The 57,393-nt window shown below is 42.4% G+C and overlaps 2 protein-coding genes across 8 annotated transcripts; both read right to left on the bottom strand.

The window, feature by feature from the left end:
• Window positions 1-2,453: 2,453 nt before the first annotated feature.
• rad54l (RAD54 like) lies at window positions 2,454-23,867 on the bottom strand. 7 transcript variants are annotated; one of them, XM_068320101.1, is made up of 20 exons: window positions 23,726-23,856; window positions 23,582-23,652; window positions 22,804-22,969; window positions 22,655-22,735; window positions 22,361-22,459; window positions 21,984-22,044; window positions 21,623-21,758; window positions 21,112-21,181; window positions 20,532-20,820; window positions 20,072-20,196; window positions 19,838-19,988; window positions 19,535-19,661; window positions 9,504-9,578; window positions 9,251-9,381; window positions 8,934-9,044; window positions 5,745-5,868; window positions 5,568-5,646; window positions 5,317-5,496; window positions 4,976-5,139; window positions 2,454-2,759 (listed from the first exon to the last, which is right to left on the bottom strand). In XM_068320101.1, exons 3-20 carry the CDS (start codon window positions 22,804-22,806, stop codon window positions 2,558-2,560), a joined length of 2,208 nt encoding a protein of 735 aa, XP_068176202.1. In that variant the 5' UTR covers window positions 22,807-22,969; window positions 23,582-23,652; window positions 23,726-23,856; the 3' UTR covers window positions 2,454-2,557. The 7 variants fall into 7 exon arrangements, with proteins under 7 accessions (XP_068176202.1, XP_068176201.1, XP_068176203.1 ...); XM_068320100.1 differs by lacking the exon at window positions 23,582-23,652 and having other exon boundaries at window positions 23,726-23,867; XM_068320102.1 differs by lacking the exon at window positions 23,726-23,856 and having other exon boundaries at window positions 23,582-23,710.
• Window positions 23,868-29,124: 5,257 nt separating this feature from the next.
• ndufa11 (NADH:ubiquinone oxidoreductase subunit A11) lies at window positions 29,125-36,223 on the bottom strand. The gene is made up of 4 exons (XM_068319483.1): window positions 36,113-36,223; window positions 34,450-34,542; window positions 33,941-34,063; window positions 29,125-29,338 (listed from the first exon to the last, which is right to left on the bottom strand). The coding sequence occupies exons 1-4, from the start codon at window positions 36,189-36,191 to the stop codon at window positions 29,226-29,228; spliced, it is 408 nt and encodes a 135-aa protein (XP_068175584.1). The 5' UTR covers window positions 36,192-36,223; the 3' UTR covers window positions 29,125-29,225.
• Window positions 36,224-57,393: the final 21,170 nt, after the last annotated feature.

The raw sequence follows: 57,393 nt of genomic DNA, 5'->3' as shown, positions 1-57,393 counted from the left end.
TTCTGATCAATCGTCTGCTTTTATGGGCATGTACAGTTATGTGTCGTCAGCATTCTTCTTCTTTTCCTTTGGACTATTCCCTTCAGGGGTCGCCACAGCGAATCAATTGCCTCCATCTAACCCTGTCTTCTGCAGCCTCTTCTCTCACACCAACTACCTTCATGTCCTCCTTCACTACATCCATAAACCTCATTCTGTCACACCTACGGCACACCTCACCACTGTCTTACAGTCCTCATACATGTCCTGCACCGCTCTAACATACTTCTCTGACACTCAAGACTTCCTCATACAATACCTCTCTAAGCACCCTATCATAAGCTTTCTCCAGATCTACAAAAACACAATGTAGCTCCCTCTGGCCTTCTCTGCACTTCTCTATCAACATCCTCGAAGCAAATACTGCATCTGTCGTACTCTTTTTTTTAGCAAGAAACCATACTGCTGCTCACAAATATTCCCTTCTGCCCTCATGAATACAAACACTACTCTTTCCCATAACTTCAGTGTATGGCTCATTAGCTTTATTCCTCTTCAGTTGCCGCAACTCATCACATCTCCCTTGTTCTTAAAAATGGGCATCAGTACACTTCTACTCCATTCCTCAGGCATTTTCTCACTATCTAAGATCCTGTTGAACGACCCAGTCAGAAACTCTTCTGTTACCTCTCTTAGACACTTCCATACCTCCACAGGTATATCATCAGAACCCCGACTGCCTTTCCACTCTTCATCCTCTTCAATGCCCTCCTCACTTCATCCTGACTAATCTTTGCTACATCCTGGTCCACAACAGTCAGCTCTTCTAGCCTTTGTTATCTCTCATTTTCCACGTTCATCAACTCTTCAAAGTACTCTAAACATCTTCCCATCACACTACTGGCACCTGTCAATACACTTCCATCCCGATCCTTAATCACCCTCACCTGCTGCAAGTCCTTCCCAACTCTGTCTCTCTGTCTTGCCGCCCTATATAGATCAGTCTCTCCCTCCTCAGCGTCTAACCTAGCATACAAGTCATCATAAGCCCCTTGTTTGGCCTTTGCTACCTCTACTTTCACCTTACACTGCATCTCCCTGTACTCCTGTCTACTCTCCTCAGTCCTCTAAGTGTCCCACTTCCTCTTAGCTAACCTCTTTCTCTGTACATACCCCTTTACCTCTTCATTCCACCACCAAGTCTCCTTATCTACTTTCCTTCCAGAGGACACACCAAGTACAGTACTCTCCTGTCTCCCTGATCACATTAGCTGTAGTTGTCCAGTCATCTGGAAGCACCTCCTGACCACCCAGAGCCTGTCTTAACTCCTTCATGAAAGTCATGAAACACTTCTTTTCAGCTTCCACCATTTCAACCTCTGCTCTGCCTTTGTCCTCTTCATCTTCCTCACCACCAAAGTCATTCCACATACCACCATCCTATGCTGTTTGGCTACACTCTCGCCTACCACTACTTTGCAGTCACTGATCTCATTCAGATTACACCATCTACACAAGATGTAGTCTACCTGTGTGCTCCTACCTCCACTCTTATAGGTCACCCTATGTTCGTGCCTTTTCTGGAAGAAAGTATTCACTATAGCTGTTTCCATTCTTTCCATTCCATTCGGCCCGGTACCAAGTGACTCACGGACCAGTCCGCAGTTCGGGGACCACTGCCCTATGCAACATTGGGGGTTTTTGCCTCGATCAGCAGTGAAGAATAATGAAACGGTAGCCATAGATCAGCGCCACCTTTGTTAAAAGATGCATTGCTATATCTTATTAAAATTCCCAGTTTGGTCTATGGTGTAATAACTATGGAGGGGAGGGGGGTGGTAGAATGTTTGAATAATATTGTTTAAATAATATGTAATGTCATGGAATAGGATCTGTCTTGCATAATGCATTGTGCAACATGCCTTTTTAGTCGATGACCACTGTGAAGTTGTGAATTTTCCAATAGCCTACAGCCAGAATAACAGGAAATACCTACACACACGAGATGTGGCCCTCCCACCCTCCTTATAAAAGTGAGACTTCAGTTTGAGGTAAAAGGAAAGAATGTTTGTACATTTCATCGTTTCTGATATATTTTTGTTAAATTGTCATCCATGACACCGCTGGACTTCTCAACCAGGTTTACACTCCTTATCAGTCATGCCCTGAAGACGACGTGTTGAAGTTCTCTGAGACAATGATATTTTTAATTTGAAATGCTCTTATCAATAAAGGCCTTTATCTGAAGCCATGACTCTGTGTTAAAGTTCCTGAAGTTGACAAACTGCATGTTGCACTGGGTCAAGTCAGACCAGGAAGAGGCTTACCTGACTGAAATGCCAGCCCCCTTCGGTCTCCACACAACAGAGAGCAATGGACACTTTGATAGATCCAGAGACCCAGGTGAACACTAAGAGGACTCTAGCTGGTACAGCATCGCTGTCGCAGTGTCACTGCATCCAGGACAACCAAAGAAGCATTCTTTTTATTTTTATTTTTTCATCAAAAAATGGAAAAGTCATTAAATAAATAACAGTATAGGTGGTGGTGTGACATGAAGGTTGTCGTGCCAGTCCTTCTATACTGCCCCCCTCTGGTCTATGTGAGAGCGCTGGTGAAAGACAAAGGAGACAGCAGCATCCCAGGAGGCTTTCAGCACTTGGTCCCTCAGTCCCTTTTTTTCAAAGCAATGGTGCCACTGTGAAAGGTCACTTGTACAGTCAGATTCCTCTGCAGGAGGCCACACCATCCTGCCATTCACACAGCGACGACAGCGAAACCTACCAACACCACAACACGGATGAAGAGAGATAGATTCAGTGCATACACTGGACAGTTGGTGCAATACTATATTGAGAAACAGTAGCAATGACAATATCCATGGAGAAATTTAAAAAATCGGCATGTATGAAATATTAACTCCTGCTACATCCAATAAAACATGTAAGTATGGATCAAAGCAGTTTTATCTCTGCATTTTATCTTTTCACTTTCACTTTATATTCTATTTTATACTGTTTATATTTTAGTTTAGTATATGTCCTGTTAGTGCTGTATGTGTCTGTTAGTGTAGTGTATGTCTTGTGGTTTGTCCTGTGGTTGTCAGTGTTCCTTGTTTCTCCTGGTGTTTATCCAGTATTTACTCAATATGTATGCCTGAGCAGTGGATCGAACGACCTCTGTCTCTCTCTCTCTCTCTCTCCTTCTCCTCTCCTCTCTCTCTCTCTCTCCTCTCTCTCTCTGTCTCTCTCCTCTCTCCTCTCTCCCCTCTCTCTCTCTCTCTCTTCTCTCTCTCTCTCTCTCTCTCTCTCTCTCTCTCTCTCTCTCTCTCTCTCTCTCTCTCTCTCTCTCTCTCTCTCTCTCTCTCTCTCTCTCTCTCTCTCTCTCTCTCTCTCTCTCTCTCTCTCTCTCTCTCTCTCTCTCTCTCTCTCTCTCTCTCTCTCTCTCTCTTCTCTCTCTCTCTCTCTCTCTCTCTCTCTCTCTCTCTCATCTCTCTCTCTCTCTCACTCTCTCTCTCCATCTTTTATTGTGGCCAGTCTAAGGCACACCTGTGCAATAATCATGCTGTCTAATCAGCATCTTGATATGCCAAACCTCTGAGCTGGGATGGATTATCTCAGCGAAAGAGAAGTGCTCACTATCACAGAGTGGAAAAATTTGTGAACAATATTTGAGAGACATGATTATTTTGTAGAAGTAGAAAATGCTTCAGATATTTGAGTTCATCTCATAAAAAATGTAAGCAAAAACAAAAATGTTGCATTTATATTTTGGTTCACTATGTGAACCATACTAGTCATAACATTCATCATTTGCTAAACATTCAAAATATACGACTCCACAGAGATAGTTTTTACTTGAACCACCATCTACGTCTATGCAAATGGTTCATTCGTTAATCGTCAACTGCTTTATCAGCTGCGGTGGGTCACAGGGAGCTGGAAGCCTATCCCAGCTGACTGAGTGCGTGAGGTGGGGGAAACTCCAGGCGCAATGCCAGTGCACCGCGGAGCCACACAGCAAGATAGACAAGCATGCAAGCACGCACGCACTCACTCCTACCATCAATTTGGGACCGGCTAATTACCCTGAAGCGCATTTTTTTGGAGGTAGGAGGAAGCCAGAGAACCCGGAGAGAACCCACGCAGACACGTGGAGAACATGCAAACTCGCAGACCGGGATGCAAACCCAAAACCACCTTGCTACGTGGCGACAGCGCTTCCCACTGCGCCACCATGCTACCAATGGTGTTACATAACACCAAGCTCTCTGTTCTTTGTGAAAAATATCCTTTTAAATGAGGAGATAACTTTTTCCTGTTTTAATGGGTTAAATTAGTCATTTAAAGTTACCTAGAATATTACCTCATTGCAGACACACAGAATAATCTGGTTTAAGGAAACCAGATTTTTCCAATCAAGGGGTGTTTTATGATCTGACCCTTTATCTCAGGGATCTTTCTTGCCATCGCTCTACACAAAATTTGGGTAAACGCACGCCACACATCTAGTGGGGAGGAATTGGAAATTAAATGTTACAGAGCATGGGGACTTAAGGAGGCATTTTTATTTCGAGAATTTATTTTCATCTGTATTATTTACCATATTAAATCAATTCATTCATAATTTTAAGTTCATTCATTCATGATTATGTACAGAGCAGAGAAAAATAATAATAATCACAAAATTATGGAAAAAGTCTCCCTCTGGAAAATAGACCAAATACCTGCTTGAAAAGAAACTAGGAGAAAACTTGTCACTGCTACAACCATTACTGCATGCATGTCTGTAATGAATTCAACAGCAATGAGCAAACATTCATGGTATGGAATTTTATTGTGGTTAACCGTGAAACCTCTGCAACATGTCTAACAGGCGAGTTTTATCAAACTGTCTGTCCCTGATTGACAGGTATTGAAAAGTTTTATGATTTTTTTTTCTCAACAAAAAGGTGTTGACTAATAAACCGTGATTTGCCTTTGGAGACTTTTTTTACCTGTCATGTGTGTCACTGGTCGTCTCCTCGTTCAGACTGAAAAGCTCTCGGAGTTCTCCCAGAGAGAAGTGGCGCTCCACATCCTGCTCCTCATCCACCACACAGCTGCTCAGGGCTTTCTTATGGGCCTGCCTTTGCAGAATCTTCTCTTCTATTGTCCCAGTCTGTCAGCCCAAGTGAAACATGGAAACTAAAGTTGTACATTTTAATCAATTGCATCAGCAGCTGAAAAAGTTTTTATCGGTGCATGTGAAAATATTACTGTGGATGACTTGAGAAGTGTGAATGATCTGTTTTGTGTTATTGTGCGTATGTGCATGTAGGAGCAGTGTTGAACTGACAGACAGCAGCCTGTAGATGTAGCAGGTCTTCTTCTGGCCATCCCTCCAAACTCGTGCCATTGCCTGTTCATCATTGGCTGGGTTCCAGTCAGGATCAAACATAACCAAGCGATTTGCACCAATTAGATTGAGCCCACATCCACCAGCCTTGCTGCTGAGCATGAAAATGAACTCTGAGCTCTGAAACAGAAATAGATTTATATGCTGTAAAGGAGAATTTCTTACATCTTTTAAAGTAGTTTCAAACTCACAGATGGACTGTTGAATCTTTCCACAATCTTGGCCCTTTTCTTTATGGACATTGTGCCATCTAGTCGAATATAGGGGTATCTGTAACAGACCAACAGGACTGTTGTTAATGACATTTACTGACCAACTGTACAATACAGACACAACTGAAGAGGTTATACACAGTTCCCAAAATGCACCTTCTGGATCTGCACAGTTTTTCAAATAGGTCCAGTGTCTGAGTGTAGTTGGAGACAAGAACCACCTTATCACTGGTTGTAGTCTTTGTAATGGCCAGGATGCAGTCAAGAACCAACATTTTACCTTGAATAAATACAACAGAATGAATGAATAAACATTAAGACCTGTATCCAAATTATTTAACTTGCAACACCTTCTTGTTCACTTAGACTGAGCATAAACATGCAGTTTTTTTAAAACTTCGACACAGAGCGACATGAGCATTCAAGAGGACTTGTTTGAGTCTACTTGATTATTTTAATAGTTAACCTCCTTAACACCCTGGTTTCTTTAGTTAATGTTCATTTCTAACAGCTGGCTGACTGTTGGGCAGTCACTACCTGAAAATTTTAAAAAATCGCTGGCAATGATGACAGCATTTTAAAAAAAGTTGATATTTTCAGTGCATGATGGATTAAAAATAATCAAATGTAACTCCAAATAACTCTCATGAGTGTATCCATCCATCCATCTTCATCCGGGGTTCGGTCGCGGGGGCAGCAGCTTTAACGGGGAACCCAAAACTTCCCTTTCCCCAGCCACATCCACTAGCTCTGACTGGGGGATCCCAAGGTGTTCCCAGGCCAGTGTTGAGATATAATCCCTCAACCTAGTCCTGGGTCTGCCTGGAGGTCTCCTCCCAGCTGGACGTGCCAGGAACACCTCCTTAGGGAGGTGCCCTGGAGGCGTCCGTAACAGATGCCCAAACCACCTCAGCTGACTCCTTTCCAAGTGAAGGAGCAGCGGCTCTACTCTCAGCCTCTCGCGAATAACTGTTTCTTACCCTATCTCTAAGGGAGACACCAGCTACCCACCTGAGAAAACCCATTTCCGCCGCTTGCATCTACGATCTCATTCTTTTGGTCATGACCCATCGCTCATGACCATAGGTGAGGGTAGGAACAAAGATAAATGGATGGAGATGAGATGGTAAATGGAGTTTAGCTCCATGTTTGTTACAACAGTGCGGTAAAGGAATTGCAATACCGCTCCTGCTGCCCCAATTCTCCGTCCAATGTCACGTTCCATTGTTCTCTCACTCCTGAACAAGACACCAAAATACTTTAACTCATTGGTGTATTCAAGAAAATATGGCACTATTTGTTTAATAGAATGAATGTATTCAAGGATGCAGGTGACAATGCTAATAGTCTTAGCAGAATGACTTAATGATTTCAAAAGGTCAGATGTCCCTAAAAAATATTAAATAAGTCAGCAAACTAATTATGAAATACACATCTTCAGGGCCCCTACGAAGTGCGGGTTCAATGTGGCTGAGGTCCACTAGTTTTTAAGAAGATGTGGAAAGACTATAGTGGCTATGAAATTGATTGCATGAACAAAGGTCCTGCCTTCTGAAGTGTTAAAAAAACGTATTGTTTGGTGCCTAGTATTTTTTATCAGTGTTACAAGAGACATATTTGCTCTAACCTCCAGTGGCTGTAAAGGCCGAAAAAAACATTATACTCCCATTCTAAATTTGTCATAAATGTATAAATATGTAAACAATAAATCTTCTTCTTTTCCTTTCGGCTTTTCCCTTTCGCGTTCGCCACAGCGAATCAATTGCCTCCACATAACCCTGTCTTCTGCATCCTCTTTTCTCACACCAACTACCTACATTTCCACTTTCACTACATCCATAAACCTCCTCTTTGGTCTTCCTCTAGGCCTCCTGCCTAGCAGTTCAAAACTCAGCATCCTTCTACCAATATGTTCACAATCTTTCCTCTGGACATGTCCAAACCATCTCAGTCTGGCCTCTCTGACTATCTCCAAACCTCAAACATGTGCTGTTCGTCTTATGTGTCATGATTCCTGATCCTATCCATCCTGGTCACTCCCAAAGAGAACCTCAGCATCTTCATCTCTGCTACCTCTTGCTCTGTCTCCTGTCTTTTCTTCAGTGACACTGTCTCTAGACCAAACAACATCGCTGGTCTCACCACAGTTTTCTACACCTTTCATTTTAGCTGAAACTTTTCTATCACACATCACACCTGACACTTTCCTCCACCCGTTCCATCCTGCCTGTACAGGCTTCTTCACCTCTTTTCCACACTCTCCATTGATCTGGACTGTTGACCCTGAGTACTTAAAATCTTCCACCTTCTTGATCTCTTCTCCTTGTAACCTCACTCTTCCACTTGGGTCCCTCTCATTTACACACATGTACTCTGTCTGACTGCGGCTAACCTTCATTCCTCTCCTTTCCAGGACAAACCTCCACCTCTCTAGCTTCTCATCCACCTGTTCCCTGCTCTCACTACAGATCACAATGTCATCTGCAAAAATCATAGTCCATGGAGATTCCTGTCTAACCTCGTCTGTCAGTCTGTCCATCACCATAGCGAACAAGAAGGGGCTCAAAGCTGATCCCTGATGCAGTCTCACCTCCACCTTGAACTCCTCTGTCACACCTACGGCACACCTCACCACTGTCTTACAGTCCTCATACATGTCCTGCACTGCTCTAACATACTTCTCTGCCACTCTAGACATCCTCATACAATACCACAGTTCCTCTCTGGGTACCCTGTTATAAGCTTTCTTCAGATCTACAAAAACACAATGCAGCTCCCTCTGGCCTTCTCTCTCAACATCCTCAAAGCAAATACTGCACATGTAGTACTCTTTTTTGGCATGAAACTATACAGCTGCTCACAAATGCTCACTTCTGTATGGCTCATCAGCTTTATTCCTCTGTAGTTGCCACAACTCTGCACATCTCCCTTGTTTTTAAAAATGGGGACCAGCACACTTCTCCATTCCTCAGGCATCTTCTCACTAACTAAGATCTTGTTGAACAACCCAGTCAGAAACTCTACTGCCACCTCTCCTAGATACTTCCAAGCCTCCATGGGTATATCATTAGGACCGAGTGCCTTTCCACTCTTCATCCTCTTCAGTGCCCTCCTCACTTCTAGGCCAGGCAGACTGTGATAACAGCGATTTCTCATGTACCACATCACTTAGGAAGCATGTGTGACTGAAATCTCTTGATTATTAATATTTAAGACCTGATGATCTGCAGATTACACCTTCCTGGCAGATGAGACATACTAGAGTAGAAAGTGAAGGAGGAGGAGTCATCATGTCGTACACCTGGACTCCGTCAGCAAATCAGAGGTGTTCTGTGCATGTTTTACCAGAGAGCTGTGGCTCCACAGCTTTGGTGCAGTAGCCACGTGGAAATAGGTCCAGTGTCCCCTGGAAGCCCTCCTCACCTTCCACACACTTGTCATAGATGAGAGCTGGGTCTAGAACACGGACCAGTGGATTAACATTTTTAATTGCATATGATTCCAATAAAACCATAGAGCCAATATCACAAATGACAGCAACAGATATTTACAACACCGCTTTTCTCTGTATTTGACTTTGTGATTACTCCAGAGTGGGACAATTAGTCCTTATATAAATCCTTGTAATGATGAAAAACCATACATTAGCTTTAGGCACTTACGATTACACAGTTTCTTGAGTAATGTGATGGAAGCCAGGGAGGAAACACTTATCTTGCCCTCTTGTAATGTCTCAATTGGTTTGGCCTGCCTCAAGAAGCACTTGTAGAGCTCCGCCTGCAGAGGAGTCAGTCTGCAGAGTCACAGCAACATGCATTACATTTCTCAGCTCGAAATGAAAACCCTTTATATTCTAATTCTAAAAATAGTGTTCATGCAAATAATTGATTATTTTGACCAAGTTAATGAAAATACCTGCAACACACAACTTGCTCAATTTTCACAGGAAGATATTTAGACAAGATGTCAGATGTTCTCCTGATTAAACACCTGTCAGAAGAGAACATCATACTGAGGGATGTTAAACATGAAAGTCTATTAACACAACAGTACAGTGATGAATTTTTCTTCTATTGTAACTTGTTTTTTGACCAAGACAAATATGACTTACATTATTCTAAATGATTGGGGGTTTTTTTTTTAAACAGAGGTCGCTAAAAATGTAAATGTTGTCATAAAGAATAAAATGTGTCAGCTGTAGACCACTCAGTGGCAATGTGTTGTGTTTGCATGCCGCATAGTGCAGTGGTCTACTTTGCCCTTTTGCCTTTATTTCACAGCCTTGGAAAGCCTTGGAAAGTGAATTCCATACTTAGAGGCATTCATGAATTGTGTGCATTAGATGAGTTTATCTTCCTTAGTAACAAAAGCACTGTGCAGCAGCACTGACACTAATGAATGCCATCTTGATGTAATGTGAACTCTGACACCAGATTAGAGGGATTCATAAGGGTCAGAATTGGAACTACGCTACAGGAGCTGGGTGGCCACCTATCTTTTAGATAGAGGTCAAAGAGGCATTGTCCAGATTGGGTTCAGTTCTAGTATTTTGAAGATAGGGGTGACCAAGGTTGTTTTGATACAAGAAAGACTCCAAGAGTGACCTGCTAGTAGTCACCACAATGGGGTACAGGACATTCAAATATGCATTTATTAAGGCTGTAGGAATGGGGGCGATGGAGCTTGTGGAATCCTCAGCTTTGATGACCAACTTTGGCATTAGAATCCACAAATGCGAAAGACGAGATACAGGGAAGGGAGAATAGTCCTGTTGTAGCGTGGAGATTGGATGAGAGGAGTGGGTTTATGCAGGTAGTAGGACTTGCTAGTAGATCAACTTAATGTTGGCCTGGTAAAACATCTAGTAACTTGAAGCAATGGTCTTTTGAACTGATTGGAATTAAACCTCTTTTTAAAAAGCCTATTCTTGATCCAGTCGACCTCTAGCTAACTATCAATCAATCTTTATTTATATAGCGTTTAATCACATCATCAGACATTTCGAAGCGCTTTATCAGACAGAGAAACCCAACAGAGCAAGCATAAGCGACAGTGGCGTGAAAGAACTCTGGGCAGGACCCAGACTCTGGAGGGCAGTCATTTACCTTGACCGGTTGGGTGGGAAAAGAAATATACTAGGGATACAGCAAGGGCAAGTAAAAGAGAGAGAGACAGAAAGAGAGAGTGGCAGATAGACCAGATAGAATTTTCAGTCCAAATTGTGCTATAGTTGCGGAAATGGGCATATACTACAGTATATCTAATCTTCCTGTGTTCCTAAACTTCTAGAGAAAGCAGTATTATTTGTAAATATCAGGAGGAGGGAGTGGGAGAAATAACACTGTCAAGACATTTAAAGTGCCAAATTAAAGCTATGGTTTGTTTTGATGATACTGTATCTTCGACATCACAGATCACAGAGAGGTAGCTGCAGGAGTTAGCATGGCAGATAAGAACCACACTGAGATGTGGTATGCCAAAGCAATCCCAGTCTTGTGGACAGAAACAGCGTTCACATCAAGACAAAAAATGTCATTCATCCAGCTTTTGACAGGCATAAGAAGAGGATAGAGGACTGAATATACTACAAATGATGTGTTGCCTATGTAAATTAGGCCCAATATTACAGACCCATAGGTTAATAACTAAAAAAGTATAAATACCATAAGGGCATAGAATAAGTACATTAGTTGAAGCACTATTACAATGTTTACTTCACGTTGTCAAATTCATTATTTCTGGGTTGGAATATGTTATTGAATTATTGCTGATGCAAAGTCTGTTGTATTCTCTTATTGTTGGGGATACTGTCAGAGAATTTGTTTTGCTCATGTGATATATGAAAGAGAAGACGGAGAGATATATTTAACCAGGGGTCTCCAAACATTTTCCTGTAAGGGCCACCCAATGTTTCTCTTCTCTGATGGGGGGCTGGGTCAGTGTGTAACAGAAAAACTGTGACGATAGCAAGGGTGTCTAAATGTAACCATTTAAAGGTCCCATATTATGTATTTTTAACTTAATGTCATTCAGCTGCCAGATGTCCAACTAGGCTGTATTCCAAATATTTTGACCTAAAGTGATCTGTGGTCCTAAATATCAGCTTTTCAAAATCGCTCATCTGAGCTACTCACAAAACGCTTCGTTTCAGGCCTCCGGCTGTAGTATGTTAATGAGCTCCGCTGGTCAACACCTCCTTCACCTGGGCCACGCCCCTCTGAAGTAGAGCGTTAGGCTAACGGGACACTGACCGGCGTTACGTTTGTTATCATTGTGGCGTTTGGAGGACCCATCGTGTCGGCGTACATCTATGACCCTGAGTCAGACCCAGAAGAAACACCGACTGTGTGGCTGCAGCAGGACGTTTCTGAATGGTTAGTACATGTGAACGTTACTTAGTTGGTTCCTTGTTGTGTTTTGTTGTATAACCTACGTCATCACAGGACGTTAGCATCGTCCGGCAGCTACTTTTTGTTCTACTACCGCCTCTTATCGCACAGTAATAATGTCATATCTGTCTTATTATGTTTTTTGTATATGTACAGATGTGTTAACTGCTAAAAAGTTGCTGTACTTCTATAAGTGACAGTAAACTCTGATGGTGGTTCTGATAGTTATTACCATGTGGCTAATGCTAGCTTCTGCTCATGGCTAAGTTACTTTATTTTTCTATCACATTGATTTAACCCATTACTAAGCTGCTAAATATTTGAGGCAGTCCTCTATGACAAGACACACGGAGCTGAAACCTGCCACCGTCACACCAGGTTAATGGTGAAATGATGTAACCATATTGCAGTGATGCTTTTATCTACTCTATTCTGAGGTGTGTTCACCTGTTGTACAGGTGTTCTTGTGGACACTGTGAATGTGTGCCAACAGAAGCAGAAAACATCTGCTGTTTGGAGACACAAGTAGCAAGCTCACAGCTAAACCACAAAGTTATGTCTCTGTTTGGCTACTTTTACAATTGTAAATTTAAATGACCTTTACCATGTTTTTCACAGTAGGTTAGGAGCCGTCTGCAGGTTGATGAAGTTCCGTGCATGACTCAACATCCTGGGTTCCAGCCTGTGTGCCTAAACGTGTACACCCTACAAACGGCCGGTCACATACTGAGGGCCGAGTATGGCCCTTCACGTCTGAGACCAATACATCGGTAAGTCGTTCTTTGAAAAATGTCGGAATAAAAACTAGTTGTCTTATTTTGCTTCATTAGGCATTCCTTCATTAATGCAGTAACATGACATATATAGGTACAACAAAGTCTACTTTATTGTATTTGCGACACCTTGATTTTTATCTTATTAATAGTTATTAGCCGCAAGAGGACACAAGCCAGTGTCTTATTGTGCCGGTCCCAAGCCCGGATAAATACAGAGGGTTGCGTCAGGAGGGGCATCCGGCGTAAAACTTTTGCCAAATCAAAGATGCGAATCAAACCTATGACCTCCATACTGGATCGGTCGAGGCCCGGGTTAACAACGACCGCCATCGGCGCTGTTGACCTACAGGACGCCAGTGGAAATTGGATTACTGTTGGTCGAAGAAAGAGAGGAGGAAGGTGCGTTCGCTCGAAGAAAGAGAAGAGGAACAACAAGAGTATAGGACTAAGAGTAGGGACGTTGAATGTTGGAACTATGACAGGAAAAGGTAGAGAGTTGGTTGACATGATGCAGAGAAGGAAGGTAGACATACTGTGTGTCCAGGAGACCAGGTGGAAAGGTAGCAAGGCTAGAAGTTTAGGAGCAGGGTTCAAGTTGTTTTATCATGGTATAGATGGGAAGAGAAATGGAGTAGGAGTTATCTTGAAGGAGGAGTTTGTTAGGAATGTCCTGGAGGTAAAAAGAGTGTCGGCTAGAGTGATGAGTCTGAAGCTAGAAATAGAAGGTGTGATGTTCAATGTTGTTAGAGGGTATGCTCCACAGGTAGGATGTGAGCTGGAGGAGAGTGATAAATTCTGGTCGGACTTTGATAAAGTGATGCAGAGCATGCCTACAAGTGAGAGAGTTGTCATTGGAGAAGACTTCAATGGACATGTTGGTGCAGGAAACAGAGGTGATGAGGATGTGATGGGCGGGTTTGGCATCCAGGAGAGGAACGCATAAGGACAGATGGTAGTTGACTATGCAAAAAGGATGGAAATGGCTGTAGTGAATACTTTCTTTCAGAAGAGGCAGGAACATAGAGTGACCTATAAGAGTGGCGGGAGGAGCACACATGTAGACTACATCTTGTGTAGACGGTGTAACCTGAAAGAGATCAGTGACTGCAAAGTAGTGGTAGGTGAGAGTGTAGCCAAACAGCATAGGATGGTGGTGTGTAGGATGACTCTGGTGGTGAGGAAGATCAAGAGGACAAAGGCAGAGCAGAAGACGAAATGGTGGAAGCTGAAAAAGGAAGAGTGTTGCATGACTTTTAGGACGGAGTTAAGACATGCTCTGGGTGGTCAGGAGGTGCTTCCAGATGACTGGACAACTACAGCTAATGTGATCAGGGAGACAGGTAGGAAAGTACTTGGTGTGTCATCTGGAAGGAAAGTAGATAAGGAGACTTGGTGGTAGAATGAGGAGGTACAGGAGTGTATACAGAGAAAGAGGTTAGCCAAGAGGAAGTGGGACACTGAGAGGACTGAGGAGAGTAGACAGGAGTACAGGGAGATGCAGCGTAAGGTGAAGGTAGAGGTAGCAAAGGCCAAAAGAAGAAGCTTATGATGACTTGTATGCTAGGTTGGACAGTAAGGAGGGAGAGACTGATCTATACCGATTGGCAAGACAGAGAGATAGAGATGGGAAGAACGTGCAGCAGGTTAGGGCGATTAAGGATAGGGATGGAAGTCTATTGACAGGTGCCAGTACTGTGATGGGAAGATGGAAAGAGTACTTTGAAGAGTTGATGAACGTGGAACATGAGAGAGAACAAAGACTAGAAGAGGATGACTGTGTGATGCTCTGATTGCTACCAGGATGTAGCAAAGATTAGTCAGGATGAAGTGAGGAGGGCATTGAAGAGGATGAAGAGTGGAAAGGCAGTCGGTCCTGATGATATACCTGTAGAGATATGGAAGTGTCTAGGAGAGGTGGCAGTAGAGTTTCTGACTGGGTTGTTCAACAGGATCTTAGATAGTGAGAAGATGCCTGAGGAATGGAGGAGAAGTGTGCTGGTGCCCATTTTTAAGAACAAGGGAAATGTGCAGAGTTGTGGCAACTACAGAGGAATAAAGCTGATGAGCCATACAATTAAGTTATGGGAGAGAGTAGTGGAAGCTAGACTAAGGGCAGAAGTGAACATTTGTGAACAGCAGTATGGTTTCATGCCAAAAAAGAGTACTACAGATGCAGTATTTGCTTTGAGTATGCTGATAGAGAAGTACAGAGAAGGCCAGAGGGAACTGCATTGTGTTTGTGTAGATCTGGAGAAAGCTTATGACAGGGTTCCCAGAGAGGAACTGTGGTATTGTATGAGGAAGTCTAGAGTGGCAGAGAAGTATGTTAGAGCAGTGCAGGACATGTATGAGGACGGTAAGACAGTGGTGAGGTGTGCTGTAGGTGTGACAGAGGAGTTCAAGGTGGAGGTGGGACTGCATCAGGGATCAGCTCTGAGCCCCTTCTTGTTCGCTATGGTGATGGACAGGCTGACAGACGAGGTTAGACAGGAATCTCCATGGACTATGATGCTTGCAGATGACATTGTGATCTGTAGTGAGAGCAAGGAATAGGTGGATGAGAAGCTAGAGAGGTGGAGGTTTGTCCTGGAAAGGAGAGGAATGAAGGTTAGCCGCAGTAAGACAGAGTACATGTGTGTGAATGAGAGGGACCCAAGTGGAAGAGTGAGGTTACAGGGAGAAGAGATCAAGAAGGTGGAGGGTTTTAAGTACTTAGGCTCAACAGTCCAGAGCAATGGAGAGTGTGGAAAAGAGGTGAAGAAGCGTGTACAGGCAGGATGGAACGGGTGGAGGAAAGTGTCAGGTGTGATGTGTGATAGAAGAGTTTCAGCTAAAATGAAAGGTGTAGAAAACTGTGGTGAGACCAGCGATGTTGTTTGGTCTAGAGACAGTGTCACTGAAGAAAAGACAGGAGACAGAGCAAGAGGTAGCAGAGATGAAGATGCTGAGGTTCTCTCTGGGAGTGACCAGGAAGGATAGGATCAGGAATGAGTACATCAGAGGGACAGCACATGTTAGAGGTTTTGGAGATAAAGTCAGAGAAGCCAGACTGAGATGGTTTGGACATGTCCAGAGGAGAGATAGTGAATATATTGGCAGAAGGATGCCGAGTTTTGAACTGCCAGGCAGGAGGCCTAGAGGAAGACCAAAGAGGAGGTTTATAGATGTAATGAGGGAAGACATGAGGGTAGTTGGTGTGAGAGAAGAGCATTCAAAGGACACGGCTAGATGGAGGAAATTGATTCGCTGTGGCGACCCCTGAAGGGAAAAGCCGAAAGGAAAAGAAGAAGAATAGACCTGTTGAACATTTTTTGGTATTCACAATCCATTTCTGTTGACATATACAAGCATTTATTTACATAAAACAATACATCCAATAACAATAATGAGAACACAGAGCCATCCTGTCAGGAAATCAACAACGGTTGTAATACTCGGGATTGAAAACATTGTGAAATAAATAATTTTGTGTCCTTTTTCTGTTGACGGTGCAGACATCTGGCCTATCGCACCTTTGTTGGCTGGTGCTGGGGCTACTTAGGACGCAGAATCCGGGTCGTCATTCCAGCCTGTGTGGTCCTTCGCATACGCCGAGAGTTTCCTGAAGACAAAGGCCACTACGCTGGATTTAGACCGAGTCTTGTTTGAACCTGGTCATGTAGCTGGCAATGACCTCCTCCTTGTCCCGACGCTCATACTGGGCAGACAGATTCTCGGGGAGAGGAATGGCCAACATCTCAGTTGTGTATGGCATGGGGTCCACCAAGACTTTGTCACATATGAGGTCCAACATGTCAGCTACAAAACCTGTTCAATTAAAACACAAAGATAGATTTTTACTGTTATTGATATTGTTTGATTCATTTCTTTGTTTAGAAAAATTGTGTTCAAAATACATCATGGTACTTGCTACTAATTTATTTATTTGTATGGTTACTTTTTACTGTGTTTTGTTGTGAGCAATTACCAACAGAATTTCAAAACATGTTTGTTTGAAATATTAAAATATTGCAACACTAACAGAATGTTGGCTCTGTCTTGTGAGGTTTGACTGTGCATTGTCCCTTCAAAAGCCTTTGGAAAGTGGATCTTGTAGAGGGGTACACCAAACGTAAAGTCTTCACTTCACTTACTGTCTTGCTGGAAAATTTTAATACACAACACTCTTATTTTTTACTGAACTACTATCAACACATGTGCATTCACTAACACCTATAGACAACTATATTTGGAAAATTAGTGTATTTAACCAATTTTATAAAACATTGTAATATGACTTGTACATGCCTTTACTTCAATAGTGGGAATGAAGAGTCCTGCAGGACAGCTGTGTACCAACAGTATGAGTGTCCACTGGGTCAGTTTGGCCCCCCACGTCCCTTGAAGCTGTAGGCTGAAAGGATACACAAGGAAGAGGGACACTAATTTGAGGACACCAATGTTCTGATTTTGGATAAGGACAGACCTGTGTGCCTTGTCGCTATGACGACCAACAAACAATCGACTCTACTACGTGCGCGCGCGCACACAATACGAAACAAAGCACAACTCCCTACTTAGCCTAGCATAAGCTGACTTTATTTATGCTGACAGATAATAGGAAAGAAAATATGAGACCAACTTACTGTGCGTTTTAGCTTTATACTGTAGGTCCGGCACGCACACACGTGATCGGGTGTGCGCGCACACACGCAATACGCAAACAGTAAACAGAGGCAACTTCCCTACATAGCCTAGCATAGCATAACTTCATTCAGGCTAACACACAATAAGAAAATATGAGACCAACTTATGTGTGTTGTACCTACTGTAGGTCCAGCACGCACACACGTGATCGAGCGTGCGCGCACACACACACACAATACGCAATACGCAAACGCGAAACAGAGGCAACTTCCCTACATAGCCTAGCATAGCCTGACTTCATTCAGGCTAACAAACAATAAGAAAATATGAACCAACTTAGGTGCGTTTTAGCTTTATACTGTAGGCCAGCACGCACACACGTGTGGGAGTGCACGCACACACATGCAATACGCAAACGCGAAACAAAGGAGACCTCTCTACATAGCCTAGCATAGCATGACTTCATTCATGCTAACCGACAAAAAGAAAAAAGATCAAATGTGAGCCCAACTCTGGTGTGTTGTACCTACAGTAGATACTGTAGGTTTAGCACACACACGTTGGAGCGCACACACGCAAACGCGAAACAGAGCAGTACTACCTAATTAGCCAAATAGCAATTGATCACCCATGCTAACAGACAACTGCTAAAAAGATAAATGTGGTGAGACTTACCTTAACTGGGGTGCAGTTCCTTGGTCCCGTATGGTTGGGAGTGATCCTTGAATGAGGATCAGTCTCAGGCAAAGCCCCGTCTGTACTGACCCTCATTGCTAAAACGGCTGGAGTGAAGTGGTTCCACACACAAACAAACGTGCAGGCGACGTAGCTGCACATAGCCATTAAAAATGAAATGCAACCACGGTCTCTTCTGTTCTTCATTTTTTGGGGGATATTGTCGCTGATGATGCAAATGTGATGGTGGGAAGTCTGTTATATTAACATGTCCGGAAAAAAATAAACTAAATTAATAGTGCTACCACAAAGCTAATACTGATAAGGTAAAGTAAATAAAATCTATACATGGAAATCATCAAAGATAGGATCTTAAATAAAGAGTCACCAGGTTAGTCACCCATAGTATTTGCTAGGGACAGAGAAAGAGGGATACAAACGTATCAGTTGTAGAGGAAGTTCATCCATCCACTTGAAATATTCAACCATCCACTTCACAAAGTGAAATGTGGATGACTGAATATTTCAAATTGGATGGTTAAATATTTCACTTTGTCAACCATCCACTTGATAAAGTGAAATGTGGATGGTTGCATTGCCCGTGCATTCACCTTTGGAAGTGTGAATCAGAGCATCACACAGTCAATTCACATCATGAGTAAAAGACTAAATACAGCCATTTTTGAGAACTTGCTTTGTGACAGAGCAGACAACACAACGCAAGTGGAGTAGGAAACTGGGTACACAGTGTGTCTGTCACTTTGGATATCCTTGCATAAATAAATTGGTTTATAACTTATACAGCACAGGATATAGTATAGGAGCTTCTAAAACTCTTCCATGCTTAAGGTTTGTTTACAAAAGAGTCCTTCTCAAAGTGAAATAACTGTAGAAATTATGGCAATTGGAGATTTCCTTGTTAATAAATAGTCTATGTAATGCACATACAGTATTATTAAAAACCTGTGTCAGGTCAACTGATTATATGGTCCTGAAATGCCATATTTTTACTTCTTGGATTGTAAAAATACTAAGCTTTTATTTAGAGGGAAGGAGCTAAAAAAAGAACATAATGAAAACACGTATGGGGAAAGGTGGTGTTCTTTGTTGAATATGGGAGCTTTCACAAAATTAGACGGTCTGCATCACAAGAGACTGCTGGAAACCAGAACTATTATGAACATACACTTAAATTCAAAAGGCTTTAGATTTCAAAGTGGAAGCATAAAAAATGAGTTCATGGGTGTTCAGGGACAACTGACACTTCCGATGAGAGTGAAGACAAATTGAGGAAAAAAAACAAGGACGAGACCGATACACTGAGAGGTTTCATTTGAGTTGGAGATCATATGAAAATTGCTAAAAAATGTACCTAAGAGAATGAAACTGTACTGTAAAAAAAAACAAATTAATGGAATGTTACCCTTTTTTAAAAAAAAAAAAGGTTGAACCAAAAGACAAAATAATAATGTGAACGCACCTGTTGACGATACTGATGAGCTCCTTGAGTTTTTCCTCCCCAGTTAGTCTGTCCTTGTCACAGGCATCTGCATCTCGACCCTTCAAGATGGGAAGTTCAAAACGCTTTTTAAACTCCTGGGCTGTTCCTGCCATTGATATAACAACAACGAGAATAAATCATGTCAACATTACTAACATAAAATCAATTAGAACATTCTATTAGCAGAACATTTCAATTAGCACTTTTGTACTTGGAAAGCAGCTACAATTATTTTACAACGAAGAAACTACGTGCACAAAACTGTCAGTGACTCATGCTTACCAAGAATCCCAGCATTAACAAAGTGGACCAAGCTGAAGTACTCCAGCAGGTCGTTCTGGATGGGAGTGCCTGATATCAGTACTCTCCTCTCTGCACTGATAGTATTGAGGGCCTGGTACGTCTGGTTGTCAGAGTTCTTCAACCGATGACCCTGCACCACACACATCAGTTCATGTTTTACGTTTTTCCCACAATCCTTGATAGCTCTGGAGGACAATCAGTGGGATGAATGACCTCATCACAGACGACAAGTCCAACTTTGCCTTTGTGCAGAACCTCAGCATGCAGACGAAATGTCTCGTAAGAAATGATCAGGATCGGGGTTGGCACTCTCAAACCATGCTGGGAGATGAAGTTTACTGAAACCACAGAAAACAAAACAAACAATAATAACAAGCCAGCAAGAAATAAATGCATTTTGTAGTGCGAGTTAGTTGTTTGGATGAATGTGTTGCGCACAGAACATTATCATTGGGTGGAAATGGGCACCGTTGGGTTTGGGGCATTTTTTACAAGGCTGGAATAGATTAAAATGGTTTTAGTTATTTGAAACAGCGAAATGTTGTTTTAGACTGACGAGTTCAGTCACAGAATGGATTCAGGTCGTATCTCGAGGTACAACTGTACAAACAGTATAGTGCGACTAGAGCACTTCTCACACAAGGTAAGAGTGACAGCAGGCGGAAATAACTACCTAGTTTTCTATCAATGTCCTCCTTGGACCCTCCTTCGATGGCCACAGGTGTGACACGTCCTCCGAGCCATTTTACAACTTCATTGAACCAGTTACGAACCAGGCTGGATGGTGAAACCACAATGGCCTTGTTTATCTCTGGCTTAGCATCAGGGCTTTGGCGCAGCAGGGTCCACATGAGTGTGATACACTGCAGCGTCTTCCCAAGACCCATCTCATCAGCCATGATGCAGCCATAGGATCCAGAAATGCGTCGACCTGTCACACACTCCCACAAGAATTTCACTCCCTAGAGAAATTAAAGACCAATTATAATTCAAAAGTCAAATGAACTTAGACCCAGTGCTCTAGTCTAATTATTCTTGGACGAAGTAATTGCAGACTACTGATTAATTTTACTACAACCTGGTTGTGCAGATTTAGTATGTGTGAAAATAATAATAAGAAATGTTACAAAGAGTAAATATGATAACTAGTACTATTATATCTCAGAAGTAGACGTAAAAAGGACTAATAATAACAGTAGCGACAGAAGTCAGATGCTTTTTCTCTCATGTTGCTCACGACAGATTAGGTTTACCTCTCTCTGATGGGGTCTGAGCACTTTCCCTAAAACTGGATCCACCACAACATGGACTGGTATTTTTTCTCTTGGTCGGACAAAGAACAATCTGGTCAGACATTTCATTGTACAGTATAGCAAATTTAATTAATTTCAAATTAAGCTTTACTTTTACAGTATCACAGTATTCGTTCTAGCAAATTTTCACAGGAAGAGAGGATTGGAATTGCTTCTGGACCTGAGGTGTATGCTAGCAGTTAACGTTAGTGAGGTCTGTTAAGTTTTCAATGTGGTGACAGGGTCGCTCTTTTCACTTGATCAGATCACCATTGTAACTGATGCTGCTCACTTATCGTGGTCTAGAGGGGCTCATATTCAGACTATCAGATAAAGATGGCTACAAAGATTGCGTTATCCCAGTTCTTGTGAAATTCAAGTTAGACTGTCCAGAACAGACAATAAAAGTATCAGACAATAAGAGCAAATAATGGATTGATTGGAGGGGCGGTCCCATGTGTTCTTAACCTACTTGTCAGCTTTCATCAGGTCATGAGTGTTCATAGGTGAAGGCTCATAAAGAACTAAAGCGTCTTCGGCAAAGGGATCATGAAGTGCTCTCCTGACTCCTGCACGCTTTAAACCAAGAGCCCTTATTCCCAGAGACCCTGTAGGGTAATTATAAAGATATTAGCATATTAATTACATGGAAACAGCATGTATGCCTTCCTAGTCTGACTGACAACTCAAGCAAGCATTCACCCACTCATTATCCTGCACTAGTGTCATCATTCTTGCAATCACTCACACACCACTGGAAAAAGCTGCTCTTTAGTTTTTTACTCAAGATTTAGAGCACGAACAAAAGACAAACAAGACAAGAGTAACATTACCTGAGTAATTTGGAATTGGAACTTTAAATGGCTTTGAGAGGATACTTCGAATAAATGCCTCCTGTAGAAACAATTTTAAACACATGAGTCCAGCAATGGGACCCAATTTCAATATCTACAGTAGTGTGGGAATGGATCAAACACTTTTTAAAGATATTAGAATGTTTTATATATATTAGATACTGGAATGTTTTTTCTTTCAATGTTAATTGTGTGTCTGTTTACCTCAATAACTCCTCAAATATTGTGTTTAATCACTGAAATTACTCTTCTCACCTTTTAAACACTGTAGCTTTATGTGTTCACAAATTTTTTTTTCAAAAAGCTTCAAAGGTCCAAACTGGTCTGTTAGAATCAGAAGGAAAACCAATAGTTACATGTGCGTCACCATCAACGTGCACCAGGAGGTTGTTCAGCTGGGTCAAAGGCTTTCTGGAAGACGCTTGGATGGCTTCATCATTTCTCCTTCTTTTCTCCTGTGAAAATAACGTCACACAGATCAGAGTGAGCCACTCTAGTGTTCACCAATCACCATGTTCATCATTCAATCATTTAGTTTTGTTTTGAAAACCATATCATTGAAGAATACAAACATATCAGGTGTATATGTTAAGTTATGACTGTTGTGTAAAGACACTTTTAACTGATAAGAGTAGGGATCATCGACTTACTTTGCATGTCCACTCATCATCCTGACAGGAATCCTCTGGTTGCCTCCGTTTAGCCACCTGACTGGGGGCCAGACTTCTCCTCTGGGATCACAAAACGGTTGAGAAACAACATCATGTCATGAATAGATTACATGAACACCTTACATTACCATTGTCTCTGACTGTTCCACGGCGCTCTTCAGTTGAGCCTCTGAACATTTCGGGGATGTAAATCAGGAGCAGCGGTTCGGCGGCTTCACCTCCACAACAATGGCGTTCATTTATGTGCGGCTAGTTCGCTGCTTCTTTCTGAAGTATTGACGGTAGATGTCCGAACTAACACACAGTATTATTAAAACACAGAATAAGACAGTATTAGCAACTGAACTTCAACGTTTAAATATCACAATATACACACCCCTGCCCTGTACGTCAGGTCCACGGGGTGATTACTGAAGTTACTGAAGTTCGCGCTAAACGTTGTGCAACACTACGGCGAGCAGAAAGGTACCAAAGAGACCGTGTCCGCAGCCTCCCCAACCGGTTTAGCGCCACGGACCGGTTTCAGCTGAAACAATATTTTCACGGACCGGCCTTCATTTATGACGCCAGGACAGCTGTAGTCTAATAATAAATCATCAGCAGTAGTTTTATGTAAAATGCAGACATCGACAGACAACAAGCAACCTTTTTTCATAAATTGATAATCATTGTCTCTGTAAACTAAATAATTGTGAGAAATGATTACATTTAAAACTCGATTCAAGTGGCTGCACTCATGACGTTTATTTTGAAATATAGCGACTTACAGTCAGTGCATTCAACGTAGGAGAAATACTGATCATTTCCAATAGAAAGGTGAACAAGTCAATCAAATAATAATAACTACAATAATGACAATCAGTGGTCGGGGACCGCTGATCTAGGGGTAACGAGAGACGATGACACCTGAAGTGTGTTCCGGACGTCCGGTCTTCTCCGCAGTTTAGAGTTCTTTACGGTCACTGCAGAAGATCCCACTTTACAAAGACAGGAGGTTGGAAATAGAAGCAGGGTTTAAGATACTTTTAGGGCGATCTCAGGGTTATCTACCTTGACTTTAGTCCAGAACACTGGTGCGTCATTCCGTACAGACGTCACTTTTAAAAATAAAGCATTTTTAGCCTGGTAATCAATAAAAATACAAGTCAAACTTTCCGTGCTGCCCGGCACCTAATGTCCCGCGACCCGGTGGTTGGGGACCACTGACGTAGACGGATGTAACAGAGAATCGGGTAATTTTTCAAAATAAAACATCTTTCAGACTATGTAATATATAAAACGGAAGTAATGTAAATTATTTTTTCTTTCTGTGTGGCCCGGTACCAAATTACTCACGGACCGGTACCAGTCCGCTGCCCGGGCATTGAGAACCACTGCTTTACAGCGTTCAGTTTTTGCAAATTATCAGTCCTGAATTTGGCCACAAGGGGGCACCGCGTCTTTAGAGAGTCTGCTTGATGACGCTGGGTTCCAACTGTCTTCTTCGGTCCAACAGGATGACTGTAGAGCAGTTACCAAGCTTTAAGTAGCAAAGCACGGAAGAATAACAGAACACATACAGCGTGAGAATTAGTATTATTTTTGAAGAAATTTATATTTATTTTGTTGGATTATATTATGTTTATGTGAAGTCATGAAGAAGATGAGAAATGTAAAAAAAATTTGAATTTTTTAAATGTACAATTACAGTAGAACAAAAGCGAGTGAGGTTAAACAGGATATAAAATTCCCTCTCCTGTTCCTCTGACGACATGAACTAACATCCCTTTGTTTCAACATCACATAGCTCCGGTCATTATTGAGTGCTACTAAAAACATGGAGGAGGGCAAAATTGTTTTTATCACATCTTAAAATACAACATTCATTAAAGCAGCTTGATTAAAACTTTTGAATGATAAATGTATTAATTTGCTACATAAATTAAGTGGATTTGTGGGGGTAGAAAAGGTAGTATCTTGTTTTATTGTGGACGGATAAAAAATGGACTGTACTAATTCAAGGCTGTCAAGTCAAGGCTGTCAAGGAAGTCAAGGCTGTCCTGAACAGGAAGAAGCGGGCGTTCAGGAGCAAGAACGAGGAGGAGATGAGGAAGGCCCAGCAGGAAGTGAGACTCTTCCTGAGGGAAGCCAAGGAGGCATACAGGAGGAAGCTGGAGAAGCAGCTGGGACGCAACCAGGTGCGTGAGGTCTGGAATGGGATGAGAACCATCACCTGACACGGGAAAGGGCGCAGCACTGTGGAGGGGAATATTGAACGAGCGAATGAACTAAACAGCTTTTTCAATTGGTTCAGCTCCCCCACCACTCCCGGCTCCTCGTCCCGGGCCTCTTCCTGTCCTGCAAACTGCTCCACTTATGCTCCCTCCTCCTGTGCTTCCTCTCCTTCCACCCCTGCCACTTCTCCCGAGCCCACTCCAAGAACTGCGAAGCTCAACGGCCCCACCTCAACCACTGGACTTCCAACCTCGCCACAACCACCTGCTCCCACCACAACGGAGACCATCATCACTGCAGACCTGGTGACGACAACGCTGAGGAGGCTCCGTCCCTACAAGGCAGCTGGACCAGATAAGGTCTCCCCAAGACTCCTCCGAGCCTGTGCTTCGGAACTAGGGGACCCCCTGCAACAATTGTTCAACCTCAGTCTGCGGCTGGGGAGGGTCCCGTCACTGTGGAAGACCTCCTGCATTGTCCCTGTACCCAAGAAAGGACGCCCTACTGAGCTCAACGACCACCGACCGGTCGCTCTTACCTCCCACGTAATGAAGACCCTAGAGCGACTGGTCCTGGAGCTCATGCGTCCACAGGTGCAGGGTGCTATGGACCCTCTCCAGTTCGCCTATCAGGCCAAGGTTGGGGTTGACGACGCTGTCTTGTACCTCCTCCACCGCATACTCTCCTACCTGGACGCCGGGGGCTGTGCCGTCAGAGTGCTCTTCTTCGACTTTTCGAGTGCCTTCAACACCATCCAGCCCCGGCTCCTGCAGGATAAACTGACCTCCATGGCTGTGGACCCCTACCTCGTGAGCTGGATCACGGACTACCTAACGGACAGACCCCAGTACGTCCGTATGGGGGACTGTTTGTCTTCTATGGTGACCAGCAGCACAGGGGCGCCACAGGGGACCGTTCTATCCCCCATTCTCTTCACCCTCTTCACATCAGACTTCAAGCATAACTCTGATACATGCCACATACAGAAGTACTCCGATGACACCGCGATAGTGGCATGTATCCGGGAGGGTGATGAGGGGGGTACAGGGCATTGGTGGCTGACTTCGTGGAGTGGTGCCAACAGAACCAGCTCCAGCTCAACGTCTCCAAGACAAAGGAGATGGTTCTGGATTTCCGGCGGGCACCTCCCTCTCCACAGCCGGTGATCATCAAAGGCAGTGAGGTGGAGGTGGTAGGAAACTATAAGTACCTGGGACTGCAGCTAGACAGCAGTCTGGACTGGTCACTCAACTCGGACTGTGTGTACAAGAAGGGGCAGAGCAGGATGTACTTCCTGAGGAGGCTGGCCTCCTTCAACATCTGTCCTAAGCTCCTTCTCATGTTCTATCAGTCCGTAGTCTCCAGTGTGCTGTCATACACCATTGTGTGTTGGGGTGGGGGGGCCAGGAAAAGAGATGTGGACCGTCTGAACAGACTCATCCGCAGAGCGGGCTCAGTGGTCGGGCTGAGCCTGGACTCTGTGGAGACAGTTCTGGGGAGCAGGACCATGTCTAAAATTAAGGCTATCATGAACAACACCAGGCACCCCCTACACACAACCTTCTCCCAGCAGAGAAGCACCTTCAGCGGCAGACTGCTGACACACAGCGCCTCCACAGAGAGGCTGAGGTCCTCCTTCGTGCCCCGTGCCATCAGGGGGTACAATGACTCTCTCAGGAGGAGCGGGGGGGAGGTGGCGAGGTCAGCACGGGGTTGAAAATGGATTTAATTTAATTTAATTTAATTTAAATTTAATTTTATACTGTTTATATATATATATATATATATATATATATTTATTTAGTATACTGTTTTATATTTTAATTCAATTTTATACTGTTTAGATTTTATTTTATACTGTTTATATTTTAATACTGTAATATTTTTAAATTTTGTACTGTTTATATTTTAGTTATAGTTTAGTATATAAGTCCTGTTAGTGCTGCATGTGTCTGTCTGTTAGTGTAATGTATGTCTTGTGGTATGTCCTGTGATGTCAGTGTTTCTTTTTCTCTTGGTGTTTATCCAGTATTATTTGTTATGCAATGCCTGAGCAGTGGATATATGCAATTTCCTCAGGGATTATTAAAGTATCTATCTATCTATCTATCTATCTATCTATCTATCTATCTATCTATCTATCTATCTATCTATCTATCTATCTATCTATCTAATATAAGCCCTTCCTAGTCTGACTGACCATTCAGAAGCCAGCATTTACCCATTCACACACATACACACAATTATACATCTATCCATTTTCTGTAATCGCTTTATCTGCTGTTGGTGGTCACAGGGAGCTGAAAGCCTGTCCCAGCTGGCTTAGGGTGTGAAGCGGGAGAAATTCAGGGCGTGATGCCAGAGCCCCGCCTGACACAGAGACACAGACAACCACGCACGCACAGTCACAACTACAGTCAATTTGGGACCAACCAATTAACCTGAAGCGCATGTTTCTAGAGGCGGGAGGAAGCTGGAAACCCTAAGAGAACCCTTTGAGGTTAACCATAAATGAACCACAGCTAGTCTGTACCCGTTATGTTTCTAAATATTTGTTTTTATTTAGAAATTGAATAAGATAAGCATGTAAAGTGGGAACAATGTGTATTCCAACAATAGTATAACTGATGCGTTATAAACAAGGTTCAGCACCATGGCAACCCTTCATTAGTTGATGTAGCTAGTTAGCCCTTTCCCCACAGCTGTAGGCCCAGTGTAGCTCGTCCTCTGAGCTACTGGTCCAAGTCTTCATCTTCCTTTTTTTCTTCGTGAGAGGGGTGAAAAAAGTGAGTGTGAAGCTGCTGAGTGTTGTTAGGGGCTTTTTTTAAAATAAAGATTGATTCTTATTCTTCTCCTCCTCCCCAACCTCCTACTCCTCTTTGTCCCCATGAGGGCATACCCCATCAAAATCCCCTGAAGACTGTGTCCCAATCACTGAAAACAATTAAAAAATCACATAAAAAACTGGAGCACCAATGAAAATTAATTATTATAATAATGTGATACTTGACTGACTGCAAACCAAAGTAGTTTTAGTAAATGACTTCATATCAGTTCCATATAGTATAATCAGCGGGCCACAACCTTTTTTGGTGCCATCAGTGCGCTCACATTTGTGGATGTGGTGGCCATCAGTAAATGCTTCGGCCCTTCATCTTCATGTTTTTTTCTTTCAAAAAACTCAGAAGATTTGTCTTTTAATGCAGGGCGTTTTGGTCTCATGGTGCCAAAGCAGTTATGAAGGTAATTGACTCATTTGGTAGGTTGTCGCCAGATTTTACACAGAGCGGTCTCTGCACATGAGATTCACCTGAAGAGATAAACCCGCATTTACGTAGTACTCCTGATGTTGCCTTTTACATGCAGAGTTTGCGTTCTTTGAAGTCGAAAGGCTTTTCTGACCTATGAAAGTAGGTCATGGTAAAATTTTGAATTCAGGGGTTTCGCAGGATGTTGCACTGATTTGTTTTAGTACATACAAATATAGATTTGATTATAGAGACGTGAAATGAAAATATAACTGCTCATTCTGCTCATGAATGCTGGTTGATCTTGTTACATCTCTCTTCAAAGCAGTGATGTATTGTAATTGTTAGCATTTGTGTGTTCGTCAGTTAGTCCATTCGTCCACCAAGTATCTTTGCAAACGTTGCTGATGGAAAGATGAAACAAAAAGCACATTACTCGGGCGGCAGAAGGGATGAAAATGAGATGACGACCTTGAGAAAGCTTGGTTATGGTCAGATTTTAACTTTTGTACACTCAGGAACAGGATTCTTCTGGTTCTTCTTAAGATTGACAACTGCTTTCTTGTTAAATTTCATTGCTTCTGCTCATTTCAGGATACCACATGTACAAATCTCTTATTGGTAGAACATTTCTGGAACAACTTGTCAGGCTTTAAACCGAGCCACAACAGCATCTGCTGATCATGAATTCTATTTACTGTACATGTGGGAAGACTGGCTGTTCACCTTTTGCCTTTGTAATAGTTTTCCATTGGTTTGATACATAATTTGTCGTGCATTTGCAAAGTTTCGGTAGGAATTTCAGCTATATTTTTGATATATTTGACATGTACTATGTACATTCAAAAAGTATGTTTTAAGTCTTTGCAGTAGTTTTCATGAGATAAATGTGAATGTTAAAGCATTTCCCTTAGTGCTTTATTTTCAGTACATATGAAATTTTTTACATGTTTATGCCAACTAGTTCTGAATATCTCCAACAGTCTCACATCAAGCACTTCATGTTAAAAAAAATACTGTATTTTTTAACATTATAACTTTATTACAATAGTATTTTTTACAACAAAGCCAAGCCATCATCTTCCTCTTTACAGCTTTGGAGGCCCAGATATTGTCCAGCCCTCATGTTTGCCAACTTTAGTGAAGTAGGCCAGGGTACCCAGACCCATACATGCTGTCGTACCAGTCATAGCATTGTGGGCTGGGAGTGGAAACACAAAGATATGCTTCAGTTAGAAAGGGTAACAATGAAGCTATTCAAACTATACATATACATGTGTTTGAACACACACACATGCACGCACACAGAGTATAAAATGCAACTCGAAACAGAATGTGATGATTTGAATAAGATTGGCTTCATTTATTTGAAAATAGCACAGACAATTTGTTTTTCATCTGATTCGTCTGTTTTGAATTTGATGCCATCAACATGTTTCTAAAAGGTTTGACAATGGCAACAACAGCTGCTGCTGCTGCTGCTGCTGCTTTACTCCAGGGAGACACTAAAACCCAATAGTGACTTATACCATTCAGGGCTTGTCATATAATCAGACTCAGTTATGCAGAACTGCTGTACTTGTACAGAGGCATGTTTCAGAACATTAATACAACACAGCAAAGATCACTGACTGTACACAAATGCATCCATGATGCGTACAACGGACTACAGTACAGACATCACTGAATCATATGCCCTGAGTTCATGAAGTTCTTGCTAAACATGAAACCTGACCAACATCTATAAACACGGTACTATACTATTTCTAAATTTAGGGAAGAAATCCCAAGTATGCTTAATCTAATCCCACTATTGAACTACACAGCGGGTCATTTTCTGAACTCAGTTAATGCTAGCCCATCTCAAATTGATGAGTTTGTTGATGTTACTTCAGACTCTCTGCGAAAAACCTTAGATTTAATTGCTCCACTAAAAAATAAGACTATAAAACAGGGGATGCGAGCTCCCTGGTTTAATTCTCATACCCACCAATTAAAGCAAGAATCCCGACAACTTGAGAGGAAATGGCGTTCTACTAAATTAGAAGAATACCGCACTGCTTGGCATGATGGTTTACATAAATACAGGAAGGCACTTCGTTCCGCTAGAGCAGCCTATTATTCATCATTAATCGAGGACAATAGAAACAATCACAGATTCTTGTTCAGTACTGTATCCAGGCTGACAAAGAACCACAGTGCATTTGTGCCTAGTATTCCATCAAGTCTCCACAGCAATGATTTTATTAATTTCTTCAATAATAAGATCCTGCTCATCAGAGACAAAATTAATGATGTCCTATCCTCAAACTCTGGTCCTTCTTTAGGTCCCTTAGAAAACACACAGCTGACTCCTGAACCCTTTGGTTCCATGGATGTCTTTTCTCCAATACAGATTAGTCAACTGATTAAAATAATCTCCTCAGCTAAACCATCCTCCTGTCTGTTAGATCCAATTCCAACTAAACTCATCAAAGAAGCCTTACCTTTACTTGGCAACCACTTCCTTAATATAATTAACATGTCTTTATCTACTGGATATGTACCACGGTCCTTTAAAGTAGCTGTAATTGAGCCACTTCTCAAAAAACCTAACCTGGACCCTACTGTTCTAAATAATTATCGACCCATCTCAAATCTCCCATTTTTATCTAAGATCTTGGAGAAAATAGTCGCTAATCAGTTATGTGATTTCCTTAAATCCAACAGTTTATTCGAGAATTTCCAGTCAGGTTTCAGGGAACATCATAGTACGGAAACAGCACTTGTCAAGGTTAGCAACGACCTTCTAACCGCTTCAGACAGAGGACTTGTTTCTATACTGGTTCTCTTGGACCTCAGTGCGGCGTTTGACACAATTGACCACAATATTCTTCTGGCACGTCTGGACCAAACCATTGGTATTCAGGGATCAGCACTGATGTGGTTTAAGTCCTATTTAACTGACCGTTCCCAGTTTGTTCACATTAATAACAACTCCTCTCAGTCAACTACAGTTAGTTATGGAGTTCCTCAAGGCTCGGTTCTTGGTCCAATACTGTTTATCTTGTACATGCTTCCTCTGGGTAATTTGATAAGGAAACACTCCATCAACTTCCATTGTTATGCCGATGATACGCAATTATATCTCTCGATTAAACCTGACGAAGTCAGCCAGTTATGCAAATTACAGGCGTGTATCAAAGGGATTAAAGATTGGATGACGAATAACTTTTTGCATCTCAATTCTGATAAAACTGAGGTTGTTGTGCTCGGCCCAAAAACTGTTAGGGATGTAGTGCCCAGTGATGTAATTACCTTGGATGGCATCACGTTTGAGGCCAAAACCACTGCGAGGAACCTAGGTGTCATCTTTGATCAGGATCTCTCGTTTAACACACACATTAAGCAGGTTTCTAGAACGGCCTTTTTCCATCTCCGAAACATTGCTAAAATCAGGCATATTTTAAAACGGAGTGATGCAGAGAAATTAATCCATGCTTTCATCACTTCCAGACTAGATTACTGTAACGCACTTTTCTCAGGCTGCCCCAAAAAGTCGCTGAAGACTCTTCAACTAATTCAGAATGCTGCCGCCCGTGTTCTGACCAGGACCAGTGCCAGGGACCATATTTCTCCTGTGCTGGCTTCTCTGCACTGGCTTCCTGTGAAAGCTAGGATAGATTTTAAAATACTCCTCCTCACTTACAAAGCCCTTCGTGGCCAGGCACCGACCTACCTGAAGGAACTTTTAGTTCCTTATAATCCATCTAGAGCATTACGCTCTCAGCATACTGGCCTACTGGTGGTTCCTAGAATTTATAAAAGTAAGACGGGGGCTAGAGCCTTTTGCTATCAAGCCCCTCTATTGTGGAACCACCTCCCCACCTCAGTTCGGGGGGCAGACACCCTCTCACTATTTAAGACTAGACTTAAAACTTTTCTTTTTCATAAATTTTACAATTAATGGCAACTTAGGTTACTACGTTTATATTCATATAGACCTACACTGCTGGAGACTCAACATCCAGACTCACTGAGTTCCTCTCTCCTCTCTCTTCTCTCCAACCATCTCTGTTACTCCTCCTCCTCTCTGACCTCACTCTTCAAGTCTCCAATCACACCGTACTAACTAAACTTCTTCCCTGGAGTCTCTGTGCTCTATGTTCTCCCAGGTTTTTCTCAGGTTCACCCCTCATCCGCCCATCTGCTATGGACCTGCTCTTCCCATCCCACCAGTACCACCCCTAACCTAATTATCGGCTGGGGTCCGGCTTCCTTTTTCCTCCGCGCCACCATACTGTTCCACCCCTCATCCGCCCATCCGCTGTGGACCATCTGCTGTGGACCTGCACCTCCCATCCACCATTATCACCCCCCACCTATCCATCGACTGGGGTCCTGCTGCCTGTCTTCCTTGGTGTCATCTTACTTTTCCACCCCTCATCCGCCCAGCCGCCGTGGACCTTCCTCTGTGGACCTGCACCTCCGAGCCCACCAGTATCACCCCCATCTCTCCATGTGCTGTGCACCTTATCCTCCAAGCCCACCAGTACCACCCCTCAACTATCCATCGGCTGGGGTCCTGCTTCCTTTCTTCCTCCGTGCCGCCATACAGTCATCCACACAGCTGTAATTGTGCCTTGACTTTAGCAACCTTAACCATATTGATACTGTCTCTATCTGGCCTATCTGTCACTCTCTCTCTGTCTCTCTCTCTCTGATGCTGTTCTTGTCTTCCTTTGATTTCTTTTCCACCCAACCGGTCGAGGTGGATGGCCGCCCAAAAGAGTCTGGGTCCTGCCCGGAGTTTCTTCCTCATGGAGGGAGTTTTTCCCCGCCACTGTCGCTTATGCTTGCTCTGGAGGGTTCAGTTGGGTTTCTCTGTCTCTTAAAGCGCTTTGAAATGTCTGTTGTCATGATTAAGCGCTATATAAATAAAACTTGATTGATTGATTGATTGACGGTAATCGTACAGGAAGTCTGGGTCTGCATTCTGTATCGTTATTTGTGCTAATAAACACTACAAACTAGAGTAACTACAAGACTCCAGAAACATGGGTGAAAGTGAAAACCATCCAAGACGAGGTGTGTGCAAATCAGCTGGCAGGCATCTTTACAGACATGTTCAACATGTCACTGCTATGGTCTGTAGTCTCCATGTGTTTCAAGGGAACCACCAAACTTGTTCCCAAGAAACCACAATTCCAATGACTGCCGCCCAGGAGCACTTAACTCCACCATCAGGAAGTGCTTGGAGCAGTTAATCAAACTATTCATCACCTACTCCCTCTCAGACTGACTGGACACACTTCAGGTTTCCTGGAGGCCGACCCCTGTTCTACTGGTTGGAACTAGAACTAGAGACCCAGAACTCTGGAGGAGATGAAGTCCTCCATCAGGAAGGAAGGTCAAACATTTCACTTTCACAGCACTTGTTCCAAAACATTTCAAAATACATACAGTATGCTCATTTACTCATCTCTCAAATTAGATTATGTCATCTAGATAAGTGTAATTTCATCTAGATATGTGCAATTTCCTCTGGGGTTAATAAAGTATCTATCGAAAGAAACGCTCATGCAAAACAACTGGATAAAAAAAATTATGTGCTTGAGGCATGTCATCATGTGGCATATCTGCGATTTGACTGTTGCTGCAAAGGAAAAAAAGATACCATAACATCCTCCATTGTTGTGTTTCCCATTTGTCTCCCAGGAGTGATACATTTATAGAAAACAAAAGCAGCAGCAGCAGCAACAGCAGGAAAGGCAGAGATTTTGTTGATGGAGTGAATGAATAAAATTCAAAGTATCTTTCTTACTTCTAGCTCCCAAGAAGATCCCAGAGGCACAGCCTCCAATGAAATAATTCAGCGGGTCATCCGGAGCTCCACGAGCCTGAGCACTGAGGCATGTTGTCATGCCAAAAATGGCTCCCATGGTAGCTAGGACAACACAGACAGCAACAGAACATATATATACACACACACACACACACACACACACACACACACACACACACACACACACACACACACACACACACACACACACACACACACACATATATATATATAAACATATATACAAGAAAAAACAGATGAACTATTTGGACTTGAATGAACACTACATTAAGGCATTTGAATTAAACCGTGGAATACCTGAAATTCATAATAGAGAACACTACAGTGTATACTGGAGTGTGTTTTAATACAGTGTTGCCCCTCATGTTCTTTTAATAATGTTTGTGACTGAAACATTGTGCAATTTCCTCCGGGATTAATAAAATATATATCTATCAACATTGGCACTTTTTTAAACACATATTTACCCATAGTTACAGTTGTGTTCGTAACTCTCTGTAGTGCTTCCAACGCTGAATTAGGGTGGAATGCAACCATGTGATAGGTAGAACCCACCAGGCCTGAAAACACACAAACAAATGACTAAACAACAAATGATATATGCTTCCATATTTCGATGGAGACAAAGTGAAATGTCTGTAGTAGTAGGAAATGTGTAAGGACATATAAAGTGGTTTGAGACTCAATTTAAATGATGATGTGATACTGTTCATGTGTTGTAGCTGGAACTATGCAATACTTGATGTAAGAGACTGATGCCTTTGTATTCATTTGTGTCTGGTAGTGTCTTCAGCATGTTTTTATTTGTGTGTGTGTGATCAGAAATCCTTTCAGAGAGACTGTGGGTATTGGGACGTGGGACAGCGTCCAATACAGTAATGTTCACCTGGATGAAACCATGGCTGGCATTTTTTCCAGACACAGAGGGAAGAATCCTGGTTAACTTTTTGCCAACTGCATGTCGGTGAACAGCATAAGTTAAGTACAGTGATACCTCTGTACTCGACCGCCTCTATACTCGACCAAATCGGTGCTCGACCAAAAAATTCGAGTACAAAATGTATCGGACCCCGAACAGATTTTCGGTACTCGACTAACCGAGTCGACCCGAACGCGCTCCTCGGCCAGCGGGTAAGCGTCAGTTCGACTCAGACCGCCAGCGGAGTAACACGTACGCAAATTACGTACGCAAAGACGTACGGAAATTATAGCAAAATATGAAAGTGGTGTACGAGTGTCCGACCTCGCGTCGCAGTACGAAATGGCAAAGTCAACCATTTCCACTATCTTGAAGCAGAAGCAACTGACAATGGACAGGTTCCTTCTTAAAGAATAGAGGAAGGCTACTGCCCAGCCAGATTCACCTCTACGGAAGAGAGAGAGAAGGGAGGAAACCCCTGGAGGCGCGTTACCTAGCGTCATCATGGAAGGGATTCCCCTTCCATGATGATGCTAGTGCCATCAACCACTCTCCAAAACGTAAGTAAATTATACAAAATGGTTTATAATGCTTTATCTTTATTGTGTACTGCTTGTGCACATTTACGTATTCATTGTTGTTTAGATACACGTTCTTATAATATTTTAGGTATTTTTCTAAATGGTAAGAACGGATTAAAATACTTTCCATTATTTCTTATGGGAAAATTGGTTTCGGTGGTCGAACAAATCGGTGCTCGACCACCACCTCAGAACGGATTATGGTCGAGTACAGAGGTATCACTGTACCTCCTCTGTCCCTTTTCTCCTTGCAAACACGAAGAAAAGCTCTGACCGAACACATCCAAAAAGCAAATCTGATGTGAGGCATTATTTCCCACTTCCCGTACCAGCAGCAGAATAGAAAGTGAAGCGAGTATGTTATTTTCTAAAAGATGGTTTTGATTCCATGTACACTGATGGGACGAAATTGTGTCTTAATTCACTCAGGACAGTCACCCAGTTGTTAGACATTTGTTCAGATATACGAGAATGTGTTTATCTCTGTTGTCATTTAACCGTACTGTAGCTATCCTGCTTAGCTATCTGAATACAGTACTGCTAGCATTAGCTCTGATGCTCAGTAAATGAAGACAAACACACAGCCCAGCGGAGCAACGCACAGCTTTGTCTGTTGTTGTTGATATTTACCTAAAAGCGTGGCCGATTTGGTGATAATCCATGTTCTCTGGACGCAATCTGTGCCCTCTGGTACGTCCCAGTACCCCATCTTGGACTCCGCAAGGACACAACGGAAGGAAATGTAGTCTCGCGAGAAATATATTTCTTCTTCTTCTGTTTGGTTTAATGGCAGTTTACCCCCTTCGTGTCTGGAGCATTACCGCCACCTACTGAATCTACATTGGAACTGGAGATTAGGCAGTTACAGACTAGAACCCCTTAGTGACGGATCCTCCTAAATTCTGTCCATTAACCTTGTTTCCCCCATAAAGTCCATCAGCCGCCCCAGTCTTGCACTGTTATCAACTTTTAGCAGGTTTCCTAAATTAAACGGTTCCTTATCCTTCTCCATCATTGCATTCAAGGTCTTCCTCTCCTCTTTATATGTTGCACAGACTCCGTAACCCCACACTGTTCCCATTTCCCATCTGTGTGTTTACCAATTTTATACAATGTTTCATTCAACCTTGCCCGATCCTTAACCAAGATAATGATGTTTCTTCCTTCCGGTTCCTTCCAATCCTTCTTCCCTCTCCCACCTGTCTCTGTATTGAAAATAAATGCCTGCACGTTTCTGCCAACACCTAGTATTCTTGCCACTGTTTCTTTATTCTAATTTTTCCTGTATGGATATATGCTGCAGCCCCAGTTCGGCCAGTACAGTATCTGGGTCTTTTGATCCATCTGTGAATATCATTTGATTATTGTCATATTTCTCTTCCAAGTGTTTCAAGGCTATGAACCCAGCTGTGCTTTGTCTCTTGATTTCCTTAAGAAGTTTCTTAATTTCCCAATTTACTTCTGGCATCACAAAAAACCATGGGGGAATCCTTGATACTGGAACCGTTTTACCTACTTGAAGGCTTAACCCTGCCCTTTCTGCAGCTCTATTCCCAATTCTACCAAAACTGGCTGCACTGCTGTTTTCATACTCCCAACAGTCCCTCAGGATATTCTTTATGGGGTGATCCTCTCCGTGCCCCTTTATATTAATCCAATATGCTAACATGATTTTCTTCTTCTTTTCCTTTCGGCTTTTCCCTTCAGGGGTCGCCACAGCGAATCAATTTCCTCCATCTAGCCCTGTCCTTTGAATGCTCTTCTCTCACACCAACTACCTTCATGTCTTCCCTCATTACATCCATAAACCTCCTCTTTGGTCTTCCTCTAGGCCTCCTGCCTGGCAGTTCAAAACTGAACATCCTTCTACCAATATGTTCACTATCTCTCCTCTGGACATGTCCAAACCATCTCAGTCTGGTCTCTCTGACTTTATCTCCAAAACCTCTAACATGTGCTGTCCCTCTGATGTACTCATTCCTGATCCTATCCATCCTGGTCACTCCCAGAGAGAACCTCAGCATCTTCATCTCTGCTACCTCCAGCTCTGTCTCCTGTCTTTTCTTCAGTGACACTGTCTCTAGACCAAACAACATCGCTGGTCTCACCACAGTTTTGTACACCTTTCCTTTCAGACTTCCTCATACAATACCACAGTTCCTCTCTGGGCACCCTGTCATAAGCTTTCTCCAGATCTACAAAAACACAATGCAGCTCCCTCTGGCCTTCTCTGTACTTCTCTATCAACATCCTCAAAGCAAATACTGCATCTGTAGTACTCTTTTTTGGGATGAAACCGTACTGCTGCAAACAAATGATCACTTCTGCCCTTAGTCTAGCTTCCACTACTCTTTCCCATAACTTCATTGTATGGCTCATCAGCTTTATTCCTCTGTAGTTGCCACAACTCTGCACATCTCCCTTGTTCTTAAAAATGGGCACCAGCACACTTCTCCTCCATTCCTCAGGCATCTTCTCACTATCTAAGATCCTGTTGAACAACCCAGTCAGAAACTCTACTGCCACCTCTCCTAGACACTTCCAAACCTCTACAGGTATATCATCAGGACCGACTGCCTTTCCACTCTTCATCCTCTTCAGTGCCCTCCTCACTTCATCCTGACTAATCTTTGCTACATCCTGGTCCACAACAGTCACCTCTTCTAGTCTTTGTTCTCTCTCATTTTCCACGTTCATCAACTCTTCGAAGTACTCTTTCCATCTTCCCATCACACTACTGGCACCTGTCAATAGACTTCCATCTCTATCCTTAATTACCCTAACCTGCTGCACGTCCTTCCCATCTCTATCTCTCTGTCTTGCCAACCGGTATAGATCAGTCTCTCCCTCCTTACTGTCCAACCTAGCATACAAGTCCTCATAAGCTTCTTGTTTGGCCTTTGCCACCTCTACCTTCACCTTACGCTGCATCTCCCTGTACTCCTGTCTACTCTCCTCAGTCCTCTCAGTGTCCCACTTCCTCTTGGCTAACCTCTTTCTCTGTATACACTCCTGTACCTCCTCATTCCACCACCAAGTCTCCTTATCTACTTTCCTTCCAGATGACACACCAAGTACTCTCCTACCTGTCTCCCTGATCACATTAGCTGTAGTTGTCCAGTCATCTGGAAGCACCTCCTGACCACCCAGAGCATGTCTTAACCCCTTCCTAAAAGTCATGCAACACTCTTCCTTTTTCAGCTTCCACCATTTCGTCTTCTGCTCTGCCTTTGCCCTCTTCATCTTCCTCACCACCAGAGTCATCCTACACACCACCATCCTATGCTGTTTGGCTACACTCTCACCTACCACTACTTTACAGTCACTGATCTCTTTCAGGTTACACCGTCTACACAAGATGTAGTCTACCTGTGTGCTCCTACCGCCACTCTTATAGGTCACTCTATGTTCCTGCCTCTTCTGGAAGAAAGTATTCACTACAGCCATTTCCATCCTTTTTGCAAAGTCAACTACCACCTGTCCTTCTGCGTTCCTCTCCTGGATACCGAACCTGCCCATCACCTCCTCATTACCTCTGTTTCCTGCACCAACATATTCTCAACCCTTGAGCTTGCTGCACCTCTAATTTCTTCAAATGAGTATCTGCGGCCGACATATATGCTATACACCCATAGTCTAATGTGACTCTCATCACGGCTTTTTAAATCCCTAACAGTGACATTCTTGAGGCTCCCCAGTCCCTTCCAGCTACACACTTTAATAAATTATTCACTTTTTTGCATTTATTAACAAGCCTGTCTATATGCTGTCTCCGAGTTATTTTTTCATCAATCCACAACCCCAGAAATCTTACTGTTTCAACCTGTTCTATTTTTTGGCCATATAGATATAAGTCCACTTCCTTACGTCTTCTTGCAAAGCATATTGTCGGTGTCTTGCTCACTGAGAATTTAAATCCCCAACATTCTGCCCACCGTTCTACTCTCCGAATAGCCCTCTGCAGTTTCTGCTGTAAATATAGTATATTTCTATCAGCTTTTTTCTATTAGTTTTAGCATTTGGAGTTAGGTTTTCAGAGCTATGTACCCTGACAAACGTCTTTGCTAGAACCTCTGCTCTATCTTTCCCCACTATTATTTGGTTATCGACCCGTAGCCCTAGGATTTCGTAGTTTCTGTTTATTCCGCTCATTTTCCTTATCATTCCCCACATTTCTGTTAATTTTGCTTCTCGCCCTATCGTATTACAGTACTGTCTCCATGAAGTCCTCTTTGCTTGGCGTATAACTCTGCGCACTATTGCCTGTGCTCTCTTGTACTTAGTCAACGATTCCAGAGTATGGTGCTTTTTTAGTTTCCTAAATGCTCTATTTCTTTCCTTGATTGCTCTGCTACAGTCTTCATTCCACCATGGCATGCTCTTTCTTGGTCTTTTTCCCTTCATCTGCGGAATTGACTTTTCTGCTGCTATCCTTATTGCTCCCACCACTTTCTCATTAAACTCATCCTCATTCGTTATTCTTTCCTCATCTATTTCCTCACATTTACTTTCACGTATTTCTCTGAATCTTTCCCAATTAGCACTTTCTAGCTTCCACTTTGGCAGTCTGTCCTCACTATCCTGTATTGGACTAATTCCTATTTTGATTATTATTGGATAATGATCACTCCCCATAGTTGTGCATTTTAATACGTCCCATGTACTAATTCCCGCCATCCCAGCCAACATTAAAGTGAGATCTATTGCACTTTCCGTATTCCTAGAGGTATTGTATCAAGTGCCTCTGCCGTCATTTAAACACACCATCTCGCTATCATCTATGAATTCTTCTATTATTTTCCCATTGAAGTCTGTATTCATACTCCCCCATAAAGTGTTGTTAGCATTAAAATCCCCACACCATACTACACTCCCTTCCACCTGTCCGCCTGCTTCATGAAGTACCTGCCTGGACAATCTATTTCCTGGATTATAGTAGTTTATTATTGTCACACTATTAGTTTCTGTCCATATTCTTAGTACTATTGATTCATGTTTATCACTTGATTTTTCTACCCTATAGTTCACTCCTCTTTTAATAAATGTGGCCACTCCTCCCCCACTTCTATCTTCTCTATCATTTCTTACTGCAGATTACCCATTTAACGCAAAAAATACCACTGTGGCTTTGTGGTGGAAAGTTTTTAATACAATAAAATAATACAGTAAAATAATATAATAATAAAATAATATCATCTAATTGAACCAAAGATCGGGAGTGTTGTGTGTGTCATATTATTCAGCGCTTGTGAAGGTGGCCCCAGGATGTCTCGAGGTCATGAAGACGCTGCATGAAGATAATTACTGTTAGACCATATATGGAAATGCTTGCATGACTGTGGGTATCCTTGGAAGAAGTTAGACACTGACAGAAGCAGCTGGCCAGATCATTTCATATACTGTACTTGAAATTAGAATGTATGTTTCTGCACAGGGTCATCCAAAGACTGTCTGCAGCAGATCCTCACAGGGTTCGCGTGACTCATTATGCTATGTCATCAAATAGTTTTGTGAAACTGTCGACTTGATATTTTTGGTAACGTCTGGAGGTCATGACGTACCAACTGAAAGCCCGTAAAGAACTGGTTGAAAGCAGAGGGCCCGAGGTTAATACCTTCCCCTAGTCACACCTTTAGGGTATAAAAAGATATGTGATCCATTTCCTAGTTTGTACTTGAAGTTTTTTCCTGTACCCAGAATATTCTGCAACAACACACCGGAGGACTTTTTCATCGTCTCCAGAGCTCTCATCATGCTTAGATAAGTATTTGTTAAACTTGTTTGTTTGTTGAACCTGTCTGTCTGTCAATATCATCGATGATATTATTGGACTCATATTCAACCTGCGGATGATATTATTGTACTGCTACTCAACCTATACATGATTTGAATTGACAAACAAAACCCCCACCAAAAAGTGGCGTCACGAACAGGATCCCACTTCTGACACCACAGCTTTAGCCATGTCTCTTGAATACATATCACTTTGACCTCTTCACCCCTTTCTTCTATAAATTTCTTAAATTCTTGACCATTAGCAATAAGACTTCTAGCGTTCCACTGTAGGATAGCAAGGACCATGAAGAGTGTTCAGTCCATGTCACTGAGTCTACTTCTCCAGCTAATATTTCCTGAACCTTTTCATAGCTGAGCCCTTTGATGTCAAGGTACTTTTCTGCAGCCTTGATAATAATCTTAATCTTCTCCGTTTTGCTATTAGTTTGGGCTGAACAATTTATCACTTCCACCATGAACAGTACAAAATCGTTCTTACCCACTGTAAGTGTATTTTCCTTTGCTTTACCCACACTATCTTCGACTCTGTTGCTGGTGTCTGCCCACACCGTTTTTGCTGGATCTATCTGGCTCGCCCCCACTTTCTTTGCTGTTTCTGCATACGATATTCACATTGATGTTTTCACTTTCTGAATCTCTGCCGCCTTCTTGCGAGCCTCACAACCTCGATACGCCGAAGCGTGCTCCCCCCCGCAGTTGCAGCATTTGAGCTTGGCCCCTTCTTGGCATTTACCGTACTCATGATCACCTGCACATCTCCCACATTTTTTTTAAATTGGAGATCTATCATATTTCCTTATGATAGATGGATCTAGAAATAGTGCATAACACACACCTTTACAACCGTTGCAGATAAAAAGACACAAACATTACTCGGATGGCAAAGGGGATGAAAATGACATGATGACCTTGACAAACCTAGGTCAAGGTTTCTGTCTTATCCAGTTCCTGTACACTGAAGAGGTGCAGCTTTTCAGAGCTCTTTGCGTGTTCATTGATCAAGGAAGTAAACATCAGTCAAGGGAAAACCAAGTCAAAATTATGAAAGTTTTCAGGCAGTTACACGGTGACCATGGCATCAAGCAAGGGCATCTGTAAGTACAAAGGATAAAATATACTTTTTATACCTCAGAAGGAGGTGTGTTTTACTACAGAAAGCACATCAGAAGGTGTGTTTTACCAATTCCCACACTTTAACAAAGGTACTTCTTAGCTTCATCTTTATCATGCAGCTGGGATAACCCATATGTTCCTCCCTTACTCCTGCAGAAAGTGCTCATAACCTTGACTCTTTTCGTGCTCAATTAAACAAGTTGTTTCACCTAAAACTATTCAAACAGTGCCTCGCTTTATTACTTTTTCTACATCATAATCATCAGCAGGATATGATTTATACAGTTCAATTATAGCAGTTTGCATGAATCCCAACAACACGCAGGAACTGTATAAGATAGAAAGATGGAGAAGGCCAGTGTGAGTAAGACCACAGATCAAAGCCAGTGCTTTGATCAGTGACAGTATGAGATGACAGGATGAGTGTGTCCTGGTCTGACACAAGACTGGCATCGGCCCTCTTAGGCGAGGAACCTGAATGAATAAACAAGAACCAAGGCAGTCACAGACTGCAACATCCCGCGACACCCCTGAATTCAAAATTTTACCCTGACCTACTTGCATAGGTCAAAGATCACAGCTAGTGCTCTGACCCAAGGTTATAATCGTTAACGAAAACTAACGAAATAACGAAAACTAAATGTGTAAAAATATTTTCGTTAACTGAAATAAAAATAAAAACGAGGCTTTGCAAAAAAACGACAACTAACTGAAACTGTATTGTGTGTTTACAAAACTAACTAAAACAAACTGAAATGATTGAGAAAATTTGCTTAGTTTTCATCTTTGTCAGTGTATCAATCCATCGGGCGGCATAGCGGCGAAAGTAGGGAGAAAGCGCCAGAGTCCTATTTGGGAATATTTTGACTATGACTGTCTCAGACAAGAGTAAGTGCCTTGTAGTGGAACATGATAAAATATGTGGAACCTTTTTGAGGGGGAAAAATTCCACGAATCTTAAAGTCCATTTGAAAAGCGCACACAAGAAGGCTAACCTAGCTTACCCTGAGCAAGTAAGGGAGAACGCCCAGCCTCCTTCCTCCGAAACAGAAGCTAACCCCAGGCCAGGCAGCACGATGCAGCCCGACACAACTACAGTTAGGAGTCAGATAGCTTAACTTAATGAGGTACTGGGTTTTGAGTTTTTCATGTTTTTGTTTTTAGAAAGATACTACTTGCATCTCACTTAAGAAACAGAACACATATTGCACTTAATTTTTTAAATCTCTGACAAATATCCCTTACTACCAAAAAAGACTAAAACTAAGACTAAAACTAATAAAAACTAAACTAAAATTAAGCATTTTCAAAAAATAAAAACTAAACTAGCAAACTAGCATTAAAAACTAATTAAAACTAAACTGAAATTCAAAACAAAGAGTTACAACTAAATAAAAATAAAAACTAATGAAAAATCCCAAACTATTATAACCTTGCTCTGACCTACTTTCATAGATCGAAACAGCATTGATCCAGCGTCTCAAACTGGCCTTCTCCCTTGTCTTTCCATCTCATCCTGTTCCTGAGTGTACAAAAGTTACTATTTGACCTTGACTTTGTTTTCTCAAGGTCATCTAATTTTCATCCCCTTTGCTGCCCGAGTAAATGTGCTTTTTGTTTTCATCTATCTGCAATGGTTGAGAAGATATTAAGTGGACTAACGGACGGCAAACGGAATAAAGGACAAATGTGACAATTACAATACATGAGCGCTTTGAAGCAGGATGTAATAAATAAATGAACTTTATGACTCAAAGACAGACGAACAAATAATCAACTGTCAAGCATGTTTAACAACGCGTATTTGACGTGGAGCTGTCATTTCAGAAAATACCCGGTTTTAGCTCCGTCCATTCTGTTGTCGTTACAACCCTGCAGAATGTGACTATGATATACTGTATGACTAAATGGCAGTAACAAACTAAAAACCCGGAAAATAATCAAACAGGAACTCGAGCAGTTGAAATGTAAATAAGTGGAGCAAACAAGACTTTTCAGTTGCAGCTAGTGATTTTATATATATTTAAGACAAGACTTGAACACAAAATCAGTGAGACTGGCAAACTAAAAATGATGTCACATGGTCTAGGGCAGTGGTCCCAAACCCCCGGGCCGCGGACCGGTACCGGTCTGTGGGTCATTTGGTACCGGGCCGCTCAGAAAGAAGAACTTATTTACATTACTTCCGTTTTATTTATTTTGGAGTCTGAAAGACGTTAAATTTGAAAAGTGACGTCTGTGTGGAATGACGCACTGACAAATTCATGCGTCTGTCCCGCTTGACGGGTCTCGGTCACGTGACAGGTTATCAACACACACACAATGAAGCGCCCATAAACGCACCAGTGTTCTGGATTAAAGTCAAGGCAGATTATCCTGAGATCACCCAAAAAATATCGAAAACCCTGCTTCCATTTCCAACCTCCTGTCTTTGTGAAGCGATTTTCTGCTGTGACCGAAAACCAAACCAAACTGCGGAGTAGAGCAGACATATGGTACACACTTCAGGTGTCATTGTCTCCCGTTACCCCTAGATCAGCGGTCCCCATTCACTAATTCTCATAATTGTAATTATTATTATTTGATTGACTTGTTCACCTTTCTATTGGAAATGATCAATATTTCTCCTGCGTTGAATGCACTGGCTGTAAGTCGCCAAATTTCAAAATAAACCTCATCAGTGCAGTCACTTGAATCGAGTTTTTAATGTAATTATTTCTTATAATTATTTCATTTACAGAGACGAAATAGAGATGTTGATTATCAATTTATGAAAAAAGGTTTGTCTGTTGATGTCTACATTTTACATAATACCACTGCGGACAATTTATTATTAGACTACAGCTGTCCTGGCGTCATTAACGATTATCGAGCAAATGAAGACCGGTCCGTGAAAATATTGTCTTAGATGAAACCGGTCCGTGGCGCAAAAAAGGTTGGGGACCGCTTGTCTAGGGTAATGGATGTTGTCAAAATTAACAAAATAATCTAGAACACAAACACAAACTAAACAATGTAGGTAAATAAACAAGAAAATAATAACCCTGCCTACCTACTCTACCAAGTCAGAAACTGGCCAAAAATACAATAGAAAGACAACATCCTCCTAACTAGTGTTTCTAGACAAAGGACAAATAAGGATGGTATTTATAGAGGCCTCCGTCTAGCTAACCCTAGGCCATGGACTAACAACATACAAATAGCTAGTGATGTGACGCTGGGGATGAAGCTCCGAAGCGTGTGCCAAACAGGAGAGGGGCGTTCCCACGAAGCACGAATCGAGGCTTGCTTCATCGATGGGAGGAGCTGTAAATGATGACGTCTGAAGCCTTGCCGGCAGCGAGGCTTCGGGCGTGTCTTCCGTAACGACGCTCCCATCACGGGAACGCTCCACTACGTGGCCGATACCACGTGACTGATTCGGCAAGCGACACGCGCTCCAAAACCAATATAAAGCGATCACACTCCATTCAGAATGTGGTTGTATGGTGGAGAGTTGTGGTTAGATTGTGTGGAGACAGTTAGGAATTTAGATAGCGTTAGATATATTCTGGAGCAAGGTAAAGATTGTGTGGAGTCAGTCAGTTTAGGAGATTCGGGAAATGGAACCTGCCACAGTGGAGAAAATGTTTCTAAATAAAAACCAATGATGTCACCAAGCATAATCACAGGGTATACCTCAATGTTACAGAAACACAATCATTGTCCCAACCCCAACCACCCTCCCCTCACTGTACATGTTTATGTGGACATGAGGAAAAAGAAAATCACTTTCCATAGTGCTGGTGTGTAATACACACAAGCAAACCTTGGTTTGGGAACATTGTAGACATAGAACAAATCTGAATTCTGAACTTCTTTTGTCTTAGAAGTCGAACAAAATTTGGAAGTTGAACGCAAAACAACGCCTTTTTTCTCGCCGCCAGGCCAGGCATGCGAAAAGTCTAGAGAAAATGTGACAGTAATATGCTTTTTCTTACTTTATGCAATAATTTTCCACTGTGGTGGGGGTTTTGTTTTTCTTAAGGACAGGAGACAGTATTAAACACAAGAAATTTATTTTGTCAATTCAAATTATGTATAGGTTGAGTAGCAGTACAATATTATCCTCCACAGGTTGAGTAAGAGTCCAATAACGTCATCCACAGGTTGAGTAAGAGTCCAATAATATCATCGATGATATTGACAGACAGGTTCAACAAACGGACAAGTTCAACAAATACTTATCTAAGCATGATGAGAGCTCTGGAGACTATGAAAAAGTCCTCTGGTGTGTTATTGCAGAATACTCTGGGTACAGGAAAAAACTTCAAGCACAAACTAGAAAATGGATCACATATCTTTTTATACCCTAAATGTGTGACTAGGGGGAGGTATTAACCTCGGCCCATCTGCTTTCAACCAGTTCTTTACAGGCTTTCAGTTGGTACGTCATGACCTCCAGACGTTACCAAAAATATCAAGTTGACAGTTTCACAAAACTATTTGATGACACAATATCACGCGAACCCTGTGAGGATCTGCTGCAGACATTCTCTGGATGACCCTGTGCAGAAACATACATTCTAATTTCAAGTACAGTATATGAAATGATCTGGCTAGGTGCTTCTGTCAGTGTCTAACTTCTTCCAAGGATACCCACAGTCATGCAAGCATTTCCAAATATGGTCAAACAGGAATTATCTTCATGCAGCGTCTTCATGACCTCGAGACATCCGGGGGCCACCTTCACAAGCGCTGAATAATATGACACACACAACACTCCAGATCTTTGGTTCTATGAAATATTTTATTATATTGTATTATTTTATTGTATTAAAAACTTTCCACCACACAAGTTATGGTACCGTAAACTTCGGTCCCAAAGACAACAATAACTTGCATCTTGGGCTATCCAGATTTCTTTCTCATGTTTGCTTCTTTCTTTTACAGTTCTTTGATGTGACTCATTACTATACAATTTGATATATAAATAACATCTTCTCACGTCTTGGAACGGATTAAGACCATTTACATAATTTGAAATGGGAAATATGTATTTGGAATTCAAACAGCCTTCCGAAACAAATTGTGGTTGGTTTGCCTGTATACATTATATACACACACACTAATATATATATATATATATATATATATATATATATATGACACCAACATCAGGAAGGAGGAACATGAAAAGATTGAGAAATATCAAGGGTTGAAAGAACAGCTGGAACAGATGTGGAAGGTCAAGGTTAATGTGGTCCCCGTTGTAGTAGGAGCACTAGGGGCACCAACCCCCAAACTGGAAGAGTGGCTCCAGCAGATTCCTGGGACAACATCTGAAGCCTCAGTCCAGAAGAGCGCAGTCCTAGGAACAGCTAAGATACTGCGCAGAACCCTCAGACTCCCAGGCCTCTGGTAGAGGACCCGAGCTTGAGGATGACACACAGATACCACCCCACAAGGGTGAGAGGGACATCTCTTTTTTTCTAATCACTAAACTATACGTTTTGCATACTTCTTTATTTTGCTGAGTTTTATTAACAGGCTTTCTGCAAAATGCTGCACACTTCAAACTCATGCCACCTGATATTTTACCATCCAGTAGAAGTCGTACTGCCCATCACTACAAATAACTAACATAGAATGACTAAACTAAAATGGCAGTTACTCACCACACAGAACATGGAGCAGAGATAGACAGATGGAGAGCTGAGATGGAGAGCTAAGATAAGAGATTCTGAGCGATGAGACAGAGGTTCTAGATGTAGCTCTCTTCTTTTCTGAACGGCAAACAAAAGACTTATATAGGGTGTGTTTGGGGCGAGGCATGCAATTGGCAGGTAATTGGCAGCAGGTGGAGTGATCAGCAGGGTAATTGGAAGCTCCTTGTTGGACAGCTCCAGGCAGGCACTGGAGCTGGATTGGATGCTCTGGGCCTAGAGAAAACAAAACACACAGGACACAGACACACCACACCCCTCTCTCCCAGAAACACCCACATGCACATTCACACCTACACCCAGTACACACAAAATACACATAGATAGATAGATACTTTAATAATCCCGGAGGAAATTGCACATATCCACTGCTCAGCCAAACACCAGGAAAAAAAACAAAACAAAACAGGACATACCACAAGACATACACTACACTAACAGACACATGTAGCATTAACAGTACATATACTAAAAAAATTAAAATATAAACCGTATAAAATTTAAATATACACAATATAAAATTAAATTAAATTAAATCCATTTAACCGCGTGCTGACCTCGCCACCTCCCCCCCACTCCTCCTGAGAGAGTCATTGTATCCCCTGACAGCACGGGGCACGAAGGAGGACCTCAGCGTCTCTGTGGAGGTGCTGTGTGACAGCAGTCTGTCGCTGAAGGTGCTCCTCTGCTGGGAGAAGGTGGTGTGCAGGGGGGGGCTTGTGTTGTTCATGAGGCATACGTAACAGTTGTTTATGAAGAGACGGCTCACACACACTGACGTCACAGCGGTTTTTGTAGCAGGGACACGTTGCCTGGATAGAAAAAGTTTCGGACACAGCGTCCACACAACAAGGCGTACCCTGTGTTTTCACAAAACTTCACTTAGGCTGGCATTATCGAAAAATTGCGTTTTCATCCTGGATATCTGCATTGTCATGTGGACAGAAGGTGTAACCACAACAAAAAACGTGCATTTTTCGAAAAGATCCGGCCCTGTGTGGACGTTGAATGGGTTGTCTCAGGTGGATAGCTGGTGTCTCCTTTAGAGATAGGGTGAGAAACACTTTTTTGCGAGAAGCTGAGCGTAGAGTCACTTGTCCTTCGCATTGAAAGGAGCCAGCTGAGGTGGTTTGGGCATCTGGTGCCGATGCTTCTGGGGCTCCTCCCTAGGGAGGTGTTCCTGGCACGTAAACTGGGAGGAGATCTGGGGGCAGACCCAGGATCAGGGGAACGGATTGTATCTCAGCACTTGCGTGGGAACACCTTGGGATCCCCCTGTCAGAGCTGGGAAAGGGAAGTTTGGGGCTCCCTGTTGAAGCTGCTGCCCCCATGACCCGACTAGCGGTGGAAGATGGATGGACAGATAGATAGATAGATAGATAGATACTTTATTAATCCCGGAGGAAATTGCATCGATGGATGCATTGATGGATGGATGGATGGACATACATACATACATATTGAAGGAAAATATAATCAAATATATTCTCAGGTTTTGTATTTACTTTGTATTTCACCTAATAATGTTATGGCTAAATACATTGTGTAATGGGTCGTCCGCCGTTTAGTGGCGGACGCCGGCTGTGTAATTTGTTTGGCTCTTTGTTGTAGGTGGAGACACTGGAGACTGGTACGGGAGACTGATACTGGAGACTGACACTGGAGAACCATATAAGAGAAAAACAACCAGCCAGAGAACGACACGATGTATATGTGTTAATGTATAGCGGCTCATCCTTAAGGTGGAGCCTAGAGACGGGCATAATAAATATCTGAGATTCTCTGGAATATGTTGTTCCTGCCCTTTGTCACGGTTCATACAACACCAAGTTTTGTGTTAGGGACAGAGAACCCAGATCTACTTAGAAATATTGTATTAGGGTAAAAATACATATTTGATAAACGAGACGATTTGTTTCTTGTTCTTCCTTCCGGTTTTGAACATATGCACAACTGCTCTGGGTGGACTTCGGGATAAAAGTCCGTTTACCTAACAATATGTATAAATAAACAAATACATACAAACATACATACACACACACTCACACATATCAGTGATGTGACAGGGGAGGATGGTTAGGCACTGCCTCACCTGTCATCATGAAAGAAAAAAATGAAACATGGAAGAAATAAATTGTTATATTTATCCAGTGACATGTATTATAAAGTTATTTTCAATTTAACATAACCTATTTTAGGTTATTTTTACTCAAAATCACTGAATTTTCACATTTACAGCCGAAAGACTGAGAAGAGACCTACGGTGAGGCACCAGCCTCACCATGGATTGCGCAGTGGCTCGACTAGCTGTGCTGGCATGCTATACAGTGAGACCATAATGCTATCTCTCTTTATGTCGCTGTTAAAATGTTCAAACACGATTGCTCTATGAACTAAATTCCCATAATTTAGATGGATGGATGGATGGATAGTCTGGGAACATTTAGAACTGGTGCAGTTGAACAAAGTAGATTTTAATTTCTAAGAAACTTATTTTCAAGCTCTGTTGCTCACACAGTAGAAAAGAACAAACCACACATATCATTTTTCATTTGCAGGTGAAGTGTTTGCTTTGTTCCCAGCACCTGACATACAGGAACAACACGTCAACAATAATGAGGTGCTACCGAGCCAGACATGACAATGAAGCTGCTGGTGCTGGTGCTGCTGTGATGACATCTGTTGACTTCCGACTTTTATCTCACAATATAGACCTTGTTTTTTTTTTCAGTGGCGCTAATCCTCCTATGTAACTCATGCACACAAACACATTGGTATATATTTATATTAACTAGACATGCATGAGCATGTCATCTATATCTCATATTGCTTTATTAAACCCTACAAAGATCTATAATCATAAATCAATTTGCTATAATATAGGGCTACAATATAGCAAGGAAGGATTAGCACATTAAAGTATATGCGGTTTTATTCAGAAACTATATACAATACAGGAAACATTAAAGTGCTGTTTCCTGGGCTTGTTGATCGTTGTGTGGCTGCAGTACAGACACCCTTCCAAACAAGATGCCCATCTTTCCAATGAATGGGGTGCCGACTATATTATTTGCCGCACTATAAGGCGTACCTAAAAGCCTATGATTTTCTCATAAACCTACAGTGCGCCCAATAAGGCTGTCTGGCCGGCAGTCAGGGGGCATCGACGAAGTGCTAGCTCTCACTGACCTGCTCTCTCACCGGAGTGGAATTTGGAGAGAGCAGAGGGAACACGATAGCATAGCAAAACATAAGGAATTTTCAACTTCTTCTTCTTTTCCTTTCGGCTTTTCCCTTCAGGGGTCGCCACAGCGAATCAATTGCCTCCATCTAACCCTGTCCTTTGAATCCTCTTCTCTCACACCAACTACCTTCATGTCTTCCCTCATTACATCCATAAACCTCCTCTTTGGTCTTCCTCTAGCCCTCCTGCCTGGCAGTTCAAAACTCAGCATCCTGCTACCAATATATTCACAATCTCTCCTCTGGACATGTCCAAACCATCTCAGTCTGGCTTCGCTGATTTATCTACAAAACCTCTAACATGTGCTGTCCCTCTGATGTACTCATTCCTGATCCTATCCATCCTGGTCAACCCCAGAGAAAACCTCAGCATCTTCATCTCTGCTACCTCCAGCTCTGTCTCCTGTCTTTTCCTTAGTGACACTGTCTCTAGACCAAACAACATCGCTGGTCTCACCACAGTTTCGTACACCTTTCCTTTCATTTTAGCTGAGACTCTTCGATCACACCTGACACTTTTGTCCACCAGTTCCATCCTGCCTGTACACGCTTCTTCACCTCTTTTCCACATTCTCCATTACTCTGGACTGTTGACCCCAAGTACTTAAAATCTTCCGCCTTCTTGATCTCTTCTCCATGTAACCTCACTCTTCCGCTTGGGTCCCTCTCATTCACACACATGTACTCTGTTTTACGGTGGCTAACTTTCATTCCTCTCCTTTCCAGGACAACCCTCCACCTCTCTAGCTTCTCCTCCACCTGTTCCCTGCTCTCACTGCAGATCACAATGTCATCTGCAAACATCATAGTCCATAGGGATTCCTGTCTAACCTCGTCTGTCAGCCTGTCCATCACCATAGCGAACAAGAAGGGGCTCAGAGCTGATCCCTGATGCAGTCCCACCTCCACCTTGAACTTCTCTGTCACACCTACAGCACACCTCACCACTGTCTTACAGTCCTCATACATGTCCTGCACCGCTCTAACATACTTTTCTAACACTCCAGACTTTCTCTTACAATACCACAGTTCCTCTCTGGACACCCTGTCATAAGCTTTCTCCAGAACTACAAAAACACAATGCAGCTCCCTCTTGCCTTCTCTGTACTTCTCCATCAACATCCTGAAAGCAAATACTGCATCTGTAGTACTCTTTTTTGACATGAAACCATACTGCTGCTCACAAATGCTCACTTCTGCCCTTAGTCTAGCTTCAACTACTCTTTCCCATAACTTTATTGTATGGCTAATCAGCTTTATTCCTCTGTAGTTGCCACAACTCTGCACATCTCCCTCGTTCTTAAAAATGGGCACCAACATACTTCTCCTCCATACCTCAGGCATCTTCTCACTATCTAAGATCCTGTTGAACAACCCAGTCAGAAACTCTCCTGCCATCTCTCCTCGACACTTCCTAACCTCTACAGGTATATCACCAGGACCGACTGCCTTTCCACTCTTCATCCTCTTCAATACACTCCTCACTTCATCCTGACTAATCTTTGCTACTTCCTGGTCCACAACAGTCACCTCTTCTACTCTTTGTTCTCTCCCACGTTCATCAACTCTTCAAAGTACTCTAAACATCTTCCCGTCACACTACTGGTACCTGTCAATAGACTTCCATCTCTATCCTTAATCACCTTAACCGGCTGCACGTCCTTCCCATCTCTATCTCTCTGTCTTGCCAACCTGTATACATCAGTCTCTCCATCCTTACTGTCCAACATAGCATACAAGTCATCATAAGCCCCTTGTTTGGCCTTTGCTACCTCTACCTTCACCTTATGCTGCAGCTCCCTATACTCCTGTCTACTCTCCTCAGTCCTCTCAGTGTCCCACTTCTTCTTAGCTAACCTCTTTCTCTGTATACACTCCTGTACCTCCTCCTTCCACCACCAAGTCTCCTTATCTACTTTACTTCCAGATGACACACCAAGTACTCTCTTACCTGTCTCCCTGATCACATTAGATGAATTCCAGTCATCTGGAAGCACCTCCTGACCACCCAGAGCCTGTCTTAACCCCTTCCTATAAGTCATGCAACACTCTTCCTTTTTCAGCTTCCACCATTTCGTCCTCTGGTCTGTCTTTTTTCCCTTCATCTTCCTTATCACCAGAGTCATCCTACACACCACCATCCTATACTGTTTGGCTACACTCTCGCCTACCACTACTTTGCAATCACTGATCTCCTTCAGATACACCAGCTACACAAGATGTAGTCTACCTGTGTGCTTCTACCTCCACTTTCTTAGGTCACCCTGTGCTCCTGCCTCTTCTGGAAGAAAGTATTCACTATAGTATAGTATTCACCATTTCCATTCTTTTTGCAAAGTCAACCACCATCTGTCCTTCTGCATTCCTCTCCTAGATACCAAACCTACCCATCACCTCTGTTTCCTGCACCATTGTGTCCATTGAAGTCTGTACCAATGACAGCTCTGACTTCTAGGTATACTCTGCAGCACTTCATCAAAGTCCAAGCAGAATTGTTCCTTCTTCTCCAGCTCACATCCTACCTGTGGAGCATACCCACTAACAACATTTAACATCCCGCCTTCGATTTCTAGCTTCAGACTCTTCACTCTGACACTCTTTTTACCTCCAAGACATTCCTAACAAACTCTTTCATCAAGATAACTCCTACTCCATTTCTTTTCCTATCTACACCCTGATAGAACAACTTAAACCCTGTTCCCAAACTTCTAGCCTTGCTACCTTTCCACCTGGTCTCCTGAACACACATAATGTCTACTTTCCTTCTCTGCATCATGTCAACCAACTCTCTACCTTTTCTTGTCATAGTTCCAACATTCAACGTCCCTACTCTCAGTCCTATACTCTTGGCTTTCCTTTTTCTCTCTTACAGACACACTTTCCTCCTCCCCTTCGACCAACAGTAGTCCAATTTCCACCGGCACCCTGTAGGTCAACAGCACCGATGGCGGTTGTTGTTAACCTGGGCCTCAACCGATTCGGTATGGAAGTCATAGGTTTGATTTGCATGTTTGATTTGGCAAAAGTTTTAGGTCGGATGCTCTCCTGACACAACCCTCTGTAGTTATCTGGGTATTTCCCAACCACTGTGCCGCCGGAAACAACCCAGTTTAAACTTAATTGGTCTAAAAAATGCCATTGTCGAGTGTAAGGCCCCATCCACATGATGACGGATTTTTTCAAAACACAACTTTTTTGTTGCGTTTACGCCTTCCGTCCACAGGACAATGCAGTTATCCGGAACAAAAATGCAACTTTTTAAAAACGCTGGCCTAGGTGGATTTTTTTTTAAATGCTAGGTCCGCGTTGTCGTGTGGACGGCATATCCACTTTTTAAAAACGCTGACGTCTTGCCTGCGACGAAAACCGCTGTGAAGTCATATTTATGGGTCCGTGTGTACAAACATGATGGAGCCTTGTTGAGCAGCATTCTTGCAGGCGTTTTGTAACAACAAGAAGGAGGATTCCTATTGGATAAGATTTGACTCAATACTGCCACCACATGGTTTAGCATGCGTATAGCCGTCTTCGAAAATGCAGATGCGTTTACGTGTGGACGGAGATTTTGTTGAAAACGCTGTCGTGCGGACATGAATTGTTTTTGATGCGTTTTCAAAAAGTTACGTTTTCAAAAAAAATCGTGTGGACGGGGCCTAAGATGGTGATCAAGTTTCCTTGATGAAGCTCAGAATGGCCTCGTTAACATAACAAGAGGGGCCCTTCAGAGTTGATTAAAGGTAAGCAGTCATGAATGCTCTATCTAGAGGACCGATAGTGCAACTACACTATCAACACAAAAATGAAAAAATTTAAAAACTACTGTTTTTAAATTTTAAAAAAAATAAATATTTGCCTTATAATCTGGTGCGCCTTACATATGAAATAATGAAATAAAACAATTCATTAAAAGGTGCACCTTATAACCTACAGTATATCTTATGTTTACAAGACAGTCCGGAAGTGAACACATACATCTACACAAACACACACACGCAGACTACACACATACACAGACACAAACCTGAAGGGGAGAGGCAGTTCTCGACCCCGACCTTATTAAAATGAAACTCGCCCCAAACACTGTTGCAGAGCAGACTGAAGCTAACCAGTAGCCAAATACAAACTGACTTCACGTCATACTCATAGGCAACTGTAAGTGAGATTAAAACGTGGCGACACTTACCTGTAGCCTGATTGCTTCTACTGCGTGTATGTTTGGGGGTGATCCTTTAATGAGGGTCATAGTTGAGGTAAAGCCACTTTCATAATGAACTTTTGCTGAAATAAGCTGAAGTGAAACCCTTTATTAAATGATTTTAATTTGCTAATTCAGCTTCAGTGAACTAATCAAGAGATTACAGTGGCAAGGTACATTTAGCATATAATTATTGTGTCTCTGTCGCTTTGTTCCTGAAAGGACTACCGAAGAGTATAACGGTTTCAACCATAGAATTTAGACATCAAAACACAATGAGCTTTAAAACAATTTATTAATAAGGTTATGTTGCTGGCAATATATTTAAACTCCAAGTAAACAAGGCTAGAAGAACAGGCTTCATTTACTGCAGATGGGCTGGTGGGTCCACTAAGACTTCTAGCAGAAAAACAATCCAGTCTACTTCTTCTATATACAGATGGAAACTTGTCAGTTAATGAATCGACATTTGATAGATGTTCTCCCATTCCTGTTTCATGTTAACTCTTAGGACATCATTTCTTTTTCCAGAGGTGATTGTATTTTTCAGCATTGAAATCATCGACATACTGGACCTCTGTGTGTTTTATTGTTTTCGTTCCCTCCCTCCTCTTCTGTCTAGCTCGACGTTCCTCCTCAGTCAGAGAAGACGGATCGACTGGCATCTTTCAAAACACAAACACCAATAATCAACACATGACAAACAGTGCTTTGACAAAGTATTGGACCCACATCTCAAAATGAACTGTCCTCCTTTATCTTCACATAAAATATCCTAGGAGAAAAGGCAACTAGCACTGCAAAACAAAGTTGCCCCTTGAAACTAAACAATTTAAAAAAAAACAACCAACCATCACCAAACAACATTAAAACTGGCCTAGATACACCCAGACCCGAACACTAAATCCTTGTCCAATCACATGTATGGGAGTGAGTGTAAAAGAGCAGAGATAGACCCAGTGACAATAACAATGCAATTAAAGAGGGCAATACAGTATGGGGCTCAGTCCACAAGGACTTGAGGCCCAGAGGATGATAGGTTCAAGACAAGTGTGGAACAAAAGTAGGGTTTATGAGTGACACACCCACACTGTTTTCTTTTTCTGAGGGGATTAACAGAAAACAGTTGAAAACCACTGATCTAATCAAAGAACCCTGAGGAACTTAGTGACTGACTTTGATGTACAAACTGAGATTATTTAGATAAATATGATTAAAACCAGCTTAATGCAGTTCCAGTAAAATATTAAAGTCATTGTATCATGTGATGTTCACTGATGTCAAATGCAGCACTAAGATCTAAGGTGAGTACAGAGATGAGTCCCTAATCTGATCAAGGTCTTGGACCAGTTCCATAGCAGGGCTACATGAAAGACAGGCATTCATTCATTCACTCATTTTCTCAACCCGCTTGCGCAGGTCTCGGGGAGCTGGAGCCTATCCCAGCTTGTCTTAGGACGTGAGGCGGGGAAACTCCGGGAGCGACAACAGTGCACCACGGAGCAACACAGAGACACACAAACACGCACACACACACACTTATTCCTATGGTCAATTTGGGACCGGCTAATTAACCTGAAGTGCATGTTTTAGGATGTGGAACGAAGCCGGAGTGTGTCACAACATTTATTTCCATCAACATTAAAGAAACAAGTTTTGTTTTTCACTAAGATCTTGTCCTGATGATGAGAGGAAATCGACTTCTCCAAAAATGATGCTCACTACTAGGGCTGCCACGATTAGTCGACTAGTCACGATTATGTTGACTATTTAAATCGTCGACAACTAATTTAATAGTCGACGAGTCGTTTTTGTAATCTTTGTTTTTCTCTAAAAACTGCTGCGGCACCTCCACGGCC

The sequence above is a fragment of the Antennarius striatus genome, chromosome 7 (assembly GCF_040054535.1).
Source record: "Antennarius striatus isolate MH-2024 chromosome 7, ASM4005453v1, whole genome shotgun sequence".
NCBI classification, from domain to species: Eukaryota; Metazoa; Chordata; class Actinopteri; order Lophiiformes; family Antennariidae; genus Antennarius; species Antennarius striatus.
This window is presented reverse-complemented; position numbering and strand designations above follow the sequence as displayed.

Bases quoted from the DNA above. Each gene is read 5' to 3' on its own strand.
- ndufa11 (XM_068319483.1), bottom strand. From the start codon at position 36,191: ATGGGGTACTGGGACGTACCAGAGGGCACAGATTGCGTCCAGAGAACA. The intron at 34,543-36,112 runs GTAAATATCAAC...GTGTGTTTTCAG, and splicing joins CAAATCGGCCACGCTTTTAG to GCCTGGTGGGTTCTACCTAT. The intron at 34,064-34,449 runs GTAAATATGTGT...GTGTTGTCCTAG, and splicing joins GAACACAACTGTAACTATGG to CTACCATGGGAGCCATTTTT.
- rad54l (XM_068320100.1), bottom strand. The intron at 20,197-20,531 runs GTAGTTATTTCC...CTGTGGTTTCAG, and splicing joins GGACATTGATAGAAAACTAG to TAAACTTCATCTCCCAGCAT. The intron at 9,382-9,503 runs GTATTTTCATTA...GTGACTCTGCAG, and splicing joins GAGCAAGTTGTGTGTTGCAG to ACTGACTCCTCTGCAGGCGG.